The 71,768-nt window shown below is 49.4% G+C and overlaps 1 protein-coding gene and 1 non-coding gene across 2 annotated transcripts; both read left to right on the forward strand.

Annotated features, from left to right (window-relative positions):
* The first annotated feature begins 15,224 nt into the window (after positions 1 to 15,224).
* On the forward strand, positions 15,225 to 22,859 carry TMEM18 (transmembrane protein 18). Its single transcript, XM_029051855.2, has 5 exons — positions 15,225 to 15,357; positions 17,632 to 17,752; positions 19,343 to 19,397; positions 22,011 to 22,104; positions 22,202 to 22,859. Exons 1-5 carry the CDS (start codon positions 15,310 to 15,312, stop codon positions 22,298 to 22,300), a joined length of 417 nt encoding a protein of 138 aa, XP_028907688.1. The 5' UTR covers positions 15,225 to 15,309; the 3' UTR covers positions 22,301 to 22,859.
* Positions 22,860 to 49,681: 26,822 nt separating this feature from the next.
* LOC114807164 lies at positions 49,682 to 49,819 on the forward strand. The gene has a single exon (XR_003755217.1). It is a non-coding gene; the product is annotated as a small nucleolar RNA SNORA7 (small nucleolar RNA).
* Positions 49,820 to 71,768: the final 21,949 nt, after the last annotated feature.

Genomic DNA, 71,768 nt, shown 5'->3' on the forward strand with positions numbered 1-71,768 from the left:
AAATACACTGAATGAATGAATGCTCTGGAGAGTTCAATGCAGTACATTTGGAAAACACGATTCCTGCCTTCAAAGAACTCACAATCTAGCGGGTATAAATAAAGGTGGTGTTGAGCACTCGCCTTGTTTCAAGCACTTTACTAAGTACTAGGGTAGATATAAGATAATCAGGTTGGATTTTATACTGCACTCTCCCAAACTCTTCATATAGTGCTCTGTACACAGTAAGTGCTCAATAAATACAATGACTGATTGCCCAGTGGATATGATCTTATCGTCTCTAGCATCAGTCGGTCTATGATGTTTTTTGAGTGTTTACTAGGTGCACAACACTGTACTAAACTCTTGGAAGAGTACGACACAAAGGAGTGGACAGACATGATCTCTGCCTTCCGAGCGCTGAGCGATAGTAGTGTTTATCAAGCACTTTCCTCTGTGCATATCTTATAACCTGGGATCCTCAGTGACGCTGAAAATTACAGATAACTGCCGGGATAGCCGTGGGCTGGAAAGTGGAGGGTTTAAAAGCTTATTTTCCAGAGGCTACATTATCATCGTTTTCTCTGACTACTTCATCACCACTTTCTACTCCACGGCCCCGCTTCCCATAGCTGCTTCTTCTACTCATTCTGTCACTTCTTCCTCCCTAAGACAAGAAAGCAAGAAGAAAATGGTAAGATCCTGTGGAATAGTGAAACTTAAAGAAGAGTTTTCTTTGAAAAACCCTTCTGTGGCTAGGCCGACGATTGTAGATGAGCGGAGTTCCCTGAAAACAGGGTTCGTGTCCTTTTGATTAATTTTATGCAAAGAGTGACCCCCCAGTAAGGTTTGACTGATTATCATTTTCATTACAGGAGACGCCGTCCCCAAATACGAACGAGGAAACCAGCTCTCCTTCGCTCACCTTCAATCTGTCGGGACCTAATCTGACAGGATGTGACAATCCCGCTTCCCTCGGGTAATTGCCTGCCAAAGATCAAAAAGGAAAGGAGCGAGGAACTGATCATTCTTTTGAGGGGAGAAAAATGCCAGCACTTTTTTGGAGCAGCAGGATTGCTTTTAGGGGGAAAAAAAAAGCCAGTCAGGGTAGCCAAGTGATCCATTAGTGCCCAAATGCTACCTTCTGAACTTCCACCATGACCCAGTGGGACCTACTCTCTTCCAAACTGAAAACAATTTGCTCCTCTCAATCGAAAGACCGGGCGAGATGATCGGCAGGGATTAGAGCAGCTATTCAACGAGAATTTCTTCTCCGCATTTTTCAGAAGCTAAGCCTGAGATTTTTTTCGTGAAACAAAAGTTATGTTTTCATTTTTCTTTATCCCATATTCACCCCATTTTGAACACACCAGAAAAACATCACCGTCACGTTATACAGCTGCCGTGTGGAACTTTGTACCCAGCTCAGCACTACTTGACGAGGACTGTAATCTCTAAGGTGAACCATCAAAGTGACCTAGACCTCACGTCTACCTCATGGGAAAAGGCGAACCGTTATTTTAAAAGATGAAAAGTGACCCATTTTAAGCGGAATTATCTAACTGGAAAAAACGGCATCTGACCGATATGACTTTATACTTTATAAAGACCGATTCCGACTTTCATAACTACAGTTAGAGTGTAAGCTCCTTGTGGATAGGGAAGGCAAGAGATTTCCTCTAGAAATGCTGCTGGGAAAGATGGGAGAATCGAAGAAGGGGTAGAGGAGGGGAGGAACTGGAGAGGGGAAGGAGAGATTTGGGGGATCTCACGCCTGATAGTGTCAATTTTGTCGATGAAGTAGGTGGCCAGATCACTGGGGAAAAGGCAGAGGGACAAGCGGTTCAAAGAAGGAGTGAAAAGTGTTGAACAACTGATGAGGGCGACGGGCGTCAAGCAGGATGGAGAAATAATTCTGCCAGGCAGAGGAGAGGGCAGAGTTAAGTCACGCAAGGATAAATGTCAAGTGGACTCTCTCCAGGTCAATTGGTGGAATCTGCATTAGAACCAGGGTCCTCTTACTCCACGGCCCATGCTCTTTCCACCGGGCCACGCCGCTTCCCGGTTCTGGTCTTAGACCAAGTGGTTCAGCCGACTTAGAAAAAAAATTAAATACATCCACCTCCCTTTGCACAGGAAATTCAATTTTATTGTTGCATTGCACTTTCCAAGCACTTAGTACAGTGCTCTGCACACAGTAAGTGCTCAATAGATACGACCGAATGAATGACTGCATTTGATTTACTGCCTTCTCAAAGCTAGGACCTGAGGACTTTTATTTACTGAAAGTGGTAAAATATCGTGTCCACTGCATAGCCATTATAAATGGCTTTCTGGGACTTTTTATAATTATTCATTCCTTCAAGTTTATGTATTGAGCACTCACTGCACGCAGCGCACCGTACTAAGCACTTGGGAGACTACAACAGTAAACGGACCCATTCCCTGCCACGACGAGCTTACGGTCTAGCCGGGAGGCGAGACGGACAAAAATATAAATAAATAAATTACTGATACGTACATAGGTTCCGTGGGGCTGGGAAGCGGGGGATGAACAAAGGGAGCGAGTCAAGGCGACGCAGAAGGGAGTGGGAGAAGAGGAAAGAGGGGCTTAGGGAAGCCTTCTTGGAGGAGATTTGTGCTCAATAAGGGTTTGAAGGAGGGGAAAAGCGACTGTCGGATTTGAGAAGAGCGGGTATTCCAGGCGGGAGGCAAGACGTGGGCTAAGGGTCGGCCGCGAGAAAGATGAGATCGAAGCACAGTGAGAAGATCAGCATCGGAGGAGCCAAGCGTGCGGGTTGGGTTGTAGTAGGAGAGTGGCTGGGTGAGGCAGGAGGGGGCAAGACGATCGAGTGCTCGAAAACCAACTGTGACGAGTTTTTGTTAGAGGCAGAGGTCGACGGGCCACTACTGGAGTTTCTTGAGGAGTGGGGAAACGTGTTCTGAGCATTTCTGTTGAAAAATGATCCGGATAGCAGTGAAGTAGGGACTGGAGTGGGCAGAGACAGGAGGCTGGGAGGTCGGTGCAGTAATCCGGGCAGGACGAGATGAGTGATTCTAATAATGTGGCGCATCATTGACGTTTCATTCAATTATTCAAAATGGTGAAAAGTAATTTCTGAAAGAAAGAGTTAGACTCACTTCGAACCGCGTGGCAGGGCCGTCTTCAAATACGTTTTATAAGGGTGGGGGTTACACAAGTCAGCCAAAGAATCGGTTCTTAGAGGCCCTGGGGCCTCTAGGATTAGCGACCACACACTGTCCCTTCGCACTCCCTCGTATTGCTTTTCATCTCCCTCTTATTCCCAAAGGATAATCTCGACTACACAGGGGAAGCCTTCCAGTTCTTCAAAAATGATCATCTCGGGCAAGAGAGATCTCAGAGAAAACAAAACGGTGTCAGAGATAGCAGTCGCCGAATGGTGAAATACGACGCTTCGTCTCACCGTCTGCGTTTCCCACACTTTAACTCAAAAAGAACTCCTGTCTCGATGGCATTTCTGGGGAGGTGACGGCTTCGAGTAATGCGCTGTGTTTGACTTTTATAGAGCTGATGTTTGATACCAGAATCTCACAGCGGTTGGTTTTCCAAATCCGCCATTTATCACCGTGCATCAGATATAGGAAGTTCACAGTGCACACAGAGTTTAAGATTACGAAGCCGTAATCAAATATTTCTCTCCTGCGCCGCACGGCCCCGTCAAATCCATCACAACTAATTTTATCCTACCATTTCAGCTGTTGCATCATTAGAACGTAAGTGTACATTTGCCCGAGGGCTGTAGAGACAACGTGCTCAGATCAGATTTTGATGTCGCGGCTCAGTGGAAAGAGCCCGGGCTTTGGAGTCAGAGGTCATGGGTTTGAATCCCGGCTCTGCCACTTGTCAGCTGTGTGACCGTGGGCGAGTCACTTCACTTCTCTGGGCCTCAGTTCCCTCATCTGTAAAATGGGGATTGAGACTGTGAGCCCCACGTGGGACAACCTGATTCCCTGGTGTCTACCCCAGCGCTTAGAACAGTGCTCTGCACATAGTAAGCGCTTGACAAATACCAACATTATTATTATTATTATTATTATTATGTGGCCTCTACTTACCGCTTTAGGGTAACCGAAGTGAAAGCAGCAGTTTCTTCGATGCGAAGAGAGCTCTGACAACATGCCGTGGTCGGGGTAAATATTAACACCCACACTCTCTCCACGGGCCCCCACCTTGCGTGTGACGATTAGACTGCGAGCCCGTCCGACGAGACTGCGAGCCCGTCGCTGGGCAGGGATTGTCTCTGTCTGTCGCCGAACTGGATATTCCAAGGGCTTAGTACAGTGCTCTGCACATAGTAAGCGCTCAGTAAATACTATTGAATGATGGAGGTAACCGGTCTCTACCTCAGCCACCCAGGAGTTTCTTTAACCCCACACTCTGAGTCCAGCTGGGACTGACAGATTACACCGATCAGTTGCTTCGAAGCCCTAGGCCGAGTTCCCATTAACAAATCTCTAATCTCTCATCACCCCCCTTGCAGATGGTTGATATTACCACGATTTTTATAACGTGTGTTAGTCTTATGTCTTTGCCTAAGACTATAAGCTCACTGCGGGCAAGGAACGCGTCTACCAATTCTTCCGAAGTGTCCTCTCCCGCGACCTTAGGACAGAGCTCCGTACACAGTAAGCACTCGATAAAGGGGAAGCAGCGTGGCTCAGTGGAAAGAGCCTGGGCTTCGGAGTCGGAGGTCGTGGGTTCGACTCCCGGCTCTGCCGCCTGTCAGCCGGGTGACTGTGGGCGAGTCGCTTCACTTCTCTGGGCCTCGGTTACCTCATCTGTACAATGGGGATTAAAACTGTGAGCCCCACGCGGGGCAATCTGATCCCCCTGCATCCCCCCAGCGCTTAGAACAGTGCTTTGCGCATAGTAAGCGCTCAACAAATCCCAACATTATTATTATAAATACGACTGGTTGATCTCAGCCTATTTATTTGAAGTCCCGTCGCCTCCAAGAAGCCTTCCTTGACTAATCCGACCTCTCCTCTTCTCCCACTCCCTTCTGCACCGCTCTTTCTTGCTCCTTCGTTCTTCCTCCCTCCCATTCCCGGAGCGCAGAGGTATATACCTGTCATTTACTTATATTAATGTCTGTCTCCCCCTCTAGACTGTGAGCTTGTCGCGGGCAATAATGCGTCTATCTGTGGCTACACGGTACTCTCCCAAGTGTTTTGCCCACAATAGGCGCTCAATAAATATGACTGAACGAAGGAATGAAGCGGACCTGGCTTTGGGGATGGGGAGGGAGGATTCTGTTCTAAAAACAATCCCTCTTTAGGATCATCAGGACAGTCGATTGCTCTTTCAATCAGTCATCATTATGGTATCTGCTAGGTGCTTCCTATGTGCCAGGCACTATACTAAGCACTGGGGTGGATGTGACCTCGGGCGACTCACTTAACTTCTCTGTGCCTCAGTTACCTCATCTGTCAAATGGGGATTAAAACCGCGAGCCCCGCGTGGGACCACCTGATCACCTTGTATCCCCCAGCGCTTAGAACGGTGCTGTGCCCATAGTAAACGCTTAACAAATACCACAATTTTCCAAGCAAACTGGCTTGTCCACAGGAGGAGTGAGAGAATGGACAATGCAAAACCCTCTCCAAATCTTATCCTGCTGGGCAGAGAAAAATCCAAAAAGGACTCGAGGGGAATCAGATAAAATTCATCAGTGCAGTTTGAGCTCTTCCTCCGGGCAAAGCACTGTACCTACAGCTTGAGGGAGTAGGAGAGAGTTGACATGATCTGTGCCGCCCAGTACCTTAAAATCTAGGGGAGAAAAAAAGCACCAAGAATAAATGTACAAAGAGTTAAAGTAGACCGTTGGTTCATTACTAGCCGAAAAGGGAGACTCTGATGTGGGTGAAGAGGTTATCTGTCGCTAAAAGGTTTTAGAGGCCCCACGGAAAATGCATTTTTCTTTATTGGCCATCTTCTCTGGTCCCCAGGCTAAGAGAAAACACCACGTCAGTAAATCATCTTCTGGGTAAGGCGGCCGTTACACTCGCCGACAAACCCTGCCCGTCGGGAAGGCCTCTCGGAGGAGATGCGACTTCAGTAAGGCTTTGAAGCGGGGGGAAGGGCACCGTAATAATAATAAAAATGTTGGTATTTGTTAAGCGCTTACTATGTGCCGAGCACTGTTCTAAGCGCCGGGGGAGATCCAGGGTCAGCAGGATGTCCCACGTGAGGCTCACAGTCTTCATCCCCATTTTCCAGATGAGGGAACTGAGGCACCGAGAAGTGAAGTGACTTGTCCAGAGTCACACAGCTGACAGGTGGCAGAGCCGGGATTAGGACCGTGCCTGCCGTGTAGTGGGCACGTAAATATCATTTAGGGAAAAAAAAAAAAAACCCCACTAAAATCACTAACCACTAGAAGAAATACAAGCCAGTTCCAGCCCTGCTCCCATATGAGGCTAAGAGCCTAAGCGGGCAGAGCGAGATAGAGGGCAATAGGCTGAGCTCCCGTAACTTGAATGGGTAAATGAGGAGAAGCAACGTGGCTCAGCGGAAAGAGCCCGGGCTTAGGAGTCAGAGGTCGTGGGTTCTAATCCCGGCTCTGCCACTCGTCAGCTGGGTGACCGTGGGCGAGTCACTTCACTTCTCTGGGTCTCGGTTCCCTCATCTGGAAAATGGGGGTGAAGAGTGTGAGCCTCACGTGGGACCACCTGATGACCCTGTATCTCCCCCAGCGCTTAGAACAGTGCTCGGCCCATAGTAGGCGCTTACCAGATAGCACCATTATTATGATTAGACTCTAACCCCGTCAATGGGCAGGGACTGTCTCTATCTGTTGCCGATTTGTCCATTCCGAGTGCTTAGTACAGCGCTCTGCACATAGTAAGCGCTCAATAAATGAATGAACTGGCTAACTCATGGACACCTAGTTGATCAGTGACAGAATTGAGGCTAAAGCCTACAGCTTTTCGGTCAGTCAATTATATTTACGGAGCACTTCTTCTGTGCAGAGCACTGTGCTAAGCGCTTTGGAGAATACAATAGAACAGACACATTCATGGGTTCGAATCCCAGCTCTGCCACTTGTCAGCTGTGTGACTGTGGGCGAGTCACTTCACTTGTCTGTGCCTCAGTTCCCTCATCTGGAAAATGGGGATGAAGACTGTGAGCCCCACGTGGGACGACCTGATTCCCCTGTGTCTACCCCAGCGCTTAGAACGGTGCTCCGCACATAGTAAGGGCTTAACAAATAACATTATTATTATTATTATTATTATTATTATTCCCTGCCCATAATAAGCTTCCATTCTCACCCCTGAGCCAGTAACCTCTTGAATTGGACTTGGCACTGAAGATGGGACTCGTGTGGCTTTTAGCCTTACAATCACTCATCCATTTCAAATACTTTCAAATACAACCAGCCGCCGAAGGAGAAAAGGCCCGATGGATGCATAAAACCTCTTTATGACGACTACCGACCCAACACGAAACTGCATTATAAGAAGTGATCCGCGGCTTTATCGTCGACGCGCAAAATCCATACCTTTCACAGCTTTCCAGGGTTCTCTCAGCTTGTCCGGGGAACAAACCCTTCTGTCGCTTCAGAACCTCATCGGCCCTCAGGTGCGACAACTTTAACTTGTTAACTGGCTCCACCTTCAGCCTCTCTCCCTTCAAGGAAATCCTATGTAAGCCAGGCCCAGCTCCTCAATTACATTCTGATGACTTTTCTCTCCTCAGAAGCCAACAGGAATTCTCAATCCTGTCTTCTGTAACCCTTCTTCTACCTACTCTCCTCACCCGCTCTCATTTCTGCACACGGTAAACAATCCATTGGTTGCCGATTCTTTTGAATCCTTCCCCACCTCTTTTTTTTTTTTATCATATTTAAGTGCTTACTTGGTGCCAAGCGCTGAGGTGGCCACAAGGTAATCGGGTTGGACGCGGTCCCTGTCCCACATGGGGCCCAGTGGAAAAGAGCCTGGGCTTCGGAGTCAGAGGTCATGAGTTCGACCCCCGGCTCCGCCGCTTGTCAGCTGTGTGACTGTGGGCGAGTCGCTTGACTTCTCTGGGCCTCTGTTCCCTCATCTGTAAAATGGGGATTCACCGTGAGCCTCACGTGGGACGACCTGATTCCCCTGGGTCTCCCCCAGCGCTTAGAACAGTGCTCTGCATATAGTAAGCACTTAACAAATACCAACATTATTCTTCTTCTTCTTCTTCTCCCCCCTTTCCCTCTGCTTCTCCCCCTCTCCCTTCCCATCCCCTCAGCACCGTACTCGTCTGCTCGACTCTATATATCTTCATCACCCTGTTTATTTTGTTAATGAGATGTACGTCGCCTCGACTCTATTTATTTGCTATTGTTTCAGCGAGATGTTCTTCCCCTCGATTCTATTTATCGCCATCGTTCTCGTCCGTCGGTCTCCCCCGATTAGACCGTGAGCCCGTCAGTGGGCAGGGACCGTCTCTATCTGTTACCCATTTGTCCATTCCAAGCGCTTAGGACAGTGCTCTGCACATAGTAAGCGCTCAATAGAGACTATTGAATGAATGAATGAATAATCCCCATTTTACAGACGAGGGAACCGAGGCCCAGATAAATTAAGTGGTTTGCCCGAGGCCACACAGCAAAGGAGTGGCAGAGCGAGGATTAGAACCCAGATCCTACTGACTCCCAGGCCTGTGCTCTGACCCCTAGGCTTACTGGTTTCTCTACTCTGCTTCTTTTTCTTCAAATACCACTGAAATGCAGTTTCTCCTGCAGTTGACTCCCAAAGAAATGAATTCCGTCACCCCAGCCACCCATCGGCCCTATCGTCTTGCTTAGCTCTCCACGCGTCTGTCTTTCCTTCTCTTTTAAAAATGTGGACTCTGTGTTTGTCCTTGCATTACTGAGCCGAGAGGGATCGATAATAGTCATAATGATCATGGTACTGGTTAAGCGTGTACTGTATTCCAAGCACAGTCCTAAGCGCCGGGGTAGACGATGTCGGTATTTGTTAAGCGCTTACTCTGTGCCGAGCACCGTTCTAAGCGCCGGGGGAGAGGCAGGGTCATCAGGTGGTCCCACGTGAGGCCCCCAGTCTTCATCCCCCTTTTACAGGTGAGGTAACTAAGGTGCAGAGAAGCGAAGTGACTTGCCCACAGTCACCCAGCTGACAAGGGGCAGAGCCGGCATTCGAACCCATGACCTCCGACTCCCAAGCCCGGGCTCCTTCCACTGAGCCCTGCCGCATCTCTTACAAGTTAATCAGGTGGGACACAGCCCCGTCCCACATGGAGCTCACACTCTTAATCCCTGTTTTACAGATGAGGTAACTGAGGCACGGAGCAGCGTGGCTCGGTGGAAAGAACCCGGGCTTGGGAGTCGGTGGTCATGGGTTCGAATCCGGGATCTGCCACGCGCCAGCTGTGTGACTGTGGGCGAGTCACTTCGCTTCTCCGGGCCTCAGTTCCCTCATCTGTAAAATGGAGATGAAGACCGTGAGCCTCACCTGGGACCACCCGATGACCCTGTATCTCCCCCAGCGCTTAGGACAGTGCTCCGCACAGAGGAAGCGCTTGCCGAATATCAACGTTATCATCATTATTCTCCGGGCCTCAGTGACCTCATCTGTGAAAGGGGGATTAACTGTGAGCCTCACGTGGGACAGCCCGGTTCCGCCGTATCTCCCCCAGCGCTTAGAAAGTGCTCTGCCCATAGTAAGCGCTTCACAAATACCAACATTATTATTATTATTATTATCATTATTAATTGGCTTATCCAAGGTCACGCAGCAGATGTGGGGCAGAGCCAGGTCGAGAATCCAGACGGTTGTGACCGCCAGGCCTGTGCCACTAAGCCCCACTGTTTCGGGGGATGATTTTGAGGGTCACCCGTCGCCGAAGGCAGAGTCCCAGAGCCCGGGGTTGTGCGGGGCAGCATTTGGGGAGGACGGTTATCGGCGTGAAACCTGATGATGAAGGTGACGATAACAACGTTGGTATTCGTTAAGCGCTCACTATGTGCCGAGCACCTTTCTAAGCACTGGGGTAGATCCAGGGTCGTCGGGTCGTCCCCCCGTGAGGCTCAGTCTTCGTCCCCATTTTCCGGCTGAGGTCACCGAGGCACCAAGAAGTGAGGTGACTCGCCCAAAGTCACACAGCTGACAGGTGGCGGAGCCGGGATTAGACCCCGTGACCTCGGACTCCCAAACCCGGGCTCTTCCCACTGAGCCGCGCCGCTTCTCGAATGATGAGGAATCCACGAAACGGGGAGGGGGGGAGAAAAACCCAGGTAAAATGGTCGGGGTGGAGGAATGGGGAAGTCAGGTGGCCCAGTGGGTCCCTTCCGGGGAGGGAAGGTGTTGGGCCTTCACCCGGCCTCCCCTCCAGGCTTTCGGCAGGTGTGGATCAATTAATCCCTCTCGGAGCTGCACCTGCAGGGTTTCCGGTACTCCACCAGGCTCAACCGTGGGAGAGTTAAAAATATCGGCGTCGGTTAAAGCGCTTAGCGCGTGCAGAGCACCGTTCTAAGCGCTGGGGGAGGATACAGGGTCATCGGGTTGTCCCACGGGAGCCTCACAGTCTTCGTCCCCATTTTCCAGATGAGGGAACGGAGGCCCGGAGAAGGGAAGTGGCTCGCCCGAGGTCACCCAGCAGATGAATGGCGGAGCCCGGGATTAGAATCCACATCCTCTGACTCGCAAGCCCGGGCTCTTGCCACTGAGCCAAGATCCAAATAACGTCCCTTAACTGATGAGGATGGTCTCACAGCAGTATGTCGAGACCGTGAGCCCTTCGTCGGGCAGGGACTGTCTCTGTCTGTGGCGGAATTGTCCATCCCAAGCGCTCAGTACAGTGTTCGGCACATCGTTAGCGCTCAATAAATACTGATAATGTTGGCGTTCGCGAAGCGCTCACTATGTGCCGAGCACCGTTCTGAGCGCTGGGGTAGACCCGGGGGAATCGGGCCGTCCCACGTGGGGCTCACGGTCTTCATCCCCGTTTCACAGAGGAGGGAACCGAGGCACCGAGAAGCGAAGTGACTCGCCCCAAGTCACACAGCCGACAAGGGGCCGAGCCGGGATTCGAACCCACGACCTCTGACTCCCAAGCCCGGGCTCTTTCCACTGAGCCACGCTGCTTCTCTAAATAAATGAATACTATTAAATGAATGAAAAAAGGCGACTGAACGAATGAGGATATTCAGAATTACTCACGATATTCATGAGAAGCAGCGTGGCTCGGCGGAAAGAACCGGGGCTTGGGAGTCGGAGGTCACGGGTTCTAATCCTGACTCTGCCACTGGTCAACTGCGTGACTGCGGGCAAGTCACTTCACTTCCCTGGGCCTCGGTTCCCTCATCTGTAAAAGGGGATGAAGACTGTGAGCCCACGAGGGACAACCTAGAGAAGCGGCGGGGCTCAGCGGAAAGAGCCCGGGCTTGGGAGTCAGAGGTCATGGGTTCCAATCCCGGCTCCGCCACTCGTCAGCGGGGTGACTGTGGGCGAGTCACTTCGCTTCTCGGTGCCTCAGCGACCTCATCTGGAAAATGGGGATGAAGACTGGGAGCCCCACGTGGGCCGACCTGATCACCCTGTATCCCCCCCCCAGCGCTTAGAACAGGGCTCTGCACATAGTCAGCGCTTAACAAATACCAACGTTGGTATTATTGTTGACTGAGCACTTACTGCGTGCAGAGCACTGTACTAAGCGCTTGGGAGAGTCCAACAAGTACCAACATTATCACAACAGAATTAGGAGATACGTCCCCCACCCGCAATGAGTTTACCATCTGGAGGAATCGTGACAGGTCCAAGGGCACGTAGCAGGCCAAGTGGTGGAGCCGGGGCTCGAACTCAGATCCCAGCTCTCCTCCTTGTCGGCTGTGGGACTGTGGGCAAGTCACTTCTCTGTGCCTCGGTTCCCTCATCTGTGAAATGGGGATGAAGACTGGGAGCCTCACGGGGGACAACCCGATGACCCGGTATCTCCCCCAGCGCTTAGAACAGTGCTCGGCACATTGTAAGCGCTTAACAAATACCGACATTATTATTATTATCTCCTCCTCATTCCCTGTTGGCAAAAAACATTATTATTATTGGCAAATACCAACATTGTTATTATTATTATTATTATTATTATTATTATTATCTCCTCCTCATTCCCTGTTGGCAAATACCAACATTATTATTATTGGCAAATACCAACATTATTATTATTATTATTATTATTATTATTGTTATCTCCTCCTCATTCCCTGTTGGGTCAGTGAGTCCCTGAAAGGAGGAAGGAGTAAAGTAAGGTTTCCTCCCTCGCCTGCGGGACAGAATTAAACCAGCATTATTTACGAGCAGCCTCCTAACGAAAGCCATCCGGAAGCAGCGTGGCTCAGTGGAAAGAGGCCGGGCTTGGGAGTCCGAGGTCATGGGTTCGACTCCCGGCTCTGCCACTTGTCAGCTGCGTGACTGTGGGCGAGTCACTTCACTTCTCTGGGCCTCGGTTCGCTCCTCTGTAAAACGGGGATTGAAGACTGTGAGCCTCTCGGGGGACAACCCGATGACCCCGTATCTCCCCCAGCGCTTAGAACGGTGCTCGGCACATAGTAAGCGCTTAACAAATAGCAACATTATTAATTCCCTGGGATGTTTCAGGTTTGGGTCGCCAGCCTCATTTCAGAGATGCCGGACTTCGCACCTCCTTCGGCCCACGTCCGTTTCCCATTTTCAGTCTTCCCTCGGAGATCGCCTCCCATTCCGACGCGTCCATCAGGATAAATCCTGCTTTTGCCGACGCTCGGGCCCAGTATCCCGTAGACGCGGTCTCGTTAAGGTCGTCACGTTCTGATCGTGTCTTCCATTTTCCTTCGACTGGGTTTTCAGTAAAGATCAATAGCAAAGCCCGCTCTCTTGAAAGGAAGAGAGTTGACGTGGAGCCCCGCTCGGCACGTAAGCCCTGAAAGTCCAGGAAAGTCCAAGAAGCCTGTTTCCCGGCGAGAAAAATCGATGAGGAAATTGTTCACACAATTCCCTAAGCTGGTGTTTCTCAAATAGGATTTTGCAGTGGTCATCGCCTTTTGACGGCCAAGGGACGGGGGGGGCGGGGAGAGGGAGGGAGGGCCGAGGGAAGGAGGGGCTCGGTGCTTCTCACCCCCCCCCCCCCACCCTCATCTGATGGAAACTGAGGCACGGATAAATTAATAATAATGATAATAACGTTGGTATCGGTTAAGCGCTTCCTATGTGCCGAGCACTGTCCTAAGCGCTGGGGTAGATAGAGGGTGCGTCGGGTTGTCCCACGTGGGGCTCACGGGCTTCATCCCCATTTTCCAGATGAGGTCACTGAGGCCCAGAGAAGTGAAGCGACTCGCCCACAGTCACCCAGCTGACAAGGGGCAGGGCAGGGATCTGAACTCATGACCTCTGACTCCCAAGCCCGGGCTCTTTCCACTGAGCCACTCTGCTTATTTATTGAGCGCTTGCTATGTGCACGGCACTGTACTAAGCGCTTGGAAGGGACAACTGGGCAACGGATAGAGGCCGTCCCTGCCCGACGCTGGGCTCACGGTCTAAACGGGGGAGGCAGACGGCAGAGCAAAACAGGACAAAACAAGCCAACATCATCAAGGCAAATAGAATCAAGGGGGTACACACCTTTCATTCATTAATTCAGTAGTATTTATTGAGCGCTTACTATGTGCAGAGCACTGTACTAAGCGCTTCGAATGGACAATTGGGCAACAGAGACCGTCCCTGCTCAGTGACGGGCTCACAGTCTAACCGGGGGACACAGGCAGCAAAGCCAAACGGAACAAAACAAAAACAAGGGATCATCACCAACCTAAGTAGAATCAAGGAAATGCACAGCGCGGCTCAGTGGAAAGAGCCCGGGCTTCGGAGTCAGAGGTCACGGGTTCGACTCCCGGCTCTGCCACTTGCCAGCTGTGTGACCGTGGGCGAGTCGCTTCACTTCTCTGGGCCTCAGTTCCCTCATCTGGAAAATGGGGATGAAGACGGTGAGCCTCACGTGGGACAACCTGCTGACCCTGGATCTCCCCCGGCGCTTAGAACGGTGCTCTGCACATAGTAAGCGCTTAACAGATACCAACGTCATGATTATTATTCTCTGGGCCTCAGTGACCTCATCTGCAAAATGGAGACGAAGACCGTGAGCCTCAAGTGGGACAACCTGCTGACCCTGGATCTCCCCCGGCGCTTAGAACGGTGCTCTGCACATAGTAAGCGCTTAACAGATACCAACCTTATTCTTATCTGTCAAATGGGGATTAAACAAACTGTGAGGCCCACGTGGGACAACCTGACCATCCCCCAGCGCTTAGAACAGTGCTTTGCACATAGTAAATGCTGAACAAATACCAGCATTTATTCATTTTATTTTTGATGGCGGGACAGGCGAGAAGGAGACAGAGTGAGGAGGGGAGCTGCAGCAACAGAGGAGCTGAGGGTGCAAACTGGGCTGCAGAAGGAGAGGGAGGAGGAGGGAGCAAGGCTCTGATGGACAGCTGGGGAGCCGGAGTCTCGCGAGATGTCCTGGGGCCCGAGATCAGGGCCAGGAGGCCCGACTGACGTCATCGCTGGGGGGCTGCCAAGGTCTCGCGAGATGTCCTCCGGAGGGAGCAAGGCTGACTGACGTCACCGCTGGAGGGGGGGGGCTGCCATAATCTCGCGAGATGTCCTCCGGAGGGAGCAAGGCTGACCGACGTCACCGCTGGAGGGGGGGGGGGGCTGCCAGAGTCTCGCGAGATGTCACCGGGTGGGAGCAGGGCTGACCGACGTCACCGCTCGGAGGGGCTGCCCTAATCTCGCGAGATGTCCTCCAGAGGGAGCAAGGCTGGCTGACGTCGCCGCTGGACGGGGGGGGGCTGCCATAATCTCGCGAGATGTCCTCCGGAGGGAGCAAGGCTGATTTAAGTCGCCGCTGGAGGGGGGGGGGGGGCTGCCATAGTCTCGCGAGATGTCCTCCGGAGGGAGCAAGGCTGACTGACGTCACCACTGGGGGGGGGCTGCCATAATCTCGCGAGATGTCCTCCGGAGGGAGCAAGGCTGACTGACGTCGCCGCTGGACGGGAGGGGGCTGCCATAATCTCGCGAGATGTCCTCCGGAGGGAGCAAGGCTGACTGACGTCACCGCTGGACGGGAGGGGACTGCCATAATCTCGCGAGATGTCCTCCGGAGGGAGCCAGACGGCCAAGGTCTCGCGAGATGTCATCGCGCGCTTCCTGCCCCCCCCCCCCGGGCAGGGCGAGTCTCGCGAGAGGCGAAGGCGCCGGCGCGCTCCGTCCACTGGCCCCGTGCGCGGAGCACTGGGCTAAACGCTGGGGATGCGGCCGCCGCCACGCGCGCCCACCGCCGTCGTCCGCCTCCTGACGGTAACTCACCGCCCGCGCCCCAGCCCGGAGCCGTCCACGTCATCAATACTATCGATCGTCATGATGTGATCCCACTGTATTGTAATCATCATTCATGATTCATCATCGTTAGCACGACGATCAATCACGATCAATTATTAATCCAACGATTGTCCGTCATTAATTAGCATCTTTACGATGACTCATGATCAATTATTAATCGAACGATTGTCCGTCATTAATTATTTATCATTATTACGATGAATCATGATCAATTATCGAACGACTGTCAGTCATTATTTATCATTAGGATGAATCGTGATCAATTCTTAAAAGAGCAATGGTCAGTCATTGATTATTTATCATCATTACGATGAATCGTGATCATTTCTTAATCGAGCAATGGTCAGTCATTGATTATTTATCATCATTACGATGAATCGTGATCATTTCTTAATCGAGCAATGGTCAGTCATTGATTATTTATCATCATTACGATGAATCGTGATCAATTCTTAATCGAGCAATGGTCAGTCATTGATTATCATCATTATTACGATGAGTCGTGATCAATTATTAACTGAACAATGGTCAGTCATTATTTATTATTACGATTAATCATTAACAATGATCAATTAAACGATTATTAATCGTCAATTAATCATTACTGATTATTATTGATCATACGCTTATTAATCATTAATTGTTTATCGTTATCACTATCGACTGTTAATCCATTAAACGATTATTGAGCATACAATTACTAATCATTGCTTGTTTATCGTCATCACCATTGATTATTCATTCATTAGACGATTATTGATCGTTAATCCTGTGTCATCACTCCTGTTGATCATTTTAAATTATCAATTGAAGATGATTGGCCAGGAGTGATGTATCCTCATCGCTATTAGCTATTAATCAAACGATGAGCGATCAACCATGCCGATCACGACGTCAGTCACTGATGATCGATAGCATCGATGAAATGCTGTTAATCACTTGCGATGGTCTGGCCCTTGCCCGTCTCCTCCCCCCCCCCCAAGAGACTGCGATCCGCGATTAACCGCCTGAGAACGGATCGATTACGGCGGGTAACGGTTGGGGGAAAATGAATCGGCATGATTCCGTAATAATTAATGATGGCGCCGGTGTAAGCGCCGGGGAGGGTCCCGGTCTCCATGCCCATTTTGCAGAGGAGGTCACTGAGGCCCAGAGCATAATAATCATGACGTAGGTATCCGTTAAGCGCTTCCTCGGTGCAGAGCACTGTGCTAAGCGCCGAGGTTGATGCAGGGTCATCAGGGGGGGTCCCACGGGGGGGGCTCCCGGTCTTCATGCCCATTTTGCAGATGAGAGAACTGAGGCCCAGAGTAGAAGAAGAAGAACGCTGGCGTCTATTAAGCGCTTCCTCGGTGCAGAGCACTGTGCTAAGCGCCGGGGGAGATGCAGGGTCATCGGGGGGGTCCCACGGGGGGGGCTCCCGGTCTTCATGCCCATTTTGCAGATGAGAGAACTGAGGCCCAGAGTAGAAGAAGAAGAACGTTGGCGTCTATTAAGCGCTTCCTCGGTGCAGAGCACTGTGCTAAGCGCCGGGGGAGATGCAGGGTCATCGGGGGGGTCCCACGGGGGGGGCTCCCGGTCTTCATGCCCATTTTGCAGATGAGAGAACTGAGGCCCAGAGAAGAAGAAGAACGTTGGGGTCTGTTAAGCGCTTCCTCGGTGCAGAGCACTGTACTAAGCGCCGAGGTTGATGCAGGGTCATCGGGGGGGTCCCACGGGGGGCTCCCGGTCTTCATGCCCATTTTGCAGATGAGAGAACTGAGGCCCAGAGAAGAAGAACGTTGGTATCTATTAAGCGCTTCCTCGGTGCAGAGCACTGTACTAAGCGCCGGGGGAGATGCGGGGTCATCGGGGGGGTCCCACGGGGGGGGCTCCCGGTCTCCATGCCCATTTTGCAGAGGAGGTCACTGAGGCCCAGAGCATAATAATCATGACGTAGGTATCTATTAAGCGCTTCCTCGGTGCAGAGCACTGTACTAAGCGCCGGGGGAGATGCAGGGTCAGCAGGGGGGGTCCCACGGGGGGGGCTCCCGGTCTTCATGCCCATGGGGGGGGGGGTCCCCCATTTTACAGAGGAGGTGACTGAGGCCCTTGTGGAGCCGCTCGGCCCGTGCCCGGCGCCGTCGTGAGCGGCGGGGGGGGGGGGACCGGGAGGGCGGTGCGCGCGCGAGGGCGTGCCCGCGCGAGGGGGTGCGCGCGCGAGGGGGTGTGCGCGCCTGCTCGGCCGTGCAGCAGACGGACTGGACGGAGCCGTGGCTGCTGGCGCTGCTGGCCTTCCACCTGCTCTGCCTGACGCTCACCGGACTCTCCCGGCGCAGCCCCCGCCTGCGCCTCGGACACTTCCTCGGACTCGGTCAGTGCGCCTGCGCCGCCTCCCCGGGGGGCGGGGCCGGTGGAGGTGGGGGGGAGGCTGATGGGTGGAGGGGGGAGATGGGGGCGGGGTTTAGGGGGGAAGGGGCGGGGCTGGTGGGGGGAGAGGGTGGGGATGGGGGCGGGGTTTTGAGGTGGAGGGGGGCTGATTGGTGGAGGGAGGGGATGGGGCGTGGTTTAGGGGGGAAGGGGCGGGGCTACTCTCAGAGCGGGGCTGATGGGGGGAGGGGTGGGGGCGGGGTTCTGAGGTGGAGGTGAGCCTGATTGGTGGAGGGAGGGGAAGGGGCGTGGTTACTCAGAGCGGGGCTGATGGGGGGAGAGGGGAGATGGGGGCGGGGTTTTGAGGTGGAGGGGGGGCTGATGGGTGGAGGGGGGAGGTGGGGGCGGGGTTTAGATGCGAAAGGGCGGGGCTGATGGGTGGAGGGACTGGAGTCGGGGGCGGGGTTCAGATGGGAAGGGGGCGGGGCTACTCCTAGGGCATAGCTGATTGGTGGAGGGGGGAGGTGGGGGCGGGGTTTTAGACGTGGAGGGGTGGGGCCGATGGGTGGAGGGAGGGGCGGGGCTAGTCTTATATGGTGGCTGCTGATTGGTGGAGAGGGGGGAGGGGTTTAGATGTGTGTGGAGGAGGGGCCGGGGGGCGGGGCTCCGTGGCCAGGGCCCGAGGTCGTGGGTTCTAATCCCGCCTTGGGCAAGCCACTTCTCCTCTCTGGGCCTCCGTGACGTGACCTCATCCGTAAATCGGAGATGAAAGCCGTGAGCCCCAGGTGGGACGACCCGATGACCTCGTCTCCACCCCGGCGCCCAGAACGGTGCTCGGCACGGAGTGGGCGCTTGACGGATACCGTTTGCTCCTCCCCCGTTGGGACCGGGAGCCCGTCGGCGGGCGGGGAGGGTCCCGCGCTCCGGCCGGATTGTCCGTTCCAAGCGCTTAGTACGGTGCTCGGCGCATAGCAGGCGCTCAGTCAAGGCTCTTGAATGAACGAAGGAGGCGTGGAGGGGCGGGGCCCTACCCGGTCGGCGGTTGGCTGGTATGTTCCCCGCCCCCAAGGCGCTCACGGTGTAGGTGGAAGGGAGTAATAATAATAATAATAATTAATAATGTTGGTATTTGTGAAGCGCTTACTCTGCGCCGAGCACCGTTCTAAGCGCTGGGGGAGATCCAGGGTCATCGGGCCGCCCCACGTGGGGCTCACACACTTCTAATCCCCATTTGACAGGTGAGCGAACTGAGGCCCAGAGAAGTGAAGCGACTCGCCCGCAGTCACCCAGCTGACAAGCGGCGGAGCCGGGATTCGAACCCGTGACCTCTGACTCCCAAGCCCGGGCTCTTTCCGCCGAGCCGGGCTGCTTCTCTAGGATCTAATCCCCATTTGACAGATGAGGAAACTGAGGCACAGAGAAGCGAAGGAAGTGAGTCGCCCACGGTCACAGAGCAGACGAGTGGCAGAGAACCCAGGTCCCCCCGACCCCCCCCCCCGGGGCCCCTGCTCTTACCACCGGGCCGCACTCTGATACATAAGTAATATTTATGTGAGATAGAAGTCCTCGTATACGTTCTGTTTTCTCTTTTTAGTGACTTTAGTGTTTTGCGCGGAGTATATCAACGAACTGGCTGCTATGAACTGGAGGTAAACATTGTTCTCAGGTTGGATCGTCGGTCCCCTCGCGCCGGGGAAACTCACCTTTTGTAAGATGGTAATAATGATGTTGGTATTTGTTAAGCGCTCGCTGTGTGCCGAGCGCTGTTCTCAGCGCTGGGGTAATAATAATAATGTTGGTATTTGTTAAGCGCTCGCTGTGTGCCGAGCGCTGTTCTCAGCGCTGGGGTAATAATAATAATGTTGGTATTTGTTAAGCGCTCGCTGTGTGCCGAGCGCTGTTCTAAGCGCTGGGGTAATAATAATAATAATGTTGGTATTTGTTAAGCGCTCGCTGTGTGCCGAGTGCTGTTCTAAGCGCTGGGGTAATAATAATAATGTTGGTATTTGTTAAGCGCTCGCTGTGTGCCGAGCGCTGTTCTAAGCGCTGGGGTAATAATAATAATAATGTTGGTATTTGTTAAGCGCTCGCTGTGTGCCGAGCGCTGTTCTAAGCGCTGGGGTAATAATAATAATAATGTTGGTATTTAAGTGCTCGCTATGTGCCGAGCGCTGTTCTAAGCGCTGGGATAATAATAATAATAATGTTGGTATTTAAGTGCTCGCTATGTGCCGAGCGCTGTTCTAAGCGCTGGGGTAATAATAATAATGTTGGTATTTGTTAAGCGCTCGCCCTGTGCCGAGCGCTGTTCTAAGCGCTGGGGTAGACACAGGGGAATCGGGTCGTCCCCCGTGGGGCTCGCGGTCTTCATCCCCATTTTCCAGATGAGGGAACTGAGGCCCGGAGAAGTGACTCGCCCACAGTCCCACAGCTGACAAGGGGCAGGGCTGGGATTCGAACTCATGACCTCTGACTCCCGAGCCCGGGCTCTTTCCACCGAGCCACGCTGCTTGGCTAAGATAAAAGGAGGGCGATATGACTTTCGAGATTGAGGAGGTGCGGAGTTATAGACGTCCAAAGGGGAGTCGGGATTGGGATAGCGATGAGAAGAAAGGGACGGCCGCGATGGATCCATCCAGTCCGCTGAGCGCCCGAGAGCTTCCTCCGGCATCTGTCCGCGCTCTCTACGTCCGGAATAACGACGCGACGCATTTCCCGCCCGCCGGGCGCTTAGCCTCTAACGGGGGAGGCAGAGCCCGAGCGCTGATGCCCAGACTGATGCCTGCGATTAGAAGCTGTGCCTTTACAACAAGAGATCATCGCCGTATCGCACATCGGGGGGGTGGGCGGTGTCCGGGGGTGGTCGTTTTTCGGTTCGATCTGTTTAATTCCTCAACGACCGTCCGGCCCGAGTGTTCCCCGGAGCTTATCTGATGCCGTGCGGCGTGGCTGAGGCGTAAGAGCCCGGGCTGGGGGCGGGGGCGGGGGTCGGAGGTCACGGGTTCGAATCCCACCGCCGCCGCTTGGCGGCTGGGTGACTTCGGGCACCTCGTCCGTCAAATGGGCATTAAGAGCGTGAGCCCCGCGGGGGACAATCTGATGACCTCGTATCCTCCCCAGCGCCGCGAACGGTGCTCGGCGCGTAGGAGGCGCTTAACAGTGCCATCGTTGTTATAATTTCCGTCTCCCCCGTGTAGACTGCGAGCCCGGCGCTGGGCGCGGACGGTCTCTACCTGTTGCCCGATGGTCCATTCCAAGCGCTCGGTACAGTGCTCTGCACATAGTAAGCGCTCAGTAAATACCGTTGAACGAATGAGCGCCTGGGTTGTCATCCCCGCTTTCCCATTTGATAACGGTGACGATGGGATCTGTTAAGCGCTTACTGTGTGCCGAGCGCCGTTGTGAGCGCTGGGGGAGACGCGGGCTAATCGGCTCGTCCCCCCCCCCCCCCCCCCCAAGCTCAGGGGCGTAACTCCCCATTTTACGGATGAGGTGATCGAGGCCCAGAGAAGTGAAGTGACTCGCCCGGAGTCCCACAGCTGACGAGCGGCGGAGCGGGGATTAGAACCCACGACCTCCGACTCCCAAGCCCGGGCTCTTTCCACTGAGCCGCGCTGCTTCTCACCTGCGGGGGTTCGAATCCCGGCTCGGCCGCCCGTCGGCCGTGGGACCGCGGGCGAGTCGCTTCGCTTCTCTGGGCCTCAGTGACCCTCGTCTGGAAAACGGGGATGGAGACGGTGAGCCCCACGTGGGCCGACCTGATTCTCCTGCGTCTCCCCCAGCGCTTAGAACAGTGCTCTGCACAGAGGAAGCGCTTAACGAAGACCAGCATCGTCATTGCACCGCCCACGCTGCACTTGTCTGCTGAGTGATCTTGGGCAACTCACTTCACTTTCATAATGTTGGTATTTGTTAAGCGCTTCCTCTGTGCCGGGCACTGTTCTAAGCGCCGGGGTAGACACAGGGGAATCGGGTCGTCCCACGTGGGGCTCACGGTCTCCGTCCCCATTTTACAGACGAGGGAACTGAGGCCCGGAGAAGCGAAGCGACTCGCCCGCAGTCACACGGCCGACAGGTGGCAGAGCTGGGATTCGAACTCATGAGCCCCGACTCCAAAGCCCGTGCTCTTTCCACTGCGCCGTGCTGCACTTTTACGTGCCTCCGTTAAGTAAAATTGATGTACAGTGAGGACTAAGACGGTGATTCTTCTCATTATTAATGTCAGTATTCTACTTAATATTTCACTTCTTTTTTTCTTGCAGGTCATTTTCTAAACACCAGTATTTTGATTCAAGTGGAATGTTTATTTCCCTAGTTTTCTCAACACCGCTGCTGTTGAATGCTCTGATCATCGTGGTACGTGCTTTTGGTTTTTCCACGAAGAAAAAGAGTTTTTTTTTCCTCTCTTTTATCATTCCCATTCTATTTGAATTCATTGATATCTCTTTTCTAGATTACTTGGGTGCATAAGACACTGGCGGTCATGACCGAGCTGAAAACATTACAGCAGAAAAGAAAAGCCGACAGAGAAAAGAGAAGGAAAACGGAATGATGTAGAAATAGCGTTTGCTCTGGCGTTTGGGGATGGGGTTTTTTGGTTTTTTAACCTTTTTGCCTGTGACCGAAACCTCCGACATCTGCGAAATGTGCTGTTCCAACTGTACCGGTGCTTCCCCTAAGAAAATTCTGGGGCGGGTGGGATGTTCTGTTATACCGTGAGCTGCCTTGTACCGATTTGAAATCAAAATACTCGATGCAATACGTGAATGCAAAACAAAAGTACGTTTCGTTCAGACGACAACCTGGTCTACGTGACGGACGTCGGAAGAATCGGTTAGGGAAGACTGGTTTCCGCTAGTCATCTCTCGCTTCTAATTTGCTGCGGTTTGAGTCGCAGCTCGGCGCCGTAATTGTGAATGACTTCGGTTCTCTGGCGTCATTAATTTCACGGGCTTTCTGTCTCTCGAATCGGGATCGGATGCCGTCAGATATTGGGTTTTTTTTTGGGGCGAGTCAGAAATTAATTTAAGCCTGACTGAGAAGCTGCTTTTGTCTGTGAACAGCTGCTGAAAGGATGGATAGTTGTTAGATAAAGATAGAGTTGGAGTGGACTCATCTCTGTGAGAGAAAAGCATCCGTCTTAACCGTTTGTCATAAAGTAGAAGAAAAGTCTGTTTGGAACATAAGGATGATAATAGCATAAGGATAATACCCAAGCAGTTAATAATAATAATAATAATAATAATGTGGGTATTTGTTAAGCGCTCACTGTGTGCCGAGCACTGTTCTAAGCGCTGGGGTAGACACGGGGGAATCAGGTTGTCCCACGTGGGGCTCACAGTTAATGACCGGTAACTTGCCCTGAGATGAGGAAGGTAATGAGGAGAAACTTGGCATCATTTCAGCTTCCAAAAAATTCAGGAATACCTAATATCACCTGTGATTCCGTGACAGGGCGGCACTTTTTTTGGGGGGGGGGGGGGGCCATGGCGCGTTATTGAGGTGAAATCCTTCAAGGTGATATAATACTAATGTCGGTATTTGTTAAGCGCTTACTTTGTGCAGAGCACTGTTCTAAGCGCTGGGGGAGATACAGGGTCATCCGGTTGTCCCACGTGGGGCTCACAGTCTTAATCCCCATTTGACAGATGAGGGAACTGAGGCACAGAGAAGCGAAATGACTCGCCCACGGTCACACAGCTGACAGGAGGTGGATCTGGGATTCGAACCCATGACCTCTGACTCCCAAGCCCGGGCTCCTTCCACTGAGCCACGCTGCTTCCCCTCGATATACCCGGCCGCGGTCTCAAATGTCCCGGGCGCAGATCCTCTTCCATATGGGATTCCGCTTCAGCGAGCCAGCGGGAAGAGCCGCGGGCCAGGGAGGCGCGACTTTCCAGGAAGCCGGAGAGGAGGGATCCCAGGCTGACGGAGGGAGCCGGGCGCGGGGGAACCTGGAGCAGACCCCGGGGGGGGGACCCCAGGTTGGCCGCCTCCCCCGGGGGGGGGGGGGGGGGGGGCGTCTCCCGGTCGATGGCAGAGAGCCGCCGGGCCGGCGGGACAGCGGCCGTTCCTCCGGCCCCAGAGGAAAGAAAACAGATTCCCCCGTCCTGGTCGGGGAGAGGTGACAGCGGGCATTCTTTTCATTTAAGATGAATGAGACGATAAAAATGACCGAGTACTGGCGAGCCCCGCTTCTCCTCGCCTCTGTGGGCTTGGGGGTGGGGGGAAGGACGCTCACTTTCGTATTTCGCCAAGATCTTCTCCGTTTTTTTTCCTCTGGTTCCCACTCCGATCTCACTGTTTCCTGGGAACGGGATTTTAAGAGTGATTAATAACGATGGCCTCGGTTAAGCGCGTACTACGTGCCGAGCACCGTTCCCGGCGCTGGGGTCGATCCGAGGTAATCAGGTGGTCCCACGTGGGGTTCACAGGCTCAATCCCCATTTTAACTGAGGCACAGGTTAAGCGGCCTACCCGAGGTCGCACGACGGAGAAGCGGAGGAGCGGGGATTAGAACCCGGGTCCTCGGGCTGCCAAACCCGGGCTCTTTCCACTGGGCCACGCCGCTACAGCTTCTGCCGAGAAGCGGCGGCGCCGCCTCCGAACCTCTCCCGCGGCGGGACCAGTGGGAGGTGGAGGAGGCTGCTGATGTTGATTTTCCAGAAACCCCTCTGGGTCCCATTCCGACCTCCGGTACTGGGGAATGGGATTTTACCAAAGCCGCTGAGACCCGGTGAGCCCGGTTTCCGACTTCCGCCGTAGCGGGCGCAGGAGGGCCGGGAGCGGGGAAGAATGCGGATCTTGCTCTTTCAGAAATACCGTCTCCCATCTCTCGCTCTCGGGGTCCCGCTCTCAGCCCGCTGTTACCTGGGAACAGGGTTTTCCTGACGCTTGCGCTGACACACGATGACCCCGACCGTCAGCTTGCCGTAGGCAGGGCGATGTGGCTGTTTTGTTCTATTGCACTCTCCCAAGCGCTGCGTACGGTGCTCGGCACACCGTAAGCGCTCAGTCAGTACCACTGACTTAGCGGCAGTGGACTGGACAGGGAAGGATAGCGCGTTCTCTCCGTCTCTCTTCCAGTGCCGGTGAAGTTTCAGGGTCCGGGGGGCGAGGGCCAGGAGAAGAATGAGGCTCGTATCATGGGTGACCAGTGAGAAAGGAGAGTTTGTAGCCCGACTAAGTCCATCCCTGCAACTGAGCGCAGATGATGATGACAATAATGGTATTTGTTAAGCGCTTACCCTGTGCCAGGAACTGTATTCAGCACTGGGGTGGATACGGGCAAATCAGGTTGGGCGCGGTCCCTGTCCCCCGTGGAGCTCAGTCTTCGATCCCCATTTTACAGATGAGGTAACTGAGGCAGAGAAATAAGGTGACCTGCCCAAGGTCACACAGCAGACAAGAGGCAGAGCCGGGATTAGAACCCATGACCTGACTCCCGGGCCCGCGCTGACGCCTACGTCAGCGAGGGGGTCCGGAGACGGCTGGAATTCATTCAGATGTAGTTTAGGAAGTCGAACCCCTGCCGGGGGCCCTTCCCGATTACTGGCCTCTTACGATGACATGCCCACGTGATGCATTTTTTAATAGTTTGTGGCTTTCTGTTTGCCCGAAACGGAATGACCGAACGGAGACGGAGCCATCGGTTATTTTAAAAAACATTTAAGCTTCCGCAAAGGTGTTTCCGGGATCCGTCGGAATTCAGGGTGAAAACGGGAGGGTGGTGAGTTCCCGTGAGGGCAGTTCCCGAAGCGAGAAAACAGAGGATTTCACGGGAGGTGAAATAACGGCCTCCCTTTTCATTATAATCAGCGGGAAGGGAAGTGTTTCATAGAAATGCTAGTTGCTAAATTTTTCCCAGGTGGAGAAAACATTTGCCAATCTGTATTTTATATAACGGTAAATGTGACTAAACTGGCACTTTTCAAATCCTGAATGAACAACTGGAGAAATCACAGAGGCTAAATCACTCTTTCTCTCTCTATGTACACATATATATATATATATATGTATTTATATTCACATATGCAGAAACTAAATCATTTTGCAAGAAACAATCCACGTGGTAAGGCCCAACAAATCGTTTATTCTACTAAGAGTCTGCGAGATAATATCCTAATAGTCTCACACTTAAAAAAAGGTCCATCATCCATCCAACGTCAAGGTGCCCAAGGAGTCGAAGAGAGTGATATTCGGTGGTTTTCCCTTTTTAGTGCAGGTCGTCGTGTCCCAGCCTGATTTCGGTTAAATCTGTCCTGGTTGTGCCAGGGGTTTTCGGAGAACCCGGGCCCTCGATAAGCGGCAGGATGTTAACTCTCAGTGGTAGCCGGATGAGGGGCTGGCTAGAAAATGACTCGGGCTCACTAGATGGCAAAACAGTGGAAAAAATCCACTCCCAACGCCTCAGTTTTTTCAGTCCGAAGGCGAGACGTAACGCACGGAATTCGCGGTAACGTTAGGTAGTGAACAGGATGTTAAACCTAGAAGCCCAACTCAGTCACGGAGAAGCAGTCGATAGAAACGGCTCTATTTTAAGATTCACCGAATCGCAGCGAATGAGCGACTGACTGACAATCTCTTAGGGCGTTGGCCTTCTCCCCTTTAAAAGATCTTTCCTCATTTCCTTCCTACCTCGGCAGGATGTACCTACTTGTTTTCAACGGGACGAAGACCTGGGGGAGAAAACGAAGACGTCGGTTTACTCCGTAAAGTAAATGCCGTACGTTTCCTCTCCGAAATAAACTTCCTTTAAATGGTCTGCCGCCTCGCTTCTTGGCACGAGTCTTCGGCTGGGCTCCGTACTCCTTTGTGAATCAATGAGCCCACGTGGCCGGGCACCTGCATCCCGACGGTAGTCTTGCCTCTGGTTCCCAGCCCGGAAAGGGAGAGCGATGGGCCCGTCGCCTTGGGTTTGAGGCCCAGGTAGCCCTAGGTGAAGAAATCCGGGGCCTAGGGGACGTCCTGAGAGGGGTGGTACTTACCGGTCAAAGCGGGGCTCCCTCTGGACAGGCGGTCACCCTTCCCTTGGATCCCGGGCAGCTGAGATCCGACTCTCCGCTTTCCGCCCGGGGTGTCGAGGCCAGCGGCCAGTAAACTCCTCTGAGGGGAAGAAAGGAGTCGGCGGGTGGGTCTCGGGTGGGATGGAGCGTCAACGGCGTCCCCGCCCTCTCCCCCTCTCTGGCCCGGAGCCTCGGCCTGGGCCGTTTCCCCCCCCCCCCCGGGAGGGGGCAAAAGGGCGGACCGTGGCCCTGCCAGCTTGGGAGCTAGAAGACGAAACGGGTGGGGGCGGCCCCTCCTCGCCTCCGCCAAACTCATTCCCTTCCCGTCGTCAAAACCCTACTTACAGCTCACCTCCTCCCAGAGGCCTTCCCAGACTGAGCTCCCCTTTTCCCTCTGCTCCCTCTAGGCCCCCCTTCACCTCTCCGCAGCTAAACCCTCTTCTCCCCCCTCTCCCGTGGGCACCGTACTCGTCCGCTCAACTGTCCGTATCTTCATCACCCTGTTTAGTTTGTTAATGAGATGTACGTCGCCCTGATTCTATTTATCTGCTAGTGTTTTAATGAGAGGTTCTTCCCCTCGATTCGATTTATGGCACTTGTTCTATAGCGACTGCCATGAAATCGTTCAACAGCAATTCATGCTATTGTCCTTGTCCGTCCGACTCCCCCGATCGGCCCGCGAGCCCGTCAAAGGGCCGGGACCGTCTCTACCTGTTGCCGATTTGTCCGTTCCGAGCGCTTAGTCCGGTGCTCTGCACACGGTAAGCGCTCAATAAATAGTATTGAATGAATGAATAGGACGTGCCCAGGCTGGGCCGAGTAGACGCCCTCTGGGTGTTCCCTGTGGGACTCGATGAGGCCTCCGACGCCGCCGTGCTTCTAGGCCCGGGAGCCATCGGTGCGCTCGAAGGACTCCCTGCACACGCAGCCGGTCCACCGACGTCCTGCCCGGGAGAGCCCTGGACTAGCTAAAAAGTTGTCCTACCCCGGTGGGCGCGGGATGGGCAGGTGGTTGAATTCGGTCCGGCTGAGCCGGCGGGTGCCGTTGACGGCAGATGGCGAGCGCGGGATTTATCGCCTCGATGTTTGTCTTCATAAATAATAATATCGGTGGTATTTGTTAAGCACTTAATGATAATGATGTCGGTGTCCGCGAAGCGCTCGCTATGGGCCGAGCACCGTCCTAAGCGCTGGGGTAGACCCAGGGGAATCGGGCCGTCCCACGTGGGGCTCACGGTCTCCATGCCCGTTTTACAGAGGAGGGAAGCGAGGCACCGAGAAGCGAAGTGACTCGCCCCAAGTCACACAGCCGACAAGTGGCCGAGCCGGGGTCCGAACCCACGACCTCCGACTCCAAAGCCCGTGTCCTTTCCACTGAGCCGCGCCGTGTGCAAAGCACTGGTCCAAGCGCCGGGGGGCTACGAGGCGATCGGGTTGTCCCACGTGGGGCTCACGGTTTTGATCCCCATCTTACAGTTGAGGCCACCGAGGCCCAGAGAAGTGATGCGGCATGCCCGAAGTCACACAGCTGGCAAGCGGCGGAGCCGGGATTAGAACCCATGACCTCTGACTCCCCGGCCCGGGCTCTTCCCGCCGAGCCGCGCTGCTCCTCTCAATCGCACCCGTTGAAAGGTTTCAGGGGGGCAGCCTAGCGGTGGGGGTTACCGAGGGTCCACCGTGGGCCGAGCGCCGGACTGAGTCTTTCGGAGAAGAGGATGAGAGTGTGCGGACGGGATCGCTACCCTCGGGACGCCTCAGATCGTTCGGATGACAGCTAAAGATGGGGAGCACAGTGGCCTGGTCGCGACAACGGGGGACCCCCGACCTAAACCTGGAGAGTTTCGGGAGTCTGGGGAAACTTAAAACCAGCACCAAGTAGTGAAAAATCAGTTTTACAAACATCGTCCGTTACCTGGGCGTTATCCTCCACTCACCTCTTTCATTCATTAGGGAAGCAGCGTGGCTCAGTGGGAAGAGCCCGGGCTGGGGAGTCAGAGGTCCTGGGTTCCAATCCCGGCTCCGCTGCCCGTCAGCCGTGTAACCTTGGGCATCTACGTCACTTCACTTCTCTGTGCCTCGGTGACCCCATCTGTAAAAGGGGGACCAAGACCGCGAGCCCTGCGAGGGACAACCTGATCGCCTCGTATCTACCCCAGCGCTTAAAACAGTGCCTGGCACATAATCAGCACTAAACAGATGCCAACGTTCTCATTCAACTCATGAATAAATAATATCATTCAACTCATGAATGGTCACGGGATCCTGTGGGTTCTACATTCACAGCATCACGAAAATCCACTCCTTCCTTTCCATCCGAACCGCCACTGTGTTTCTCCAAGGACTTAGCATATCCGTTGCCGAACTGTCCGTTCCAAGCGCTTAGTCCAGTGCTCTGCACGTAGTAAGCGCTCAATAAATACTGTCGAATGAATGATATTCAGGCCCAGTCCCGTAGCCCTCTCGTAAATATCAAGAGTTTATTTTCATACTTCTCCTCCTCTAGACTTTATGCTCTATGTTCCACAAGAAACGTCCCTACCTGCCCTGCTCTACCGTGCTGTCCGAAGCGCTTAGTACAGTGCTCCGCCCGTAGTGTAGCCTAGCGGAAAGAGCCCGGGCCTGGGAGTCAGAAGCACCTGGGTTCCAATCCTGGCTCCGCCACTGGTCTGCTGGGTGACCTTGGGCAAGTCACTTCGCTTCTCTGGGCCTCAGTGACCTCCTCTGTAAAATGGGGATTAAGAGCGGGAGCCCCATGCGGGGCAGGGGATGCATCCTATCCGACTGTCTTGTAATAATAATAATAATAATAATGACGGTATTTGTTAAGCGCTGACAATGTGCCAAGCTAATAATAATAATAATGTCGGTATTTGTTAAGCACTGACAATGTGCCAAGCTGCTAATAATAATAATAATAATAATAATAATGTTGGTATTTGTTAAGCGCTTACTATGTGCAGAGCGCTGTTCTAAGCGCTGGTGTAGATTCAGGGTAATCACGTCGTCCCCCCGTGAGGCTCACAGTTAATCCCCATTTTACAGAGGAGGTAACTGAGGCCCAGAGAAGTGAAGCGACTCGCCCACGGTCACACAGCTGACGGGTGGCCGAGCCGGGATTCGAACCCATGACCTCTGACTCCCAAGCCCGGGCTCTTTCCACTGAGCCCACGCTGCTTCCCTAGCTCTGTTTTAAACTCCGTTTTCAGCGCTGGGGTAGATGCGAGATCATCAGGTTGTCCCACGTGGGACTCACACTTTTAATCCCCATTTTACAGATGAGGTAACTGAGGCACAGAGAAGTGAAGTGCCTTGCCCAAAGTCACTCAGCTGCTAAGTGGCAAAACCGGAATTCGAACCCTCGACCTCTGGCTCCCAAACCCGGGCTCTTCCACTAAGCCACGCCGCTTCTCTACCCCAGTGCTTAGTACGGCGGTTGGCACGTAGTAAGCGTTTAATAAATACCACAGTTATTATTAAGCCCTTAATAAATACTAGTGACGGATCATGATCGATTGATTCATTCATTCAATGGTATTTCTTGAGCGCCCACTACGTGCAGAGCACTGGACGAAGCGCTTGGAATGGACAAATCGGTAACGGATCGAGACGGTCCCCGCCCTCCGACGGGCTCACGGTCTAACCGGGGGAGACGGGCGGACGAGAACGACGGCGATAAATAGAATCCAGGGGATGGACATCTCATCAGAACAAAAGCAAATAAATAGAATCAAGGTGATGTGCATCTCATTCGCAAAATAAATAGGGTGAAGAAAATATACACAGTTGAGCGGGCGAGGGTACTCTCCGAAGCGCTTAGTGCAGTGCTCTGCAGGCAGTAAGCGCTCGATGAGTGATATTAATGCGGGGCGGCGAGGCCTCGTCCTACTGTTTTGCCTAAAGGGGAGGGGGCCCAGAAAGCGCGGGGCCAGGGATAAGAGGAGCCGGTAGAGAGCCCGACGTGGCCGAGAATAATAATAATAATGATGATGATGATAATGTTGGTACTTGTTAAGCGCTTACTATGTGCCGAGCACTGTTCTGAGCGCTGGGGGAGACACGGGGGAATCGGGTCGTCCCACGTGGGGCTCCCCGTCTTCATCCCCATTTTCCAGATGAGGTCACTGAGGCACCGAGAAGTGAAGCGACTCGCCCGCGGTCACGCAGCTGACGAGTGGCAGAGCCGGGGTTCGAACCCATGACCCCTGACTCCAGAGCCCGGGCTCCTTCCAGTGAGCCACGCTGCTTCCCAGCCAGAAGCTCGCCCTACTCTGTGCAGAGCTCTATAAAATAAGGAGCTGCGACAGTAGTCCCAGAGTTAAACCTGATCCCGCCCCTCCACACCTTACAATCTATGTAGGGGACAGCAGAACCAGTCCAAAGCACACTAGAGTCCACAAGAGTAAATTACAATTAGTAGCCATGATCCCTGCCCTCCGAGAGTTTACAGTCTACTCCCGAACCGATGACAAATTTTCCCTGGGACGCTAAGCTAGAAGAAGAGGACGCAATAGACGACGTAGGGTCTCAGCGCTCAGAACGTGTTTGGCGCAGAGTAAGCGCTTAACGAATTCCATCATTATCATTATTATATAGAGAGGCCGCTAGAGAAGCTGCGTGGTTCCGCGGAAAGAGTCCGGGCCTGGGAGCCAGAGGTCACGGGGTCGGTCGTATCGTATCCCGGCTCGGCCACTCGTCAGCCGCGCGACCGTGGGCGAGTCGCTTCGCTTCTCTGGGCCTCGGTTCCCTCATCTGGAAAATGGGGATTAACCGGGAGCCTCACGGGGGCCGACCTGATGACCCCGTATCTCCCCCGGCGCTTAGAACGGTGCCCTGCCCATAGTAAGCGCTTAACCGATACCAACGTTATTATTAACGATAGGGGTCACAGAGAGCGTTTCACAGTCCTACCCGTCTTGAGTGATCGTGGATTAATAATAATTAAGCGCTTACCACGTGCCGAGCACTAAGTGCTTGGGGACACAGTCCCCGTCCCACCTGGAGGTCCCAGTCTTAATCCCCATTGGACAGACGAGATCGCTGAGGCACAGAGAAGTGAAGTGACTTGCCCAAAGTCACACAAGAGACAACCGGCGGAGCCGGGATTAGAACCCGCGTCCTCTGACTCCCAGGCCTGTGCTCCTTCTACTAGGCCAGGCTGCTCCTCCGAGCATATCTCAAAGTCGAGGCCTTGCCACCGAAGTCAAGTTGCATTCGAATCAACCCGTCAATCGTATTCATTAAGCATTTACCGTGGGCCGACCACTCTACTACTACTACTGCTACTGCTAATGTTGGTATCTGTGAAGCGCTTACTCTGTGCCGAGCACTGTTCTAAGCGCTGGGGGAGATACAGGGTCATCAGGTGGTCCCACGTGGGGCTCACGGTCTTAAGCCCCGTTATACAGATGAGGGAACTGAGGCACAGAGAAGTGAAGTGACTTGCCCACAGTCACACGGCTGACAAGGGGCAGCACTCGGGAGAGTACAGCACAAGCATTTAGTACAGTGCTTTGCACACGGTAAGCGCTCAATAAATACAACTGAATGAATGAACAGAGACATTCTCGGCCCACAACGAGCTTAGAGTCCGTGCCAGTTTTATTTCACGTAGTAAAATGAACTACTCTGTACTTTAGGGATTTGGGGGGGTCTGCTGTTAAATGGGCTTCGTCGTTGAAATCTGACAGTGGTTTCCCACTTGGAAATTTTTAAAAAAGAGTTTATTTTAAGAAATATAGTTTGTCTCTTTGCTCAAACTGAAGGAAACACTTTCACAAAAGCCTCCGGGGGGCTCTAGAGATCTACGGAAAAAACCAGTTTGTGCTCCCTTTATATCCATCCTGCGCTGTAAATCAGAATTGCTATACAGATCCCGAGAAACTCTATAAAATCGCCTAGCTCCAAAATAACCTTGGGATCAGCAAATAGTTGAGGAGAGTGAAAAGGAGCAGGGAAATCCCGATAGCTTGCGCTATTCGGTTGCGTTAGCATAGTTATCGACCCTTCTAAAATATTTTGTGAATCGACTAGTTTAACACCAGAGCAACCAAAAATACGCTGCCAAAATGCAACCTCGGAAGAGAAACAAAGAAAATATTAACCTGTCCAAGGAAAGACAGTGGGTGTCCAGCTCCTGCGGGAGCTGAAAAAATTACTGGGGTTGAAGAGGTAGTATTAGTTGTTAATGTGGTGCTCAAAGTCATTAAGGCCAATATTTTAATCGATGACTCGGGGGCATTTCTTGAGCTTTTACTGGGTGCCCAAACACTGTACTAGACTGCAGGCTCGTGGTGGGCAGGGAAGACTGTGAGCTCGTCGTTGGGTAGGGATTGTCTCTATTTGGTGCCGAATTGTCCTTTCCAAGTGCTTAGTCCAGCGCTCTGCGCTCAGTAAGCGCTCAATAAATATGATTGAATGAATGGATTTGTCCATTCCAAGCGCTTAGTACAGCGCTCTGCACATAGCAAGCGCTCAATAAATACTACTGAATGAAGGAATGGATATGTTTATTATTATACTGTCTTCTCCCAAGGGCTTAGTACAGTGCTCTGCATACAGTAAGCGCTCAATGAATACGATCGAATAGTAATGATGTTGGTATTTGTTAAGCGCTTACTATGTGCGGAGCACTGTTCTAAGCGCTGGGGGAGATACAGGACAATCAGATTCTCCCGCTTGGGGCTCACGGTCTTCATCCCCATTGTACAGATGAGGTCACCGAGGCCCAGAGAAGCGAAGTGACTCGCCCACGGTCGCACGGCTGACAAATGGCGGGGCGGGGATTCGAACCCGTGACCTCTGACACCCACGCCCGCGCTCTTTCCACTGAGCCACGCTGCTGAACGGACGGGTCCGTTTATTGTTGCATTGGAGTCTCCCAAGGGCTCGGCACAGTGCCCCGTACCCAGTAAGTGCTCGATAAATACGATGGACTGACTTTACTAAGTACACGGGACAGTCGGAGCGCCCGACACGATTACTGTCCTCAAGGAGCTTACGGTCTAATGGAGGAGAAAGAAATGAAAGCGAATGACAGCAGGAAAAGTTTGAGGTTATGTGAAACGAGGGTTAAACTGAGAGGAGAAAGGCTGGAAACAGAAGGGGAGACAAAGGCCCAGAGAGTCTCCTCGTGTCTCTCAGCGAAGACACCTCACGCGACTCAGCAGCAGCCGGCCCGGCCAGGGGAGCGCATTTTCGACGGTCAGTAAAAACTACCGCCTTGTCGATGTGCTCGGGACTATTCCTCTGAATTCATTATCTATGTAGCCTATCACTTTTTTCATCCTCTTGCGTAATTTAAAAGCAGGCCTGCGACGACTCGCTTACGTTCCCCGAGGTTAAAGCGACTACGCGATCTCCTGGTAGAGTTTGCTCTTCGAGCTCACCTCCTCCCAGAGGCCTTCCCAGATTGAGCTTCCCCTTTTCCCTCCGCTCCCTCTCCCCCCCCCCTTCGCCTCCCCTCGGCTAAGCCCTCTTTTGCCCCCTTTCCCTCTGCTCCCCGCCCCCCCCCCCCGTCTCTCTCCCCCTCCCCTCGGCACTGTGCTCGTCCGCTCATTTGTTAGAGAAGCAGCGTGACTCGGCGGAAAGAGCCCGGGCTTGGGAGCCAGAGGTCCTGGGTTCGGAATCCCGGCTCTACCACCTGTCAGCTGTGTGACCGTGGGCGAGTCACTTCACGTCTCTGGGCCTCAGTTCCCTCATCTGTCAAATGGGGATTAACTGGGAGCCTCACGTGGGACAATCTGCTGACCCTGGATCTACCCCAGAGCTTAGAACGGTGCTCGGCACATAGTGAGCGCTTAACAGATACCAACATAATTATTATCATGTATTTCTATCACCCCATTTATTTTGTTAACGAGAGGTACATCCCCTTGATTCTCTTTATCGCTATCGTTTTAACGAGATGCACATCCCCCCGATTCTATTCACTGCTACGGTTTCGGTCCGTCCGTCTCCCCCCGATGAGACCGTGAGCCCGTCGGAGGGCAGGGACCGTCTCTCTCTGTTGCCGGTTTGTCCATCCCAAGCGCTTAGTCCGGTGCTCTGCACATAGTAAGCGCTCAATAAGTACTATTGCACGAATGACTCTCCCTCTCCTCGCCCGTGACGTACCCAGGAAGTGATCTCCTGGAGGAGTAGGGGGAAGCAAGGAGAGTTTCCTGACTGAGCCTTCCTCTACCCTTCTCCCACTCCCTTCTGCGCCAGGACAGGGTGTGGGCGGGAAGACGAGGAGCTCCGTTTTGGACGTGTTAAGTCGGAGGTGTCGGTGGGACGACCAGGTAGAGATGTCCTGAAGGCCGGAGGAAATGCCAGACTGCGGGGAAGGAGAGGGGTCAGGGCTGCCGATGATTTGGGAATCATCCGCGTAGAGATGGCCGTTGAAGCCTGGGGACCGAAAGAGTCCTCCAAGGGACCGGGTGTAGACGGCAAATAGAAGGGGACCCAGAACTGAGCCTCGAGAGGCTCCCGCACTTGGCGGTGGTGACGCAGAGGAGGGGGTCGCCACGAAGAGACCGAGAAGGAGCCGCCGGGGGAGATAGGAGGAGTACGGAATAAATGGTGGTATCTGATAAGCGCTTACTATGGGCAAAGCACGGTCCTAAGCGCTGGGGGATACGAGGTGATCAGGTTGTCCCAAGTGGGGCTCACGGTTTTAATCCTCATTTTACAGATGAGGTAACTGAGGCACAGAGAAGTGACTTGCCCAAAGTCACACGGCTGGCAAGCGGCGGAGCTGGGATTCGAACCCACGACCTCTGACTCCCAAGCCCGGGCTCTTTCCACTGAGCCGCGTTGCTTCAAGGAGGGGACGGGGTCACGAAGCCGAGGTGGGATCCGGTCTCCGGGAGAAGGGAGCGGTCCACGGTGTCAAAGTCAGCTGAGAGGTGAGGGAGGATTGAGGTGGGAAAGTGGCCACTGGATTTGGCAAAGAAGGAGGTCACTGGTGATGGATTTTGGTGATCCTCTCCCCATAGCAGCCTCTCGGCAGTAGCCCAGTTCTGGGTTCTTTCCACCTGCCCATAATAACGCTGTTATTTATTAAGCGCTTACGATGTGCAAAGCACTGTTCTAAGCGCTGGGGGGGGGGATACAAGGTGATCAGGTTGTCCCTCATGGGGCTCGCAGTCTTCATCCCCATTTTCCAGATGAGGTCACTGAGGCCCAGAGAAATGGAGTGACTTGCCTAAAGTCACACAGCTGACGAGTGGCGGGGCCGGCATTAGAACCCGTGACCTCTGACTCCCAAGCCCGGGCTCTTTCCACCGAGCCACGCTGCTCCTTGCCCACGCTGTTTTCCTGCCAGTGGAAAGAGTTTATCTCCCTCCTATTTAGGATCCAGCGCTGGATTAGAGTGGTCCAGTGTCCACTGGTCCATTTGGTCAGGAAAGACCACGATTCTCTCCTGGGATGTGAGATCTTCAGACTGATAATAATCGTATTTGTTAAGGGTCTAGTGGGTGCCAAGCACTGGACTAAACACTGGGATAGACCGTAAGCCCGTCGAAGGGCAGGGACCGTCTCTATCTGTTACCGATTTGTCCATTCCAAGCGCTTAGTGCAGTGCTCTGCACATAGTAAGCGCTCAATAAATACTATTGAATGAACGAATAGATATAAGGCCATCAAGTCAGGCACCATCCCTGTCTTGTACGGAGCTCGCTCTCTAAGTGGGAGGGAGAGCAGGTAGTGGATCCCCATTTTAGAGAGGAAACCGAGGCACAGAGTAGCCAAGTGGCTCGCCCATGCTCTTTCCACTAGGCCACACCGCTTCCTTGCTCCCGGCATTACTCCCGGCATTAGAGAAGCAGCGTGGCTGAGTGGAAAGAGCCCGGGCTTGGGAGTCAGAGGTCGTGGGTTCGAATGCCTGCTCCGCCACTTGTCGGCTGTGTGACTGCGGGCAAGTCAATTCACTTCTATGGGCCTCGGTTACCTCATCTGTAAAAGTGGGAATTAAAAAATGTGAGCCCCGTGTGGGACAATCTGATTACTCTGTATCTACCCCGGCGCTTAGAACAGTGCTCTACACATAGTAAGTGCTTAACAGATACCATCATTATTATTATTATTTACTGCCCCATTACGGATCTCCTGTTCTACAACACAGGCCTTTAAGGGGCCCACAGCCCCGGGGTAGTTCTAGTTATTCCTGAGCCGGAATTATTTTGGGTGTGACTCTGGCCTTATGACCCCTGCCTTCAATAGGAGTATGAAAGGAACTTGTGAAAATGGCCAATGACACCTCTTCAGCTCTTCAAGAATGGTTTGGTTCCAATTACTACGATTTTATGATTTTGTTTTTCCCCCCCAGGAACTATTTTCAAAGGTGTAACTCCCAATAAAAGTGCTTATCCTTTGCGATTTACAGCCTCGTATAGACCATGCGTTAACCAGGTAGTGGCCGTCTTTGATTAGAACGGCAGTTATGACGCTGCAGTGAAGAGCTCATTGTACCTTTCTTTTGTAAACTAACGTTAGACACGTGAATAACAGTCCTATTCCCTAAGGTGTCAATTTCATACAAGGATAACAAATCAAATACCTTATAAACTTCCACTACATCACGATACCCGGGATTTTGTTCCTTTAAGACTTTCCATTTCAAGCGAGAATCCCCATCTGATGACTTCACTGGCTTACTTTGTTAAAACATTACCAAAAGAGACAGTCTAACTTCAAACCACTTATTCAAAGTTAAAACCATAACTCGCCTGTTGTCAAGATTGATAATTATGCCGATAGGGTCGCTTCCACTCACAGAATCTCCGCGACATCTGTAAACTCCTTGGAAGGAGGGAACGTGTCTGCTGTCAAAGTGCTTAGCACAGTGATCTTCACAAGGTAGGGATTTTGTGAAACTACTGATGGATCGAACGACCGGGAAGAGCTATTCTCAACAAACACTGCTCACTGGGACCCAAGAGAAGAAAATACTAAGTTTTGCAGATAATCAGTTGGCTGGATTTGTGGCTGGGGAAGTTCAAGAATAGAGGGGCTTTAGAGGAGCGTTTAAACGTTGTAACTCTCATCGCTTAAATGATAAAATTGGAGACCCCTAGCACGATTACCTGACCAAACAACAAAGATGGACAAAATACAGTATTTAATTTGGATTCTGGTAAGCCAAACTTTATATAGAATTTCAGATGGCTGAGTACGAAAGTCATTTTTTAAAGGGTATTTGCCAAGTGCTTACTATATGCCGGGCGCGGTACTAAATGCCGGGGTTGGGTTGGACACAGTTCGTGCATCACGTGGGACTCAGAGTCTTTGTGCCCGTTTTACACATGAGGTAACTGAGGCACAGAGAAGTGCGGTGACTTGCCCAGGATCACCCAGCAGACGAATGGCAGACTCGGGATTAGAAACCAGGTCCTCTGACTGCCAGGCCTATGCTCTTTCTACTAGGCCACGCTGCTTCGCTTGATTTTTGAAAACGAAATTTTGAGGAAATCCACTGCAATTGTTCGTTGGTATTATAATTCTGCTGCAAGATATCTTGACAACTTTTTCTATCTCTTAAGATAGAGAGGAGAATTGATGTGGTTCCTTTTCGTTTCTGCTAAAGACGTAAACCCATGGTCAAGAAGACAAAATTAAGAAAATGGAAAATGGAAGGCCACTAGTAAAAAGATTTTAAAATGGTATGAAATGCCATCAGATTTGATCACAAACCAGTTAAATGAGAACTTGAATGATCTGCAAATGGAAGTGCACCTTCATGTCTTAAACGAGAGGAAATACACATCGTTTTCATCAAAATACTGCAAGGAAAGATATCCCAACCGATATTTACAGATGTTTCATAAGTTTCTAAATTAATTATATGGAAAGGAGAGACTGAGATCCAAGTTAAATAATTACTGGGGGGTTAAAAAAAAAATTCCCTCTCTTTCATAAATGGTTCCACATTTCATAAGAAGGGCCGGAATGAAAAGACGATATTGAAAACAAAGCGGTACCAAAAAAGATCTCTCTGGGGCTCGCTAAACTAAAATAGAAACTCGATCAGTTTGGAGGAAGTACGTGAAATCGAAGCTTGCGTGGAAGAGCTCTCAGATATATCTTAAGAAAACTTTATATCTTAGACGTATCATTAAGAAAACTTCAAATTCATGACTCTCAGCTCCCCAAAGAGGAAAATATGAAGCTGCAGTTACTTGATGAATAAAATAAGTGTTTACACTCTAAATGCCTCCTATTTTTGGAAACCTAGAATTTGCCATACGTTTTTAGGGAGCACTTTCTAAAGGAGCGCAGTTGACGGTAAAGCAACGTGCTGTCTGGAAGGAGAAATCGTGGCTCTGTCTTACGTGGGTGTCCTTTGGAGGGTCGGCTTGCTTCCGGGTAGAAGGGAACCGATATATTTTTAAACTGGCTTTTGCCTAAGGGATTGGTTATGAAAACGGGAGGAAAATTGAAAAGGGTAGAAGGGAAAGAAGAGGGAAAGAAGGAAGGAAGCAAGCTCAAATTCTCTGTGCCTCAGTGACCTCATCGGTAAAATGGGGATTAAGACCGTGAGCCCCACGTGGGACGACCTGATTCCCCTGTGCCTACCCCAGCGCTTAGAACAGTGCTCGGCACGTAGTAAGCGCTTAACAAATACCAACATTATTATTATTAGGACTGGAAGTGGGAATGAAATACACTTGCAACAAATCCATCCATTTACCGAGCACTTACTGTGTTCAGAGCACTGTGGTAAGTGCTTGGGAGAGTACATTACAACAGCGTGGCTCAGAGGAAAGAGCCCGGGCTTGGAGTCAGAGGTCATGGGTTCGAATTCTGTCTCTGCCACGTGTCAGCTGCGTGACTGTGGGCAAGTCACTTGACTTCTCTGGGCCTCAGTTCCCTCATCTGGAAAATGGGGATCAAGAGCGTGAGCCTCACGGGGGACAACCTGATTAGCCTGTATCTACCTCAGCGCTTAGAACAGTGCTCGACACCTAGTAAGCGCTTAACAAATACCAACATTATTATCATTATTATTATTATTATCATTACAGTTGGTAGACATGATCTCTGCCCTCAAGGAGTTGACAATCTTCTTATCTTTGCTCCTCTCTCACTACAGCCCTGTTCACAACACACTTTACTCCCCTAATGCCAATCTATTCTCTTTGTCTCATTTTCATCTCTCTCAACGGGTTTATAGCCAAAATACGCCATTCTGCATTTAAGCTCTAGGATGAACTTCCCTTAATATAAAATACTGAATGACCTCCAAAAGACATAACTGGTGATTGTTTTCTACCCCTTTGAGGCAAAAAAAAAAAGGGGGGGAAGCTCTAAATGGCCCAGGTTTATGGCTGGTAGAATTATCCTGAAACCGTAGAAAAACCGTAGAAAGGCTCACAGTCTTCATCCCCATTTTACAGATGAGGGAACTGAGGCCCAGAGAAGCGAAGTGACTTGCCCACAGTCACAGAGCTGACAAAGGGCAGAGTCGGGATTGGAACCCATGACAACTGACTGCCAAGCCCGGGCTCTTTCCACTGAGCCACGCTGCTTCTCTTGGGCAAGTCACTTCACTTCTTTGTGCTTCAGTTTTCTCTTCTGTAAAATGGGGATTAAGACCATGAGCCCCAGGTGGGACAGGGACCGTGTCCAGCCTGATGAGCTTGGATCTACCCCAGCGCTTAGTACGGTGCCTGGCACGCAGTAAGGACTCGACTGTACATCGCCTTGATTCTATTTATTGCTATTGTTTTAATGAGATGTACGACCCCTCGATTCTATTTATTGCTATTGTTTTTGTCCGCCTGCCTCCCCCGATTAGTCTGTAGGCCCGTCAGTGGGCAGGGACCGTCTCTATCTGTTGCCGATTTGTCCATTCCAAGCGCTTAGTACAGTGCTCTGCACACAGTAAGCGCTCAATAAATACTATTGAATGAATGAATGAATTTTTCTGAGGTCTGAGGAGATGTGCGACGAATGATGTTTTTGACTGCCTAAACTCTATCACTAAGTCAGTCCTAAAATATTAAAGCGTTAAAGCGTGTTAAAAGATGTGCGAAAAATGGTTTTTGACTACCCAAACTCTACCACTAACTCAATACTAAATCATTCAAGCATTAAAGCATGTTAAAGCATCTATTTATTGATAAAGCGCATCCATTTTCTAGCTTCAAAATTTCAAATCAAGTATGAGCTTGTTAAAAAGTTCAGTGAAGCGGTTACCGGAAATAATTTAGTTTATAGCTTCTGACATCCTCTGGTAATTGTTAATAAAGATTGAAATAATTAACTGCTTTATTTGGTTTCAGTTTCAAAATCCTGTCATAAATACCCTTATTCACCTAGCGTTTTCGGTCTCCCATGTCTCTGAAGAAATTAAATTTCTACTGTTTAAAAGACAAATCGCAAATAAAAATTCCCTTCAAATTCCTAATATGTAATTCAGTACAAAATTTACAATTAAGCATAACTTGTAATTTGAAAAATCGATGTCTTGCCCAGCAATTTGGACCATAAATAATTGTTTTCTACTTCATTTAATTTTCTCCTGTGAGGATGTCGAATATTCGGATACACAAAAGTGTGAACAATAAATGAAACTTTTTGCAGTGAACTGCTCTATATTTAAAACAAATTGGAAACTGTGACAGGAGTCAAGTAGATCTAATCTGGCTTCTAATAGCCGTTCCAAAAAAAAAAAAAAGGCCAGAACTTGGAAAAATTGATGTAAAGGCTGTTCACGTCAGATTTCTTCAAAACCAACTTTGAGAAATCTAATAACAGTAATAATGATAACAATGGTATTTGTTAAGCGCTTACTATGTTCCAGCCACTGTACTAAGCGCTGGGAGAGATGGCCAACCTACCTCTCTTCCCCTCTTCCAAGCCCTACCGAGAGCTCACCTCCTCCAGGAGGCCTGCCCAGACTGAGCCCTCCCCTTCCCTCTGCTCCCCCTCCCTTCCCCGTCGCCCCGACTCCCTCCCTCTTCTCTACCCCCTTCCCCTCCCCACAGCCCTTATGCATATTAGTATATATTATTTATTACTCTATTTTATTAATGACGTATGCATATACCTATGGTACCGTATATCTATTTTGATGGCATCGATGCCTGTCTACCTGTTTTGTTTTGTTGTCTCTCTTCCCCCTTCTAGACTGTGAGCCCATCATTGGGCAGGGATTGTCTCTATCTGTTGCCAAATTATACTTTCCAAGTGCTTAGAACAGTGCGCTGCACAAAGTAAGCGCTCAATAAATACGATTGAATGAATGAATGAATGAATGAATGAATGGGGTTGGACACAGTCCCTGTCCCAGGTGGAGCTCACGGTCTTCATCCCCATTTTCCAGATGAGGAAACTGAGGCCCAGAGAAGCAAAGTGACTTGCCCAAGGTCACACAGCAGACAAGGAGCGGAGCCGGGATTAGAATCCATGACCTTCTGACTCTCAGGTCCGGGCTCAATCTACTACATCAGTACCTTTGTACCAATGGAGCCTTTATGAACTCCCAGGCACTTCTCTCTCCCTTTACTAATGATAATAATAATAATGATTTGGGTATTTGTGAAGCGCTTACTACGTGCTGAGCACTGTTCTAAGCGCTGGGGGAGATACAGGGTAATCAGCGTGTCCCACGTGAGGCTTAACAAATACCAACATTACGTACACACAAGCGCTGTGGGGCGGGGACGGGGGGTAGAGCAGAGGGAGCGAGTGGGGGCGATGGGGAGGGGAGGGGCAGAGGAGGAAAGGGGCAGGTTAATCCGGGAAGGCCGCCTGGGGGAAGTGAGCTTTCAGTAGGGGGATATAAATGGGGAGGGATTTCCAAGCCGGAGGCAGGATGGGGGTGAGGGGTGGGTGGTGGAATAGATTGGACGGGGAAATGGAGAGTAAATTGGCATTAGAATGCTTAGTACAGTGCTCCGTACACAGTAAGCGCTCAAGAAACTCATTCGGTCGTATTTATCGGGCACTTGTTGTGTGCAGAGCACCGTACTAAGCCCTTGGGAGAGTATAATGCGATCATAAACAAACACATTCCCCGTCCACTACTAGTTTACAGAATGGCTTAGTAGAAAGAGCGCAGGTCTAGGAATCAGGGTTTGAACCCCAGCTCTCCCCCTGCAGATCCTGTCTTGCTTGGAGTTCAGGCCGGAATGGTGCAAACATTTTCTAGAGTGGCAAGAAAAGAGTTCAGGCTATATCGGTGCTTGGAACCGTGCTCGGCACATAGTACGCGCTGAACGGATACCGTCGTTATTAATGGTGCAAATCTTTTCAGACTGGCAAGATGGGAGACCGGAGGGCTCAGGCCGGAGTTCGGCTCTGCGAACCGGAGGAGGGTTGGCGGGCCCAGTGAAGGGCTCCCGTCTGTGTTTTGGACTCCTGTGGGAGATAAGGCCCTTTTCTATTTCCACAGATGGATAAAACAGGCCAGTAAAAAGCGCAGCGATCCTTTTCAAGCTCAGGGAATTCAGATCTCAGGAATTCGGTCCGGAGAGCAAGCCCCGGTCCCTGGCTATTTTCCCATACGTTGATTTAATCGCAGCGAATTGGTGTTCTCTTCGTATATTATTGTTCGGTTTCTGAAAGGCAGTCCTCATCTGCACCGGGAAAGAAATACACTCCTCAAATTTAGTGTGTCAGATCCTTTTAAGAACGGTCGTGTGTTGAGGTGCCTGGACACACTGTCGTATGGAATGAATTTAGATCATTGCCACGATCTAATCGACCCCTTCATTCAATAGTACCTAATGAGCGCTCACTAGGTGTAAAGCGCTGTACTAAGCGCTTGAACACCTGCCCTATCAGATGCAGATTAGGGGACAAAGCCTGGCCTAGTGGATTCGGTCCCGGCCTGGGAGTCGGAAGGACCTGGGTTCTAATCCCGACTCTGCCACTTGCTGTGAGGCCTTCGTTTCTCGGTGCCTCAGTCACCCCATCTGTAAAATGGGGATTAAGACTGTGAGCCCTGTGGATCCAACCCGATCAGCTTGTATCTACCCCGGCGCTAAAACGGTGCTTGACACATAGTAAGCACTTAACAAATACCGTTAATATCTTTACTATCGTCAACGACTGGCCTGACGAAGCACCGCCGAACGCCCGTGAATTAAATGTCTTTTCTTATAAAGTCCTGCTGACCAGAAATGTTCCTTTAGCTACTCCCTGGGTTATTCTTGACTTGATTGCACTCACCTAGGCTGAGGAGAGCAAGAGAAGATGAAGCCATCAAATGGCCCATGAACCGAAGGGAAAGGGGACAGATCAGGCTTCAGAATGAATAGACAGCATTTCATTTCCATATTCCTCAGGTCGTACGTCAAATCTCTCTATTTCCGTCCACCGAGCGGCCTCTTGCAATCACCTGGCTAAACAGCATCGGGTAATGGAAACCCCAGTTTGTTTAGAGATTGCTGCAACTGGGGGATTGAAATTTACAAATTTACTGCAGCGAAATCTCTGATCAAGTTTTCTAGCTTGACCCTTGTAGCTAATAGTCTTGGAATCCTTTTAAGGCAGCCACATTAATGGGATTTTGTCAATGTTCTTTAATAATGCCCTAGAGGCCTCGTCCGTATAAATGATCCGCTCAGACACGACAGTCGGAAGCAGCCCCGGAACCCCCCGATTTCCCAGTTAATCATGAAAAGCAGAGAGCCTTCAATTTCTGAAATAATAACCACACAAGAAGCATCATGGCCTAGTGGAAAAAGCCCGGGCTTGGGAGTCAGAGGTCATGAGTTCGAATCCCAGCTCTGCCACTTGTCAGCTGTGCGACCGCGGGCAAGTCACTTCACTTCTCGGTGCCTCAGTTACCTCGTCTGTAAAATGGGGATTAACTGTGAGTCTCACGTGGGACACCCCGATTACCCTGTATCTCCCCAGCGCTTAGAACAGTGCTCTGCACATAGTAAGCGCTTAACAAATACCAACATTATTATTATTATTATTATCATTTCTCCGTGCCTTTTCCTTATTGGTAAAATGGGGATTAAATACCTGTTCTTCCTCCTACGCAGACTATAAATCCCATGTGGGACGGGAACTGTGTCCAACCTGATAAATCTGTATCTACTCCTGGGCTTAGAATAGTGCTTCACATATAGTGTTTAGCGATTATTATTATTACTATCGTTACAAAACAGCGCACAGGTGTTCAAGTTGGCATCAGAGTCTTGAAGGGGCATTACAATTCCCAAGTACATAAGGAAAAGAGAAAGAAAAATCACAGTAAATCAGGTAATGACATCCCATTCTTCTTCAAAGAAAGATCTTGGCCAGAGCTGGAATATCTTTATAATTGGGAATGTTATATGTAAAGTGGGGATGAAGACTGTGAGCCCCATGAGGGACAACATGATTACCTGGTATCTACCCCAGTGCTCGGGACAGGGCTCGACACGTAGTAAACACTTACAAATACCATTATCATTATTGCTATTCTTGTCCTCTTGCTCCCAGGCCCAAGCAATTGACGTGGAACAGGCGTGGCCTGGTGGAAAGAGCTTGGGCCTGGGAGTCAGAGGACCTGGATTCATTCCTGCTTTCCATCGTACTTATTACAGTGTGTGCAGAGCCCTGTACTAAGCGGTTGGGCCAGTACAATACAACAATAAAAAGGGACATTCCCTGCCTGCAGTGACTAACTACTTGGAAGATTTGATATCTCGAATATAAAGGCGAGGCAGCGAAACGATTACTTTCTTTTGTAAAGGGAGGAGCTGGATACCATCGTGTGGTTACCTCGAGACGTAATTCCTGAGAAAAAATGATTGATAGTTGCACTGTGAATGGCTGCACCGTAGACGTCTACATTATTAATAAGAATATGTTCCAGAACCTCTTAAAGACGAGTATAAAATCCCTGTATGTGCTGTGTACTGTAACGTTAGGTATCACTAAACTGTTATTTGCTCTTTATGAAAGTGATTCAAAGCTTACCGTTGCAATGTTAAATAAATGAGGAGTTGAAATATGATTCTGTCTTTATAAAAGGCTCAGGACGGGAGGGGCCTGGTGTACTGACCGTGGTAATGGGCTTTCAACTTTAGTGAATAATAATAATAATAACTGTGGTATTTGTTAAGCGCTTTCTATGTGCCAGGCACTGTACTAAGCGCTGAGGTGGATACAAGCAGATCGGGTTGGACACAGTCCCTCCCCATGTGGGGCTCACAGTCTCAATCATTTTTCTAACTCAGATTAAACAGTAGGTTTCTTCCTCTCTTCATAACGTGGCGGCGGAAATTGATTGGGTACAATGTCAGTGCTTAGGTGTGATGTGAAGCCTCATGGCCTAGCGAAAATTGCTCGGGCCTGGGAGCAAGAGGACAATAATAGCAATAATGATAATGGTATTTGTAAGTGCTTACTATGTGTCGAGCCCTGTTCTGAGCACTGGGGTAGATACCAGGTAATCAGGCTGTCTCTCATGGGGCTCACAGTCTTCATCCCCATTTGACAGATGAGGTCACTGAGGCACAGAGAAGCAAAGTCACTTGCCCACACAGCAAACAAGTGGCGGAGCCGGGATTAGAACTCATGACTCCCAGGCCCGGGCTCTATCCACTACGCCAAACTGTTTCTCAACTGAGTTCTAATGTCGACTCTGCCACTTGGCTGCTTTATGGCCTTGGACGAGTCATTTAATCTCTCTGGGCCTCAGTTACCTCATCTGTAAAATGGGATTAAATCCTCCTACTTGGACGGTGAACCCCAAGTGGGACAAGGATCATGTCCCACCTGATTCTCTTGTATCTTCCCTAGCACTTAATATAGCGCTTGAAACAAGAGTGCGCTTAACAAATACCAATTTTAAAAAAGGCGGAGTCAGAACACATGAACCTTTGGGAGCATCGGCAGACAGTGTAGCATACTGAGAGCTCAAAAAAAAGAAGAAAGTTTTTTAAATTTTCTAGTCAAAAAAATAACCTGGTAGTTTGGAGCATGACTCACAACTAAAACAAAGTGAAAAAATAATTCAGTTTATGTGAAAAGATCGCCCAGCTGCAGCCTGAGCAATTAAGAAATCAGTTTCAGAAGCACGTTCTTCTCAAAGAGAAAGGCTCCGGTTTTTTAGAACCTTTTCATCATGTCTTATTTTAAACTGTATTTAAGAGTTCACCTAGAGCAACTAGTGACATCCCAAGAGAGAATATATTTATGTGGTAAGGAACGGATTTTTTTGGCACTTCTAAAGTTTAAAAAGTTATTTTCAAAAACAGTAGACATGCAAGGAGAGCCCCAGGGAGTCGAGATTTCTTTGCTTTGCCTTTCATTCTTAGTCCATATTTCCTACACAATAATGGCTGTCAATCACTTAACACAGTGACAGCTGAACTATTACCAAAAAAAAAAAAAAAAAAACCCCGAAAAACTTTCTTTCTTGTATGTGTGCCCATCCTGATATTCCAAGATAACAGCAAATTTTCTGAGAATGAGTCAGGCTGAAATCATTTGTGACTCACTCGAGGGAATTTGCAGGAAATGAAATTTACTCACATTTGGGGTCTGCAGTTTAGATATTTTTATTATCATTTTAGCTTCCTGCTGACTTACTTGGGGATACCTTGTAGACATAGAAGTCTTTCACAAACTGTCCTTTACAAGAGTCATTCCCACAGCTGAGTGAGAAAATGGGACAAAATCGTCATCCTTTCAAATTAATGTGGAGACTCAGATTCTACTTGTGCTTAGGATCCTGCCCACAGTTCATCCCACTCCAGTGTGACGAGAGCAAGATTTTAAGCCCAGTCGGAACCGTGCTGAATTAGAGTCAGTTTGTCTCACGTGGAAGTCTATACCAGGAAAAGGTTCAATGAAGAGAAAGAAGATTTCTCCTCATAATCTCCCTCCTACGATCACCACGCTTTTGTTCCAGCTCAACACTTTAGCCCAACGAGTGAGGAAACTCGCCTTAGTAGATAGGGCGTGTGACCGGGAGACAGGAAATCCAGATTCTTATCCTAGCTCCACCACTTTCCTCATGTGTCACCTTAGGCAAATCCACTTATTCGCTCTGCGTCTCAATTTCCTCAGCCATAAAATACCTGTTTTTCCCTCCCTCCTCTTAGACTCCGAACCCCATCTGGGGTAGGGATAGTGTCCCATCTGATAATCTTGTAGAACCCCCTCGTCGGGTAGGGATCGTGTCTATCCGTTGCCGAATCGGACTTTCCAAGCGCTTAATACGGTGCTCTGCACACGGTAAGCGCTCAGTAAGTACGATGAAATGAATGAATGAATCTAGTGCTTGGTGACGGTACGTGTTTAAGAAACACCATTCCCTTATCATTATTATTACCGCTCGATGAAGTGTGTATACGTTGTATACAATATTACAGTCTCTGAGCGCATTCTGTGGGCAAGGATCATGTCTTCAATCGTATTTATTGAGAGCTCAGTGTGTGCAGAGCACTGTACTAAGCACTTGGAAAGTACAATTCAGCAACAGTGAGAGACAGTCCCTGCCCACAACGGGCTCGCAGTCTAGAAGGGGGAACAGAGACATCAAAACAAGTAAATGGGCATCAATAGCATCAGTAGAAATAAATGGAATTATAGATATATACACATCAGGGGAAATGTGTCTTCCTCTATTACGCTATCCCAAGTCCTAAGGTCACCATACGTATCAGTAAATATTATTTGATCGATCGATCGATTGATTGCAATGGTTCATGGGTTCCAATCCAGGCTCTGCCACTTGGTTGCCTTGGGACTGTGAGCGAGTCACTTAACTTCTCTGTGCCACAGTTACCTCATTTGTAAAATGGGGATTGAGACTGAGAACCCCATGTAGGTCAGGGACTGTGTCCAACCTGATTACCTTATATCTACCCCAGCGCTTAGAACAGTGCTTAGCTCATGGTAAGTGCTTAACAAATACCATAATTATTATCTGTTGATCCAAATCAGGTGATCTGTCAACACTGGCTGTTCCAGAATTGAGGTTGTGGGTGAGTTTAATTTTTGGAAATGTAAGTGATTACAAACGACGGGCAAATGGCATTTTTTTTGTTTATTTTGAGTAATTTATAATTCCCCCTTCAGAGAAACCAGAGCTTATTTTATGGTTGAGAAACTCTAAAAAAGAATGAAAAGAATGAAAACTTTCAAAATCAAAGCAACCGTGGAACGATTTTATATATGACTGAACAGTCTTTAATTTGCAATGTAAATTCTTGGATTATTGTGCTATTCATTAAGCCCTCACTACGTTCCAGGCACCGTACTAAACGCTGGGATGGGTACAAGGAAATTGGGTTGGACACAGTCCCTGTCCCATGTGGGGCTCATAAGCACTGATACATAGCATTTGCTCTCAATTCGAAAAAACAATACAAGACCTATTTCACCCCCAGCTCTCTCCTGCTGCACATTCTCACATTTCCTCTAGCCACCAGGACACCTCTACATTAGAGAAGCAGCGTGGCTCAGTGGAAAGAGCCCGGGCTTTGGAGTCAGAGGTCATGGGTTCGAATCCCGGCTCCGCCACTTGTCAGCTGTGTGACTGTGGGCGAGTCACCTCACTTCTCTGTGCCTCAGTTACCTCATCTGGAAAATGGGGATTCAGACGGTGAGCCCCACGTGGGACAACTTGATTCCCCTGTGTCTACCCCAGCGTTTAAGAACAGTGGTCTGCGCGTGGTAAGCGCTTAACAAATATCAACATTATTATTATTATTATTATCTCCTGCAGGCTCCTCCAGTTTAACATTTCTAAAATTCAACTTCTCATCCTCCCTCCTAAACCCACTCCTCCTCCCGATTTTCCCTTCGCAGTAAAACACCACCAACTTCCCTTGACGCAACCTGAAGACTATCTTTGATTCCTCGCTGTCTTTCAACTCTCCCACTGAGCAGTTCGTTAAATCTTTTTATCTCTTCCTCCGCAATAAATAAGAAGAAATTGTATTGATTCATCACTTACTATAATAATAATTGCAGTATTTGCTAAGCTCCATGTCCTCTCAGGGTGGCACCTGGAGAGTTCCCAGTCCTCTACCAGTCTCGACTATGGAAGGGAGAGTGAAGCAGAGGCCCGTCCTTTCCATTCCTAGCTTGGGCAGTGGCTAGCGAGTGGAAGACCGTCTGCTACAAGTCAAAACTCCCCCGTGCTGGACGGCAGCGGCACGGGAGAGGGTCGAGGGCAGAGACTCGAGTTTACTGCGCGGAAGGAGGCAATGGTAAAGCATTTCCCTGTTTTTTCCAAAGAAAACTCTAAGGATCCACTACCAGAACGATTGCAGGTGGAGGTAGGGCGTTCTGGGACAGATGCGTCCATGGCGTCGCTATGGGTAGGACACGACTCGACAGCATAAGACACCACCAACAGCAATCATTCATTCGTTAGTGTTTTTTGAGCGCTTACTATGTGCAGAGCACTGTACTAAGCGCTTGGAATGGACAAATCAGCACTGATAGGCACTGTACTAAGCAATGGGGTGGATAGAAGCAAATCGGGTTGGACACCGTCCCTGTCCCGCATGGGGCTCACAGTTTCAACCTCCATTTTACAAGTGAGGTAACTGAAGCACGGAGATGTGAAGGGGCTTGCCCAAGACCACACAGCCTACAAGTGGCAGAGCTGGGATACGAACCTATGACCCTTTGACTCCCAGGCCCGCGCTCTAGCCACGACGCCATGCTCCTTCAAAAATCAACGCGAAATAGACGCGGCCCCTCGGCTCAGGGGGCTTACGGCCTAAAAATGAGTAGGATTTCGGGAGCCACTACGGAGCGAGATCTTATCAAGCTCCCAAATGAAAGAAAAGAAATCGGATTTCCTTTTAAAAGTTACTCAGCAAACCAGTTATTTGCCATTTGAACCCAAGTCCAGTTGCAAGCCTTCTGGACGGTTCTGGGTATTCGAATGAAATCACGGCCTGGAAGTTGGATTGGTAGGGTGGCTAAATTGAACGCACCTGGTCCTCCCAGAGTGTCCCTGAGGAATTTGGGATACTAATGTTCTATGGCGCTTCCTATGTAAAACTAACCACATTTCATTTCCTAAGAGAGTGCTATGTGTGAAACTGGATTTAGTGCGGGTCTCTACTGTGCAATCAGAGGACCTAAATTTAATTTATTAAAACTGGAGATGACTGGAGAAAACATCATCCGACCGTGAAGTGTTATTGATTCTAGAGGTGGGATTTGGATTTATGCTACCAAAATCACAGTCAGATACCTTGGGCAATAGACTCCATATCAGTTTACGGAAAGATGGAAAATCCAAATTCAAAAAAAGAAGAGGTAACCATCATGGTCTTTATTAACTTCTTATTATGTGCCAAGGTGATTAGCTTGTATCTACCCCACTGCTCAGAACGGCGCTGGACTCATAGTAAGTGCTTAACAAATACCATCATCATTGTGGTCATTATTAATATTATTATTTTTATTATCAGGCACTGGGATGGATATAATTCAAGTGGATCACCCACAGACCCTGTCTTCCACCGTGCTCACAGTTTAAAAGGGAAAGAGAAGAGACATCTAATCTCGTTACCGATGTGTCCATTCCAGGCGCTCAGTAGAGTGCTCTGCACGTTGTGAGCGCTCAGTAAATACTGTTGAATGAATATCTAATCCCCATTTTAAAGAGAGGGAAATTGAAGCCCAGAGAGGTTAACTAACCTACCCAAGGTCACACAGCAGGCAGGTGGTGGAGCCAAAATTAGAATCCAGATCTTCTGACTTCTAGTGCAGTGTTCTTTCCACTGGGCTACGCTGATTTTTCTGTGATCCAAGGAGTTAAGTTTTACGCCCAGCTCGATCCGGGAAAATGTAAACAGATGAAGCTAGGGAAGAAGCCAGTGACTGTGAGCCCGTCGTTGGGCAGGGGTGGTCTCTATCGGTTGCCGAATTGTACGTTCCAAGCGCTTAGTACAGTGCCCTGCACGTAGTGAGCGCGCAACGAATACTACTGAAATACCACCCGAGCCTTCTTAGAAGGGAAGGTGGAGAAGTTAAAGCTATTGAAATGAAGCCTTAACACCCCGGAGCTCCTTCTTGACCTCCTCCAAGGCTATGGGCTCCGATTCTTGCAGAATCAACAATATTTATTAAATACCTGCTGTGTGCAGATCACTGCACTAAGCATTTGGGTGAGTCCAGTAATCATAATAATAATGTTGGTATCTGTTAAGCGCTTACTATGTGCAGAGCACCGTTCTAAGCGCTGGGGGAGATACAGGGTGATCAGGTTGTCCCACCTGAGGCTCCCAGTTAATCCCCATTTTACAGAAGGGGGAACTGAGGCCCAGAGAAGTGAAGCGACTCGCCCACAGTCACACAGCTGACGAGCGGCGGAGCCGGGATGCGAACCTATGACCTCTGACTCCCAAGCCCGGGCTCCTTCCACTGAGCCCCGCTGCTTCTCTAAGGACGTGACTCCCGCCCTACCGTGGTGTCTAGGCAGGACGGTTGCCAGTGATTTAATTTTCAGGCACCTGATAAGGTCAGTCCAAGTTCTGAATGCTGGTTATTGGAGAGGATTTAAAATTCATCCATCCATCCATCCATCCATTCATCCATCCATTCAATCGCATTTGCTGAGCACTTACCGTGTGCCGAGCACTGAGTGCTAGAGTAAGTTGAGTATTTGAGTAGCGAGAAAGAGCGTGGCTCGGTGGAAAGAGCCCGGGCCTGGGAGTCGGAGGTCATGGGTTCGAATCCCAGCTCCGCCCCTTGGCAGCTATGTGACTGTGGGCACGTCACTTCACTTCTCTTGGCCTCAGTTCCCCCATCTGTAAAATGGGGATGACGACTGTGAGCCTCACGCGGGACAACCTGATGACCCCGTATCTACCCCAGCGCTTAGAACAGTGCTCGGCACATAGTAAGCGTTTAACAGATACCCGCATTATTGCTATTATTATTTCAGTCGGTATTTCTTAATATTCAGAAAGCATTTCTGAGAGCATACTGAAACAAGTATTTCCTAAGTCATGTAGGAAATAGGTGGTATCTCCTACGTGCCAATTTGGTCAATCATATCTAGTGAGCTCTTACTGTGTGCTGAGCACTGTACCGAGCGCTCGGGAGAGTTCAACAGTACAACGGACACATTCCCTGCCCACAGTGAGCTTACAGTCGATAAGGAAATCAGGGTTTGGGGTTTTGTCCCTCCCTCTGGGCTTTCTCCTCATTTTCTTTATTTGACTGATCTGTCCTTTAAACAAAATAAGGTTAACCTTCTTCCTAAAGGTATTTACCAGGTTTTTATAGCTGAAAAAAGATAGGTCTATTGTGCATCCTAATAGAAGGCAAAAACAACCTTGCTTTCGTACCTCTATTTCAGCGTACTCTTCCAAGTGCTTTGGACGGTGCTCTGCACGCAGTAAGCTCTCAATAAATCCCATCGATTGATTTGTAGAATGCTAAGGGGGAATGATTCAAACTTCCTCAATCCCTCGCCTTCCTCTTTTAATTCAATTCTCAATTCGACGCTCCCCTGTATCTCTCTGCAGAGCAAGGGTCTGAGCTAGGAAACCGGAGTCGGTATCGAAATTCAATTCGTTTCAGCTGAATATCCCTAATGAGAAAAAAAAAAATTGGCTCCAAAAGACTTACGACTCTACAAGTAGGATTCAGATTTCAGTTACCATAATTGCATTCAATCACTCTGGGCCAAAGAGCAATTGGAGGAGGGATGGTATAGTCTTTAGCTGGAATAATTACCTGTCAGTCAGGTTTATATGTTTTTTGTTTGTCCTGTCTCCTTTAGATTTGGAAATTCCTTCAGGGCAGGACCATTTCTTCTACTCCCTTGGGGTCACCACACAATTTTTTAACGTAGTGACCTTTCACCCTACATGAAATGTTTTCCAAAGCGTAAGGCTGGGCTTCGAATCTTAGACCTTTCAGCCTTTGCCAAAATCACTACACTGCAAGATGGATAGCTTTGGATGTTTAGATTGTACATGTTTTTAATTTTCAGAATGAGGGCTTTAAAGAATGATGCGGAATTCCTGCAGTAGGTGGTGCCAGATATTTTGCTAACGCTGCCTTTCTAATGCATACATTACATTTCCTACATTACTCAGGTAATTCTAGGATATAATGTTGAATTTTCTCTGAGCTGCCCTTGCCTCACACTTTCTTTTAGAGACTACTTATCCCTGGCCCACCCGGATGAAACTGAATAGAACTACTTGGAAATATCGTAGTAACTTAACACAGATTTCTTTCCCTTAAGCCTGCAAGATCATATGGTGTCGGGAACGTGTTCTCCAACTCTCTAATAATAATGATAATAATGTTGGTATTTGTTCAGCGCCTACTATGTGTGCAGAGCACTGTTCTAAGCGCTGTGGAGATACAGGGTAATCAGGTGGTCCCACGTGAGGCTCACAGTTAATCCCCATTTTACAGATGAGGTAATTGAGGCCCAGAGAAGTGAAGTGACTTACCCAAAGTCACCCAGCTGACAAGTGGCAGAGCCGGGATTCGAAACCATGGCCTCTGGCTCCCAAGCCCGGGCTCTTTCCACTGAGCCACGCTGCTTCTTACCGTAGTCTGTGCTCTCTACTGTAACACTGTACTCTCCCAAGCACTCAGTACAGTGCTCTGCACATAGTAAGTGTCCAATAAATACGACTGGCGATCCCAGTATTCCTTTCAATGCAGCATACAAGAAAACGGCTTAAAGTCCCGTTATTCCTCTCCATTTTCCATCTCATCCCATTTTCATTCGTTCAATAGCAGTTACTGAGACATTTACGGTGCACAGAGCGCTGTACTAAGCGAATGGGAGAGTACAATAAAACAATGAGCCGACAGTCTCTGCCCACAACAAGCTTAGACTTTAGAGTTTAATCCCATTTGGATTTAAACCAATTTTTTTATAAATTTCTAGGTTTACAGAATATTAAATCATATTGAAGGGTATGGATACGATCTACATTTCTTACGTTTCTCTCAAATATCTACAAGGTGTGCCCTTCAATGAGGACCGTGAAGGTTGTTGATTTGGAGGTGTTCATACTAAAACGATAACGAACCCCCATTTTATGATACAAAATACATACATTTAGTGTTGAACATAACCTTTGTCTTACTTTTTCATTCTTATTTTAATAAGCAGAATGATTCGGGTCCTTACTCTCCTTGTAAAAGATAGGTAATAGGTAAACTTGATTTTATTACTACTTAGGATATTCATAAGGAACAGATCATTTGAGAAAGAAATGGGGGGGGGGGAAGGTGTGAACTGAATGTGACACCCACGTGTGGTTTTAGCCACATATCGGAGAGGATTGGTTTAGTCAAATATAAACATTTGCACCTTTCTCTGCTTGTAAAGCAAAGCTTTATTAAGGTCGCATCTCCTCCAAGGGGACTTCCCCAGTTAAGCCCTCTTTTCATTCATTCATTCTTTCATTCATTCATTCAGTAGTATTTATGGAGCGCTTACTATGTACAGAGCACTGTACTAAGCGCTTGGAATGGACAATTCTGCAACAGATGGGCACAATCCCTGCCCAGTGACGGGCTCACAGTCCAAACTCCCTCTCCCCAGGATCTATCCAGTTTGATCTGTGATATTTGGGCATTTGGTATTTGTCCCACCTCAGCCTCACAACACATATGTACATATCCATAAATTACATATTATAAATTATTTATTTATATTAACGGCTGCCTCCCCTGCTAGACTGCGAGTTCCCCATAAAAGAGAAGGTGTCTACCAATTCTGTTGTATTGTACTCTCCCAAGTGCTTATCAAAGAGGTCCAGACTAAGCTCACTGTGGGCAGGGAATGTGTCTGTTTACAGTTATCGTGTATTCTCCAAAGCCCTTAGTACAGTGCTCTGTAATAATAATAATAATAATACTCTTGGTATTTGTAAAGCGCTCACTATGTGCAGAACACTGTTCTAAGCGCTGGGGGAGATACAGGGTAAGCGGGTTATCCCACATGGGGCTCACGGTTAATCCCCATTTTACAGATGAGGTGACCGAGGCACAGAGAAATTAAGCGACTTGCCCAAGGTCACACAGCTGACATGTGGCAGAGCTGGGATTCGAAACCTCTGACTCCCAAGTCCGGGCTCTTTCCACTCAGCCGCGCTGTTACTATACATAGTAAGTGCTCAAAAAATACGAGCGGATGAATGGATGAATGAATGCTCTGCAAACAGTAAGTGCTCAATAAATACCACTGATTGATTCATTCATTCATTCCTTCATATGGCATTCAAGAATGACTTCAGATAAGCGGTTCAACAGGTTCCAAACAGCTAGAGTGGTCATACTGAAAATCCCATCCGTTCAATCCTCAAAGGCTGGTCCTAGAATGATGGCATTTATTCATTCGTATTTTTTCAGCGTTTACTACGTGCAGAGCACTGTACTAAGTGCTCGGAAAGTACGACTGGCCAACAGACAGAGACAATCCCTGCCCAACAATGGGCTCACAGTCTAGAAGAGGGAGACGGACAACAAACAGGTAGACGGGCATCACTATCATCAAAATAGATCAAAAGAGCCCCAGATAGATGCATGCCATTAATAAAATAAATAGAATAATAAGCGTGTACAAATATACACGAGTGCTGTGGGGCGGGGATTTATCGACGTGTGAATTCATCACTGTGAGGCAACCTCACGCCAACTCGAGCCAATAGCAAAGAAGAGAAGGCCCGCCGCTCACCTCCTCACGGTCCCTCGTTTGCACCTGTCCCGCCGTCGACCCCCGGGCCGCGTCCTCCCGCCGTCCCGGAACGCCCTCCCTCCTCACCTCCGCCAAACTCACTCTCTTCCCCTCTTCAAAGCCCTACTGAGAGGTCACCTCCTCCGGGAGGCCTTCCCACACTGAGCCCTCCCTTTCCCTCCGCCCCTCCTCCCCATCCCCCCCTACTCCCTTCCCTCTGCTCTTCCCCCCTTCCCCTCCCCTCAGCCCTGTGTATATTTGTATATATTATTTATTACTCTATTTTAATGATACATATATATATATATATCTATGATTCTATTTATCTGGATGATTTCTACGTCAGACTACTTGTTTCGTTCCGTTTTGCTTTGCTGCCTCCCCCGTTTCGACTGTTATTGGGCAGGGGTTGCCTCCATCTGTTACCGAATTGTACATTCCAAGCGTTTACTACAGTGCTCCGCACACAGTAAGCGCTCAATAAATACGACTGACTGAATGAATGAATGAAACGCCTAAAGGACATGGATAGGGTCACCATGTCATACCATATGCTGACAAGTTCACCATCACGGGCAGTTGCAACCCACAAGTGGATCGGCTTGTCGAGATGTCCGCTTGTTGCGGGCGGGGAACGTGTCTGTTCATTGTTGCACTGTAGTCTCCCAAGCGCTCAGTACAGTGCTCTGAACGGAGCAGACCGTCCTCTAGACTGCGCGCTCGTTGTAGGCAGGGATTTTCACTGTTTATTGTCGAACTGTACTTTTCCAAACACTTAGTACAGTGCTCTTTACAGACACAGTAAGCGCTTAATAAATACTACTGAATGAACAATAAGTGCCCAATAAATACGACTGAATGAATGAATGAGGGAAAAAAGTCTTTGGCAGGACCCCAAAAGTCGGGGGAAACCTGATAGTGAAGGGATACTTCGTATCTGTAACTTTTTTTTATATTTATATTAATGTCCGTCCCCTGCCCCCCGAGACTGTAAGCTCACCGTGGGCAGGGACTGTGTCCGTTGCACCGTCCTCTCCCAAGCGCTCAGTACAGTGCTCTGCACACAGTAAACGCTCAATAAATACAACTGAATGAAAGTCCACTGGGGGAACCTGGGCACGAAGACTTGAAGCAGTCATTCACCGCATCGGTGATAACATGGTCCGAATATACGGATGCGCTAGCGGAGAGTTGAGTGGAAGGGGCAGTGTATATGAACAACTTCAAACCCTTCGACGAAACAAAAGATTCACGGTCCAGCGTAGCGGACGAAAAGAAATCAGAACAACGCATAATATGATCCTGGACACGTTCACAAACGATACGACGGCTAAAGCGTTCGTGAGCGTGGACGGGCCTGACGGAATACGCCCGAAGAGGGACGCTTCCGTGAAGGGTTCCTGACTCAACGGAGAAGCCTTCTCAGCTCGATGACGTAGACGCGGCGCGAAGTGAATGACGACTCAAAGCCAACAATTTGGATATGCTCCGCAAAGACGTAGAATGAGTGTTTAGATGGAAAAAACACGCTGGAAATACATCGCTATTTGCAAGGAAGAAGAGGTCCGAACCAGGAATCGACCGAGTTCGGGCCGGCTACAAACTTAGCCGCGGAAGAAAGACGTATCACAATAATACTTCAAAGATGATTACGTTCTTGTAAAGTGCCGGAGTTTTAAAAGGATCCAGCTTGGCCACCAAGGCAACCCTGAGGCAGAAGCCGTTCTTAACTGTAATTGTGTTCCAACTTTCGGTCACCTCTCATTCATTCATCAAGACCAAGGAAGATTACCGAGGACCCGCCGTGTGCCGTCCCCCGGAGTTAGCTTTGGGAAAAGAGGTCCCTGGGTTAATTAAGAAAGAAAAAAAAAACCATCTAAATAAATAAATAAATCATTTCCCTTCTCTTCCAGGGGGCTCACGCTGAAAAACAGGCGCAGCGGAACCCTTGTAAGAATTAAAGAATCAGTCAACGAGACAGGCTTCCTTGAGAGACATTGTACCCTCCCAAGTGCTTAGTACAGAGCTGCAGTAAGTGCAGATGGGAGCAAGTCACTTCACTTCTCTGGGCCTCGGTTACCTCATCTGTAAAATGGGGATTAACTGTGAGCCTCACGTGGGACAATCTCATTCCCCTGTATCTCCCCCAGCGCGTAGAACAGTGCTCCGCACGTAGTAAGCGCTTAACAAATACCAACATCATTATAAGGACTCAAAAACAAAGACCTGTCCTTGCCTCACGGGGAAACATTTTACCCATCAGGTCTTAATTTTCCATAATATTGTCTTCTCAGCAGTCCTTCCGTTTTTTTCCCTCCCCTCTGTAACCTAGCAAACAGTCATCCGAGTTCCGGCATGTCTAGAGTTTGGGCCTGGGAGGCCAAAGGACCTGAGTTCCTTCCCCTGCTCCACCACCTGTCTGTTGTTTGACCTTGGACAAGTCACTTCTCTTCCTCTGGGCCTCCATTACCTCCTCTGTAAAATGGGGCTCGAGTCTGTGAGCCCGATGTGGGACAGAGACTGTGTCCAATCTGATCAGCTTGTATCTACCCCGGCGCTTAATACAGTGCCTGGCACATAGTAAGCGCTCAACAAATACTGCAATTACTATTAAGTAATTCAGTTATTTCACTATGTGAATTCCTTAATCCTTATTCCATTCAGCTCCTCCGACTGTCAGCTCCTTGTGGGCGAGGGCAGTCTTTTATTCAACTTTCCTACGTTTATTTCCAAGGAGCAAGTAGAGCGTTACACTCGTGTTAGTTACCAGTGACATTTTGGACACCCAAGCAGCTTCTATAAGACCTGGGAATTACTAAAGCGGGCAGAAAAGATGTTAAAGACACAGGGAAAGACATAGTTAGCCAACTGGAACCTTCCCACCACCCCTACTATTCCCAGCCAGACTAGCCTGGTATGTGGGAATTAGGAGAGGGATTGCCCTCCTGGGAGAGAAAAGATGATTAGGAATTCTAGAAACAGATTTTTAAATGGCAATGAGAGTTTATCGGTGTGAAAAAGGAATCTCATGTACCGTAAGCCCGTCTTTTAGACTGTGAGCCCGTTGTGGGCAGGGATCGTTTCTCTTTATTGCCAAATTGTACTTTCCAGGTGCTCAGTACAGTGCTCTGCACAGAGAAAGCGCTCAATACGATTGAATGAATGAATGAATGAATGTGCTCACAGGGTGGAAGGAATCTTGGGTATTTGCCTAGGCATTTTCTGCCCCAGGCTGGTATTGATAAAAGAGGAAATGATAACGGCGGCCTCTCCTTACCTCGCAGAGATCTGTGAGTGGAAATGAGATCACTGATGGAATGCTTTGAGATACTAAAAAATTTTATATAAAAAATTAATTCTATCATCATCGGTGCTTAGTATGGTGCCTGACATATAGTGAGCATTTAACAAGTGTTATTATTATTATTAGGACCTTCCCATAGGTACGTTCATCAATCAATCATATTTATTGAGCGCTCACTGTACGCAAAGCACTGTATTAAGCACTTGGGAGAGAAGTATACAAAAGAGTGGGTAGATATGTTCCTTGCTCATAGTCTAGAAGAGAGAAGCAGCACTGTGGAGTGAATAGAGCCCGGGCCTGGGAGTCGGAAGGTCACGGGTTCTAGTCCCGGCTCTGCCACTTTGTAACCTTGGTCGAGTCACTTCACTTCTCTGTGCCTCAGTTATCTCATCCGTAAAATGTGGATTGAGATCATGAGCCCCACGGGGGATGGTGCTGGGTCCAACCTGTTTTGCTTCTATCCACCCCAGCGCTTAATACAGTGCCCGGTACATAGTAAGCGCTCAACAAATACCACAATCATTATTATCAGAGGGGTTAGACACTGATATAAATGACGAGCGCTGCGGCCCTGAGGGAGGGGTGAATAAAGGGAGCAGATCAAAGTGTAAGGGAGAGAGAGAACGGGAAATGAGGGAAGGCTTTTTGGAGGCCTCTTCATCTTGTGGTAAGAAAGGCAGCTACAATAACAATGATAATAATGAAAATAATAATGTTATTTATAATTTACTATGTGCCAAGCACTGTATTAAGCACTAGAGTAGATTTAAGACTATGAGCCCCTCGAGGGACAGAACCTGTGTAATTGCACATGCATCTTCCTTTCCCAGGGCTTAGTAGAGTGCTCTGCACACAGTGAGCACTTAATAAATACCATGATTACTATTACTAGTAGAAGACAGTCAGATCAGAGACAGTCACTGCCCCACCTGTGGCTCGCGGTATAAGTAGGAGGGGAGAACAGGCGTTTAATTCCCATTTTACACCTGAGGAAACTGAAGTCCAGGAAAGTTGAGTGACTTGCCCAACATCACACAGCAGGCAATCAATCACTCAATCAATGGTATTTATTGAGCACTCGCTCTTTGCAGAGCACTAAACTAAGCACTTTGGAGAGGTCAGTATAACGGAGTTAGGAGACACGCTTCCTGCCCGCAGTGAGGTTGCAATCTAGAGGGGGAGACAGGCATTGATAGAAACAGATAATAATAATGTTGGTATTTGTTAAGCATTTACTATGTGCAGAGCACTGTTCTAAGCGTTGGGGTAGGTACAGGGTAATCAGGTTGTCCCGCGTGAGGCTCCCAGTTAATCCCCATTTTACAGATGAGGTAAGTGAGGCACAGAGAAGTGACTTGCCCACAGTCACACAGCTAAGTGGCAGAACTGGGACTCGAACCCACGACCTCCGACTCCCGAGCCCGGGCGCCTTCCACGGAGCCACGCTGCCTCTCTTAAATACATTATGGTTATGTACATAAATGCTATGGGGGGGTTGAGGAAAGGGTGAATAAAGTGTACAGATTGAAATTCAAGGGCGACAAAGGAGAGTGAGAGGAAAGGAACTGAGGGCCCCGTCAGGGACGTAGCATTGCTGGGTTTAGAACCCAGGTCCTCTGATTCCCAGGCCCGGGCTCTTCCCACTAAGCCACACTGCCTCTCAAGATATAGCAGTCTGTGGGCGAGGAGAGATACGCGGATTCTCTAAGAATAATGACCCTCTGTTGCGTGACGTGTTCGTCGGACGGAATCTCAGTGTATCTTCTCTTGCCATTTCATTCTTCTTTGGGCTACGATAATAGCCCTGATGAATTGCATTTTCAAATTCGTATTTCAGGTCGGTATCGTGAGGGGAAGCTTAAGGGTTTCTTTCTGCAATTTTCAAACACTTGGAAATAATCACCATCTTATTAAAACTCAACAGTTGAGGTAAATGGCAGCAATGTGAGGAACGCTGAAATGAAAGAGAAATGGGATTTATTCTGAAATTAAAGGCAGCGGAGCCCGGGAAGCATCTGCTTCAAGTGTCTGAGTTGCATTTCATTCATATTTCTGAACCCTTTTTTTCCATGGTATTTGTTAAGCGCTTCCTAGGTGTCAGGCGCTGTTCTGAGCACCGGGGTAGACACGAGCCAGTCAGGTTGGTCACGATCCCTGTCCCACGTGGGGCTCACGGTCTTAATCCCCATTTTAGAGATGAGGGAACTGAGGCACGGAAAAGTCAAGTGTCTTGCCCACGGTCGCAGAGCGGACAAGTGGTAGAGGCGGGATTAGAACCCAGCTCCTTCTGTCTCCCAGGAATATGCTCTATCCACTGGGTCGTGGTGACTGGCTTATTCATTCGATAGTATTTATTGAGCGCTTACTATGTGCAGAGCACTGAACTGAGCGCTTGGAATGGACAAATCGGCAACAGAGAGAGACGGTCCCTGCCCTTCGACGGGTTTACGGTCTAATCGGCTTAGAGTAGTCACCCTGGGCACAGAAGGAGACACGTCGTCTTGCTTTCACCCCCCGTTCTAACGAGTAGTCAGGCTAATGAAAAATGAACAAAAACGTGGTGCTTTAAAAGCGAAAGGTCTATATTCCTCACTGAGATTGCGTCGGCCAGAGCACGCTTGCAGGGCAAGGTTCTTCCCCAGCGTTATTACCGTGAGGTCGGCAATCCCAGGAAAGTTGAAGTAAAAGAGCTCCGACGGCAGCCATGAGATAAGAGACAGTAGGATTCGAAACACGGTCTCCGAAAATCACGGGCTGCAGAAGCATTCGAATGAATCATAGTAGTTTGTTCCAAAATGAAGTGTTCTCGAGACTTGAGAGGTCTGATGAAGCTACCTAGAATGAAGAATAGTCCTTTTCTCCAGTCTTAATCTCATGGAAAAAGGAAGCTAGAGCTTCTGACCTTATTGTCCTCATCATGATGAGTTTTCATCTTGGCGATGTCTTCTTTAAAGTAAAAAGAGCTTTAAAGAGTGAGCTCATAAAAATTAGTCAGAATCCTTCAAAGACTTTAATGCGAAAGCAAAAATTAAAACTTATTTCGTGAAGATGTCACTTGATAAATGTTTCATTTCTATTGGACAATCTCTAGGTAGTCTGGAAATGCTTCACAAATGGTACAAAAATCTCGGTTTGATCATCCGTCTACATTTCAGTAGTTTATCTCCAACAGAAGCTTGAAAGAAAGAGTTGAAGATTTGTCCTCCTGGATAAATTCAGCTATGGTTAGTGAAAATCCTCAATATTCCCTCTCCGTCCCTTTCATTTATGAAGGGCTAATCCATGAATATTCTAGGCCGTAACCTCATTGTGAGTAGGGAACGTGTCTTGTTAACTGTCATATTGTACTCTCCCAAGCGCTTAGTACAGGTGCTCTGCACAAAATAAGTGCTCTATAAATACGACTGAATAAATGAATGTACTTGCTAAAATCCGTTGATATCTTTGGTCAGCACAGTTTCCAATGATCATAACTTGCATTCGCACGACCTAGTGGAATGAGGACAAGCACGAGAGCCAGGAGACCTGGGTTCTAATCCTCACCCCGCCACCAGTCTGCTGTGTGACTCTGGGCAAGTCACTTAATGTCTCTGGGCCTCAGTTACCTTATTCGTAAAATGGGGATTAAGACTCTGAGCCCTGTGTTGGACTCTGTCCAACTGTATCATCTTGGATCTTGAATCTATTATCTATTATGTGACATCTTTACAAAATAATAATAACCCCAGCAGTTAGGACATTTCTTGACACATAATAAATACTTGACAAATGCGATAAAAACAGTACTGTGAGCCATACGCTTCCGTCGCCTAATAATTTCAAGAGTCCTGGCAAGTTTTTTCATTCTATTGCATTTAACCAGTTCACAGCAGTGAGGACTCAACCGTTTTGATCATATCAGTCTAAGTCTTTTCAAAAATAGAAGCCATGCCTTCAAGGTGTTCTGTTGTACGTTGGAATGTGTAGGGCCGTGACATTCGATAGTATTTATTGAGCGCTTACTATGTGCAGAGCACTGTACTAAGCGCTTGGAACGGACAATTGGGCAACAGATAAGACCATCCCTGCCCAGTGACGGTCTAAACGGGGGAGACAGACGGCAGAGCCAAAGAGAACAAAACAAAAACAGCACAACATCATCGAGATGAATAGAATCAAAGGGATGAACACCTCGTTAAGAAAATAAATAGGGTAATAAAGAGTATATACAAATGAGCACAGTGCTGAGGGGAGGGGAAGGGGGAATGTTTAATATTCTTACATTTAAATCCAGCCAATTTTTTAGATGTTGTTTAAGGGATTAGGAGTGATTTTATAATGATAATACCAAGATGGACGTCATGATAGAAGTAGTAATCACCATCATCAGTTCATTCATTCGGTAGTATTTATTGAGTGCTTACTAAGTGAAGCAGCGTGGCTCAGTGGAAAGAGCACGGGCTTTGCAGTCAGAGGTCATGGGTTCGAATCCCGGCTCGGCCACTTTTCAGCTGGGTGACTTTGGGCAAGTCACTTAACTTCTCGGTGCCTCAGTTCCCTCCTCTGTAAAATGGGGATTAAGACCGTGAGCCCCACGTGGGACAACCTGATTCCCCTGTGTCTACCCCAGCGCTTAGGACGGTGCTCGGCACATAGTAAGCGCTTAACAGATACCAACATTATTAAGTGCAGAGCACTGTACTAAGCGCTTGGAATGGACAATTCGGCAACAGACAGAGACCATCCCTGCCCAATGACGGGCTCACAGTCCAAATGGGGGAGACAGACGGCGGAGCAAAACAGAGCAAAACAAAAACAAGACAACATCGACTGAGTGCTTACTGTGTGCAGAGCACTGTTGCACGTGCTGGGGAGTGCCATACTGGTATATACCGAAGGTTCAGAGGTCAGATGTATGGCTGGTTTGGAATAGATGCTGAGCTTGATAAAATGGAAGGTTCGTACACCGGGTAGGGGAAGAGTTAGGAAACCACGTTGCTCACGTGGAATTCTCTGTGTTCAAGCTCGTCTCTAGACTGCAAGCTCATAATTGTGCACAGAGAATGCATCTGTTTATTGTTGCGTGTACTACTTATCCCAAGCGCTTAGAGTGGTGCTCTGCACACAGTAAGGGCTCAATAAATAGGTTTGAATGAATGAATGACTCTCTGACAGGACCCGATCGGCTGCCTTGCTTGACTGGCTAAAGTCCAAACGGTTGCCAGTGGTTTTTTTAGTCTTTCCTGCCTTCGTTTTGCCTTTTTTCTCTGACAGCCATAGTAGTTACAAGTCCGGAGTTCCACCGACTCCTCTCAAATGACGTCACATCGCCACTCGAAGAGTCACAAACCAAACCGGTTCGACGCAATCCTAATCGCATCCTGCCGATGCGCCAACGCAACGTACACGACCAACGGATTCGCCCAATTAATGCCGTAAAAGGTGAAGCTGAATCACTGCCTTAAACGAAGAACCGGAACTTTGTTTTAAACCACGCAGGGGTTTGAATCGTAACAAGCTAATGAACTAGGACCATCATTCGAAACCTAAGCTTGAAGTCAATCAACGAGGCAATCAATCGATAGTATTTATCGCGTGCTTACTGTGTGTCCTTAATGCACCTCCTCTCCCAGCCCCGCAGCACTTACGTACGTAGCTGTAATTTACTTATTTATAACGATGTCTGTCTCCCCCTCTAGACCGTAAGCTCGTCTTGGGAACGGAATGCGTCCGCCATGACGTTCCCTCCCCAGTGTTTAGTACGACGCTCTGCACACGGTAATCTCTCAATAAATACGATCGACCGGTAGATCGGGAGCAGAGCACTGTATGAAACACTTGGGAGAGTAAACACGGCAATATAACACACGCATCCCCTGCCCACAATGAGCCGGCAGTCTAGAGGGGAAGACGTTTATATTAATAAATACACAAATTACAGACATGAATACGTATCCGCTCCGCACACGGTCAGCGCTCAATAAATGGGACTGATTGATCAGAAGAAGTGTGGTTGAGTAGAAAGCCCAGTGGTGAAGAGGTTGAGTGCTTACTGTGCGCAGAGCACTGCATTAAACACTTGGGAGAGTAAACATGACAGTATAACAGACACATTCCCCGCCCACAACGAGCTTGCAGACTAGAGGGGAAGACACACGTTAATCGAAATATATAAATTACAGATACGTACACGAATACGTATCTGCTCCGCACACCGTCAGCGCTCAATAAATCAGATTGATTGATTGATCAGAAGAAGTGTGGTTGAGTAGAAAGCCCTGTGGTGAAGAGGTTGAGTGCTCACTGGGTGCAGAGCACTGTACTAAGAGCTTGCAATAGTACAATACAAAGACACTTGCCCTGCCCACCATGAGTTTACAGTCTAGAGAAGGAGACGCACATTAATACAAATAAAAAAAATTATGGATAATAACGTTGGTATTTGTTAAGCGCTTACTATGTGTAGAGCACTGTTCTAAGCGCTGGGGGAGATAGAGGGTCATCAGGTTGTTCCGCGTGAGGCTCCCAGTTAATCCCCATTTTACAGATGAGGTCACTGAGGCACAGAGAAGTGAAGTAACCTGCCCACAGTCACACAGCTGACGAGTGGCAGAGCCGGGATTAGAACCCATGACCTCTGACTCCTAAGCCCGCGCTCTTTCCACTGAGCCACGCTGCTTCACTAAACACTGGGTTGGATATGAGCCAATCGGATTGGGCACAGTCCATGTCCCACATGGGGCTCACAGTCTTAATCCCCATTTTACAGGTGAGGTGACTGAGGCACAGAGAAGTGAAGTGACTTGCCCAGAGCGGGAATTAGAATCCAGGCCCTTCAGACTCCCAGGCCCGTGCTCTATCCATTAGGCCATGCTGCTATCCCGGGTGAGTATGAGTTTTGGGGGGCAGGGAGAGGTGGTAGGAAAGCTTGTTCCCCTAAGAGAAGCAGCATGACTTAGCGGAAAGAGCCCGGGCCCGGGAGTCGGAGGACGTGGGTTCTAATCCCGGCTCTGCCACTTGTCTGCTGTGTGATCTTGGGCAAGCCACTTCACTTCTCCGCGTCTCAGTTACCTCGGCTGTAAAATGGGGATTAAGAAGGGGAGCCCCACGTGGGACAACCTGATTACTTTGTACCCAACCTAGCGCCTAAAACAGTGCTTGGCACATAGTAAGCACTTAACAAATACCAGAATTAATTATTAATAGTCACATTACCTGCCCACAAGGCAGTTATCATTTCAGTTGGAAGACTTTTTTTTTTAAACTCGCTTATGTTAGAAGATATTATCAGCGGCACAATATTTGGAAGTAGAGATGTATTCTATTTATCGCCATCGTCCTCGTCCGTCCGTCTCCCCCGATTAGACCGTGCGCCCGTCAAAGGGCAGGGACCGTCTCTATCTGTCGCCGACTTGTCCATCCCAAGAGCTTAGTACAGTGCTCTGCACATAGTAAGCACTCAATAAATACTATTGAATGAATGAACGTATCTTTGCTGCAGAGAAGAGTTTAGTAAAAAAAAAAAAAATTACAATGAATATTAGATATTGATACTTTACTTATGCCTAACTGCATTAAAATGTTATCGCAGAGGACTCTGATAAAGTGACATACGTCAACTTGCTACAGGTATGTCCTCAGTTGCAAAGAAAACAATTACAACAATTTTGGGGGTAAATCCTGATTCTTGTCTGAATTATCTGGAGAAACGTCTCGATTCTGAATATCTACTCCGGGGACGAGGGGAAGTCTAGAATGCTAGTTTGTCTGTCGAGAACTGAAAAACTTTAGTGTAGTTTTAATAATAATAATAAAAAAAAGGTTCCCCGTAGCAGAGAAAGTTCTATGTCTTTTTCTTTTAGCTTTGACATCATTGGCATTTCCCAGATTGGGGGTTCTAGGGGAATTTTGGCCAAGTGTGCCATCTCTTTTTCTTCCAGAGTATACGGAGTTAATTGATCATCAAGAAAAAATATACAACTACCAGTGTTTTGACAAACCATCACGAAATGATAAAACCTGAGCTTTCTCTGAAAAACAATTTTATCACGATTCAGTGTGCATATGGAATTTTATTCAATTATATCCCTTTCCAGAAATGCATTGTGACATTTCGGTTTATGCTGAATGAATGAGAACGGACAGGCACGGTACGTTTGACTCATTTCTGTTTCGACATAAGACTCGATCCCCCGGTTGGCTCTATGGTATAATGCCGCTTAAATGTATTACTTTGTATTTTTTCCCTTCAATTTCTTTCTCTTTCCTGGTATCGAAAACATTGGAGAGGAGCAGAAGAGAAGGTCACCGCCAGAAGGAGACCTTTGGTGTTTCTATAAATGGATCCACCGGCTTTAATGAGAAAACTTTTTTCTCCTTTTGCGAGGAGGTCGCCGTTTTCTAAAATTCCCTTTCATTAAATTTCCAGATACCCCACGGGGGCCCGCGAGTAGCTAACGTGGGGCCTGCGGTGGTGTGGGCGGGTGATTCAGTCCGGTAATAAATCGGGTCGGTCCCGCCGCTCCGTCCGAGGACCGATGCGATCGCCACTTCCAGTTTCCCGGCCGAAGCTCAATCCATCACGCTCGACTCGTGTCCCGGAAACCGCCGTGAAAACTAAACCATCCTTTCAAATTAAACTGTCACAGGGTGGCTCGCGTAGGGCTGATCGCAATAAATTCAAAGTGAAGGCAGATTTTCTGATAACCCGGAGGGAGGGGACTAGACTGTCGCTAGTAGCTATTTAGTCACTCTACCGATGAGACAAAGGGCACATCTCTGCCACCGATTTGTCTTCGTGAAAAAGGAAGGAAATTGGAGATCCGAGGGAAGCGTAGAGTGCGGACAGAAGTTGAGCTCTTGTTTGCACTTAATCGGCCACTTCAATTTTCATTTCTAGAACGCCATTATCAGGGAAGCGGTGGGGCGGTACGGCTTAGCGGCCAGGGCCCGGGCTTGGCAGCCGGAGGACGTGGGTTCTAATCCCGGCTCTGCCACTTGTCTGCTGTGTGACCTCGGGCAAGCCGCTTCACTTCTCTGGGCCTCAGTTACCTCATCTGGAAAACGAGGATTAATTAGAGAAGCAGCGTGGCTCAGTGGAAAGAGCCCGGGCTTGGGAGTCAGAGGTCATGGGTTCTAATCCCGGCTCCGCCGCTTGTCAGCTGTGTGACCTTGGGCGAGTCACTTAACTTCTCTGGGCCTCAGTTCCCTCATCTGGAAAATGGGGATGAAGTCTGTGAGCCCTGTGTGGGACAACCTGATTGCCTTGCGCCTTGCATCTACCCCAGCGCTTAGAACAGTGCTCGGCACAGAGTAAGCGCTTAACAAATACCAACATTATAATGTTGGTATTTGTGAAGCATCTACTATGTGCAGAGCACTGTTTTAAGCACTGTTATTGCCACTGTTCTCGTCCGTCCGTCTCCCCCGATGAGACCGTAAGCCCGTCAAAGGGCAGGGACCGTCTCTATCTGTTACCGATTTGTCCATTCCAAGCGCTTAGTCCAGTGCTCTGCACATAGTAAGCGCTCAATAAATACTATTGAATGAATGAATGAATAAGCGCTGGGGTAGATACAGGCTCATCAGGTTGTCCCACGTGAGGCTCACAGTCTTCATCCCCATTTTACAGATGGGGTAACTGAGGCCCAGAGAAGTGAAGTGGCTCGCCCACGGTCCCACAGCTGACGAGTGGCAGAGCCGGGATTCGAACCCGTGACCTCTAACTCCCAAGCCCGGGCTCTTTCCGCTGAGCCGCGCTGCTTCTCTAATGACCCCCTCCCCCCCCCCCCCCAATTTAGGCAAAGCTGAAAATTTCCTTAATGGGGTTTTTTCAACCTCGTCTGGATCATTAATAACAGTGTTAACCATGTTCAGGCTTACCTAAAATCCAATCCCCTGAGGCAACTTCTCTATCCGAACATTTCCATTCATCAACATCTTTAATTGTCTGCTGGTAACTTCTTAACTAGTTTTTCTTTCCAAAGCTAATCTAAACTAATTTTCCAGGAAAAGGTTATAGGACGCTATATTGAATTCTTTTCCGTAAAGACAAACCCAAGTTAGTGCCTTCGACAATTTTTCTCTCTAATTCTATCCGAAATTCTCTCCAAATCTTATGGCCCTTTTATTTCAGTAAATCGATCTTCTCAGTTGCTAAAGAGGCAGCAAGGCAGTATCACAGTATGTTCTACGTCTGCTAGGTCACTCACACCGTTGTGTGGGCTCAGTGGGAAGAGTAGGGACCCGGGAGTCAGAAGGTCATGGGTTCTAATCCCGGCTCTGCCGCTTGTCTGCTGCGTGACCTCGGACAAGTCACTTGGCTTCTCTGAGTCTCAGTTACCTCATCTGTAAAATGGGGTTTCAGACCTGAGCCCCACATGAGACAGGGACTATGTCCAACCTGATTACCTAGTATCCACCCCAGCGTTTAATACAGTGCCAGCACATAGTAAGCACTTAATAAATACCACTATTGTTATTATTATGAAATTATGAACAAGTACCACAGAAAGAACTAAACGAATAAAGGTGCTTATCATGCGAATGACACTGTACACTGATGTAGATAATGATAAGAATGTTGGTATTTGTTAAGCGCTTACTAAGTGCAGAGCACTGTTCTAAGCGCTGGGGTAGATACAGGGTCATCAGGTTGTTCCGTGTGAGACTCATAGTCTTCACCCCCATTTTAAAGATGAGGGAACTGAGGCACAGAGAAGTTAAGAGACTTGCCCACAGTCACACAGCTGACAAGTGGCAGAGTTGGGATAATAAAATAATCAAATCCCACTGAGTCCCTGCCCCACAGAAGGCTCACAGTTTGAGGGGGGAAAAATAGATATTTAATCCCCATTTTACCATTGAATCCTCTAGACAGTAAGCTCATTCTGCGCAGGGAATATGTCTGTTATTTTGTTGTTGTGCTGTACACTCCTAATCGCTTAGCATACAGTAAAGGCTCAATAAATAGAGAAGCAGCGTGGCTCAGTGGAAAGAGCACGGGCTTTGGAGTCAGGGGTCATGAGTTCGAATCCCATCTGTAAAATGGGGATGAAGACTGGGAGCCCCACGTGGAACAACCTGATTCCCCTGTGTCTCCCCCAGCGCTTAGAACAGTGCCCTGCACGTAGTAAGCGCTTAACAAATAACAACATCATCATCATTATTATTATTAAATGCTATCGACTGAGGGAGCTCAGGGCCAGAGAGGTTAAGTGACTTACCCAAGGTAAATGATTCCTGGCATAAAGCAATTTTCACAGGAATACACGCTCTCGGCCTCAGAGCACTTATGTCAAGCTCACGGCACGTAGGTACATATCCACGATTTATTTTACCGTCTCCCCCGCTAGACTGCGAGGTCCTCGTCGGCAGAGGAAGTGGCGGATTCCGTCTTTGCCGATGAGCCGTCGCCGACCCATAGCGACGCCACGGCCGCATCTTTCCCGGAAGGCCCCGCCTCCATCTGCGACGGCTCCGGTAGTGGATCCAGAGAGTTTTCTCGGTAAAAATCCGGCAGCGGATGACCGGCGCCTCCTTACCCCGAGTCGACTTGAGTCTCCACCCTCGACCCTCTCCCGCGCCGCTGCTGCCCGGCACGGGGGAGTTTCGACTCGTAGCAGACGGCCCGCCCCTCGCTAGCCGCTGGCCGGGCTAAGAATGGAACAGGTAGGCCTCTGCTCGACCCTCCCATAGTCCAGACTAGTAGAGGACTGGAAACTCTCCAGATGTGACCCAGAGAGGGGAAGGGGCAGATTACCCACTCCGTAATCAAGTGAGCTCACTGCGGGCCGGGAACGTGATGTCGCGTTGTCCTCTCCCAAGTGCTCAGTACGGTGCTTTAAACGCTCAATAAATCTACAATTATTATTAATAATGATGTGGCAGAACCAGGACTACAACTGATAGTTCCCGGCTTTCAGAGAAAAGGTTCCATCTTTAAATCTCTCCCACGTAGCTCCTGGCTCCATACTGACTTTGGAGACCCCATCTTCCACCCCAGTGAGCTCGACCACTCCCGGCGAGGGTCTGGATAGGCCCTACCCCGCCCCGGGCGGGCTGCGCAGGGTAGGGGCATTAGCGGGGGGGAGGGGGGGGCACGCAGGACTCA

Source organism: Ornithorhynchus anatinus, chromosome X1 (assembly GCF_004115215.2).
Source record: "Ornithorhynchus anatinus isolate Pmale09 chromosome X1, mOrnAna1.pri.v4, whole genome shotgun sequence".
Lineage (NCBI taxonomy): Eukaryota > Metazoa > Chordata > Mammalia > Monotremata > Ornithorhynchidae > Ornithorhynchus > Ornithorhynchus anatinus.

Coding starts and splice junctions, on each gene's coding strand:
- TMEM18 (XM_029051855.2), top strand. CDS start 15,310: ATGCGGCCGCCGCCACGCGCGCCCACCGCCGTCGTCCGCCTCCTGACG. Junction 15,358..17,631: donor CCGTCGTCCGCCTCCTGACG/GTAACTCACCGC, acceptor TCGGCCGTGCAG/CAGACGGACTGGACGGAGCC. Junction 17,753..19,342: donor CGGACACTTCCTCGGACTCG/GTCAGTGCGCCT, acceptor TTCTCTTTTTAG/TGACTTTAGTGTTTTGCGCG.